This window comes from Micromys minutus (genome assembly GCF_963924665.1).
Source record: "Micromys minutus genome assembly, chromosome: 4".
In the NCBI taxonomy this organism is placed as follows: domain Eukaryota; kingdom Metazoa; phylum Chordata; class Mammalia; order Rodentia; family Muridae; genus Micromys; species Micromys minutus.
The window spans coordinates 43,817,622-43,889,710 of record NC_137973.1 but is presented as its reverse complement, the minus strand read 5'-3'; positions in this window follow the sequence as shown (position 1 = coordinate 43,889,710).

The following is a 72,089-nucleotide window of genomic DNA, read 5'->3' as shown; positions in this document are numbered from 1 at the left end:
GGAGGGGGAAGGAGACAGAGAGAGACAAAGAGAAGAAGCAGGAGGAGAAGAAGGGAAGGAGGAGGAGGAGGAGGAGGAGGGAGGTAGAGGCAAATAGTGAGATAAGTACTATTGTTAACATTATTTCATAGATGTAATAAATGAGCTACAGAAAGACAAAGTGATTTTGAAGATTTCAGAGCTGATGTCAATATTAGAATTTATACTCAAATATGACTTTAGACCTCACTTTATACATCTCATTCCATCTCTAAAGGTATATCCTCCTAACATTGTCTCTCCTTTTCCCTTAGCCCACTGCACTCTGATTTAGAAAGGCTATTTCCTTGTCATGGTGCCTGGATAATAACTCATGGAACCCTAAAATAACTTGAAATTAGTTGTCATGTTTATCAATTAGAATAATGATATTTTGTCTATAATACATGCCAGAAATTAGTTTAGATCTAGATATATACTATATTTAAAGATCCATTAGTGCCTGAAATTATCACAACACACAGCTTCACCTTACTGGACTGAACACCTCATTGTTCTGCAGAGTCTACAGCTAATTATGTGACATGCTTTAAGTAAAAAAAAGAAAAAAAAGAAAGAAAAGTTAATTAAAGGCCTCAGAGAGAAGCCTTCAGGGGCTAAAACCCATTATTACATATCTATACCATTAGAATAATAGGTTGTATATATCTTCGGCTCCTTTTACTTGAATTTTGGGACCATAGATTTTAAACATATCTTAAATTCAAAAATCAAGTTTAATTCAGGTAGCATCATCAGCACAGAAATAGACAGACCAATGCAAGAAAATGAAGTGTTGTGAATCATAGATGTCAAGGTTATGTATATGAACAGGACTATAACAAGCCTGAGTAATTCTAGAGACATATAAAAATAAAGTATACTGAGCTACAATGACTAAGAAAATGTGAAAAGATAAATAGTTATGGGATTTTGAAGGAGTAGTAATTTTTAATTATAGCTTGACATAAATTGCAATGAAGAATGGAAGCATATGTTGAAAGTGAAGAAATTGAAAAGGAATTTATTGAACCAGATTCAGTAACACTATATTGTAATTCTAACATTTCTTCCTATATATGAAGTAGCTGCTAAGAGTGTTCCTAGAACTTTGTGTGTGTAAATTACAGTAGAAGGTGGACAGAGTCGTTTCCACTGCTCTTTGAAGCTTGTGATTGGTTTTATTTTTTCTTTGCATTAAAAAAATTAGCTTTATTTAATAAGTACTTTGCTGCATGTATGCATGTGTACCATGCAAATGGTATGAATAATTTGAGTAAACTGATGAGATAATCTCTCAGCAAAAAAAAAAAAAAAAAAAAAAAAAAAAAAAAAAAAAAAAAATGCAATTGTAATAGAAAAACTAAAGCTGTAAGTATACAAGAAGTTCCATATTCTACTTTTTGAGATTATAATACTATTACATCATTTCTCCCTTTTCTTTTCTCCCTACACTACCCTGCAGACTACCTTATTCACTTACCTTCAAATGAATGACCCCTCTTCACTGCTTTATGCAATCAAACTGGATAGAACTAGAAAATAGCATGCTGAGTGAGGTAACCCAGTGACAAAAGAACACACATGGTATGCACTCACTGGTAAGTAGATATTACCCAAGAGATCAGAATACCAAAGATCCAATCTACAGACCACATGCAGATCAAGAAGAAGGAAGACCAGTGTGGAATCTTTAGGCCTTCTTAGAAGCACAAACAAAATACTCACAAGAGAAAATATTGAGACAAAGAGTAGAACAGAAAATTGAAGAAAAGGCCATTCAGAGACTGCCTCACCTGGGGATCCATCACATATGCAGCACCAAACACAGAAAATATTGCAAATGCCAAAAAGTGCATGCTGACAGGAGCCTGATATAGCTGCTTCCTTACAGGCTTTGCCAGAGCCTGACAAACACAGAGATGGATGCTCACAGCCAACCATTGGATTGAAAACCAGGTTCCCAATGGGAGAGTTAAAGGACTGAAGGAGCTAAAGAGGTTTGCAACCCCATAGGAAAAACAGCAGTATCAACAAACCAAACCCTTCTACTACTACAAAACTACTAACCAAAGAATACACATGGAGGTACCCTTGGCTCCAGCTGCATATGTAGCAGAGTCTGACTTTATTGGGCATCAATGGGAGGAAAGGTCTTAGTCCTATGAAGGCTATGGGAGGGAGTGGGTGGTTTGATGGGGGAGCAGTCTCATAGAGGCAGGGAGAGTGGGGGTTGGACAGTGAGATTAGGGAGGTGAAATCCAAAAAGGGGATAATATTTGAAATGTAAGTAAATATCCAATAAAAAATGAATTGCACATGTTTATTGTAAGTACCACAAGAAGAAAAATGTGTTCATATAAATGTATATGATATATTGATCTCCTCTTTTCATATACCCTGCTTGCTCTGGTTTTTCCTCACCTGATAACCCTCAACATAGCTTTGCTTCCACTGTCATATCATAATCGCACACATGACTGTATGGATGTATATTAAATCTTGGAATCTCAAATAGTAGAAAATAAACACGAGTCTCTCTGATGATTATTTACTGCATTAATAAGACCATCATTTGTGTCATTTTCCTGAAACATTATACCTTCTGTATGGCAAAAATAACAACACTGTTAATAATAACAACAATCTACACTGTATATAGACACATGACATGTTTTCTTCATTCCTCTGCTGTTGAATTGCTGGATTGGGTATTTGTGGTAGTTCAAATGACAATGGCCCTATAGGCTTACAGGGACTGGTGCTATTTGAAAGAATTAGGACAAGTGAGATTTCAAAATAGAAAACCGGGCCCAGTGTCTCATACTCTCTTCCTGCTGCCTGCTGATTCAGACATAGCTCTCTTGGTTTCTTCTTCAGCACTATCTGCCTGCATGCTGCCCAGGAGCATTTGTTCCTATCTGACTGCTTAATGAGTTTCATTGTGACTGGGATAAGATCCATTCTCAACATGCTTTAACCTTCATTTCCAAGGTGACTAATTAGGAGCATTTGAACAGTCCATGTTTATTGGCTGTATATATTTCATTTTTTAAAAAAGTCTGTTCATTTAATTAGCCCCTTTTAATTGAGTTGTTTGTTTTCTTGTTTTCATTTTGAATATTTTTATAATCCAGATACTAATTCTTGATCACATGTAAAATCAGTAAAGACTTTCTTTCATCTTGTAAATCATCTCTTCATGTAACTCTTTGCTGTTCAGAAGCTTTTTAGTTTCATGTAATTATGTTTGATAGTTGTCAAAAATATTCCATGAATAAATACAGTCCCATTCAGAAAGCCCATGTCTATAGCTATGCATTAAACAGCTTTTCCTGAATTTTCCCCTAAGAATATCAGATTTACAGGTCTTATGTAGAATCCATGGAGTTTATTTGAGGTTATGGAGAGAGAGAGAGAGAGAGAGACAGAGAGAGAGAGAGAGAGATAGAGAGAGAGAGAGAGAGAGAGAGAGAGAGAGAGAGAGAGAGAGAGAGAGAGAGAGAGAGAGAGAGAGAGAGAGATTATAACTCATTGGTGTACATTTGGATATCCAGTCCTGCCAGTTCCATTGATTGTAAAGACCCCAATGTATGTATTATTATGTATTTGTTAAAAATCAGGTAGCTATTACAGCAAGGACTTTCTGGTAACTTCATTTTGTTCTTCTGACCTTCTTGTCTATTAGAAAATAATGACATACTGCTAGTGTTGATATGGTTTGAGGATATAACTTAGAATCCAGGTATGGTGATACCCCATGCATGATTTTTTTGCTTGATTTCCTTGTCTACTGAGTATTCATGTGTGCAAGTTACTTCTTCTTATTTGTGTATGGAAGCCAGAGATTGTTTGCTATGAGTGACTTCTGTATTGCTATTACCTTATATGTTGAGGAACTGTCTCTTGCATGAATGCAGATTACTCTAATTTGGTAGTCTAAGTAGTCATCATGCGCCTTTATCTCTCCTATAGAGGAAAGAAGCAAGCAGGCCATCACAGCCTCTTAGCATTTACTTTGTTTTCTTTTTGTTGTTGTTAGTGTTATACATTTAACTTTAGCGTGAAGGTAATATTGACTTTGTAAAAACAGTTTGGTCTATGCAATAGTTTGAGATATAACTCTACTTTAAAAGTTTTGATAGGTTTCTGAGGTGATCAATCCAAGATTGGAATTTTTAGATGGTAGATATTTTTTAATTACAATTACTACATTAATACTTTTGCTTGCTTGCTATAAATATTATTCAATAGTTTTTCACATATGGATTTAATTTTGAAGGTTGTTCACATTTAAAATGTTATCATTTTAAAATATTTTACTGGATAGGGAGTGTTGTTTTAAGGTGCATTGTAATGGTTGTTTTGAATTTCAATGGTATTTATTATAAAAGTTCTCTTTCTTTATCACAAATTATATTAATCGTGTCCTATCTTTATTTAACTTATTTTGTATTAGAGATTTTCAGCCTTATTTATCAGAGAACCAATTCTATTTTGTTGAATGTTTCTCTCTCTCTCTCTTTCTTCTGCCAACTACCACGTGTGTGTCTGTTTGTGTCTCTCTGTGTGTATATGTTTATGTAAGTGTCTGCTTGCATGCATGCAAGTGTGTTTGTATGTGTGTGTGTTGGTCTGTTGTTGCATTTCATTTTTATAATTGAACAACTTTATTTTTTAAAAAGATAAATGTACAGATATTAAAAACATTTTGCATAACAGTATATGAATATATTTTTTGTCAGCACTTGATTTTTTTTAAAGGTTTGATAGGACGCTTTAAAATCTTACTAGTCACAGAGCAGAAAGTACATGTAAAACAAGTTGTAACCTTGAAATAGTCAAAGTTTTCTTGGTGTGTAAAGATTAAGCATAATGATTTTTCCTTTTTTTTTTTTTTTTTTTTTTCTTGGCCTTACTTTTCTTGAACTTCATATAGTCTGTGAATTGTATCTAGGGTGTTCAGACCTTTCTGGGGTTAGTATCAAATTATCAGTGACTGCATATTATGTCTGTTCTTTTGTGACTGGGTTATCTCACTCAGGATGATATTCTCTAGATGCATCCATTTTCTTAAGAATTTGGTTAAGTCATTGTTTCTGATAGCTGAGTAGTACTCCATTGTGTAAATATAAGACATTTTTGTATTCACTCATTTAATGAAGGACATCTAGGTGCTTTCCAACTTCTGGCTATTATAAATAGGGCTGCTATTAACATTGTGGTGCATGTGTCTTTCTTGTATGTTGGAGCATTTCTGGGGTATATGCCCGGAAAAGGAGTAACTGGGTCTTCAGGTAGTACTATGTCTAATTTTCTGAAGAACCACCAGACTGATTTCTAGAGTAGTTGTACAAGTTTACAACCCTACCAACAGTGGAGAAGTGTTCCTCATTCTCTGCATCCTTGCCAACATCTGCTGTAATCTGAATTTTTTATCTGAACCATTCTGATTGGTTTGAGGTAGAATATCAGGGTTGTTTTGATTTGCATTTCCCTGATGACCAAGGATGTCAAGAGGACTTCCTTAGACGCTTCTTCGACATTCAATATTTCTCAATTGAGAACTTTTTGTTTACCTCTGTACCCAATTTTTTAATAGGGTTGTTTGATTCTCTGGTGTCTAAGTTCTTGGGTTCTTTGTATACCTTGGATATTAGGCCTCTATCTGATGGAGGATTGGTAAAGATCTTTTATCAACATGTTGAGTACCTTTTTGTTTTCTTGACAGGTCCTTAGCCTTACAGAAACTTTGCAATCTCATTAAGTCCCATTTGTCAATATTTGACCTTAGAGCACAAGCCATTGGTGTTTGGTTCAGAAAACTTTCTCCTGTTCTAAGGTTTTCCCTACTTTCTCTTCTAATAGTAACTGTGTACCTGGTTCAATGTGAAGATCTTTGATCCTCTTGGACTTGAGCTTTGTACAAGGACATAAGAAACTGTCTATTTTCAATCTTCTGCTTGGTGAGTGCCAGTTGGACCAGCACCATTTGTTGAAGAGGCTGTCCTTTTTCCATTGAATATTTACAGCTCCTTTGTCAAAAATCAAGTGACATATATGTGAGGGCTCATTTCTGGATCTTCTATTCTATTCCATTCATCTACATTCCTATCTCTGTACCAGTGCAATGCGGTTTTTAACACAATTGCCTTGTAATATAGCTTGAGGTCTGGGATGATGATTCCCACAGATGTTTTCTTGTTGTTGCAAATGGATTTCACAATTCTAGTTCTTTTGTTATTCCAGATGAAATAGCACATTGCTCTTTCCAACTCCATGAAGAATTGGATTGGAATTTTGATGGGAATTTCACTGAATCTTTAGATTCCTTTTGGTAAGATGGTGATTTTTTACAATGTTGATTCTTCGAATCCATCAGCATGGGAGCTCTTTGGATTTTCTCAGATCTTCCTTGATTTCCTTCTTTAGAGATTTGAAGTTCTTGTCATACAGGTCCTTCATTTGCTTAGTTAGAGTCACACCAAGATATTTCATATTGTTTGAGACTATTGTGAAGTGAATTTTTTACATAATTTCTTTCTCCGTATGATTTTCTTTGAGAAGAGGAAGGCTACTGATTTGTTTGAATTAATTTTATATCCAGCCACCTGGCTGAAATAATTTATCAGCTGTAGAAGTTCTCTGGTGGAATTTTTGGGGTCACTTACACATACTACCATGTCATCTGCAAACAGTGATGTTTTTCCTTATTCCTTTCCAATTTGTATCCCTTTGATTTACTTTTGCTGTCTAATTGCTCTGGCCAGGAATTTTAGTACTATGTTGAGTAGGTAGGGGGAGAGTGGGCAGCCTTATCTAGTCACTGGTTTTAGTGGGATTGCTTCGAGTTTCTCTCCTTTAAGTTTGATGTTGGCTATTGGTCTGCTGTATATTGCTTTTATTATGCTTAAGTATAGGCCTTGGATTCCTGTTCTTTCCAAGACTTTTATCATGAAGGGGTGTTGAATTTTGTCAAATGCTTTCTGAGAAGACCATGTGGTTTTAGTCCTTGAGTTTGTTTATATGGTGAATTAAATTGCTGCATTTTCGTATATTAAACCATCCCTGAAAGTCATGGATAAAGCGTGCTTAATAATGGTGAATGATCATTTTGATGTGTTGTTGGATTTGGTTTTCAAGGATTTTATTGAGTATTTTTGCATCAATATTCATAAGTGAGATTGGTCTGAAGTTCTTTTTCCTTGTAGGGTCTTTGTGTGGTTTAGGAATGAGTGTTATTGTGGTCTCTAAAAATGAGTTAGGTTGTTTTCCATCTGACTCTATTTTGTGGAATAGTATGGTGAGTATTGGTATTAGGTCATCAATAAGTTTCTGATTGAATTGTGCACTGAACTTATCTGGACTTGGGATTTTTCTTTTCTTTTTTTTTCTTTTTTCTTTTTGTTGGGAGGCTTTTGATGACTGCTTCTATTTCTTTGGGTGTTATGGGACTATTTAGATGCTTTACCTGGTCCTGGTTTAAATTTAGTATCTGGTATCTGTCTAGGAATTCATCCATTTTCTACATATTTTCCAGCTTTGTTGAGTATAGGCTTTTATAGTAGGATCTGATGATTTATTGAATTTTCTCAATTTCATTTGTTATGTCTCCACTTTTTTTTTGAATTTGTTAATTTAGATACTCTCTCTTTGCCCTCTAGTTAGTCTGGCTAAGGGTTTATTAACCTTGTTAATTTTCTCAAAAAAACAGTTCTTGTTTTTGTTTATTCCTTCAATGGTTCTTTTTGTTTCTATTAGGTCTATTTCTACCCTAAGTTTGATTATTTCTTGCTGTCTACTCCTCTTGGGTGTATGTGCTTACTTTCGTTCTAGAGATTTCAATTGTGCTGTCAATTGCTGGTGTATGCTCTCTCCAATTTCTTTTTGAAAGCACTCAGAACTATGGGTTTTCCTCTCAGTGTTGCTTTCATTGCATCCCATAGGTTTGGGTATGTTGTGTTTTCATTTTCATTAATTCTAGAAAATCTTTTATTTGTTTCTTTATTTCTTCTTTGATCATACTATCATTTAATAGAGCATTGTTTAGTTTACATGTGTATATTGGCTTTTTGTTGTCTTTGTTGCTATTAAAGACCAGCCTTCGACCATGGTTATATGATTGGATGCATGGGAGTATTTCAATCTTCTTATATCTACTGAGTCTTATTCTTTGACCGATTATATGGTCATTTTTGTAGAAGGTGCCAGGAGGTGCTGAGAAGGTGTATTCTTTTGTTTTATTAGGAAATTTTCTGTAGATGTCTATTAATTCCAATTGGTTCATAACCTCTGCTAGTATCACTGTGTTTTTTTTCAGTTTCTGCTTCGATGATCTGTCCATTGATGGGAGCAGGGTGTTGAGGTCCCACTATTATTGTGTGGGGTGCAATGTATTTTTTGAGCTTTAGTAGAATATCTTTTATGAATATGATTTCTCTTGTGTTTGGAGCATACATGTTAAGGATTTAGATTTCCTCCTGACAAATTTTCCCTGTAATGTGTAAAAAATGTCCTTCCTTATCTTTTTGATAACTTTGGTTGAAAATCTACTTTATTCAATATTAGAATGGCCATTCCAGCTTGCTTCTTGGGGCTGTTTGCATGGAAGATTTTTTCCCAACCTTTTACTCTGAGATAGTGTCTGTCTTTGTCTCTGAGATGAGTTTCCTGTATGCAGCAAAATGCTGGATTCTGTTTGTGTATCCAGTCTGATAGCCTATGTCTTTTTATTTGGGAATTGATTCCATTAATGTTAACAAATATTAAGGAACAGTGGTTGCTGTTTCCTGCTATTTTTGCTTTTAGAGGTAGAATTGTGCCTGTGTCTTTCTTCTTTTGGTTTTCTTGCTTAGGCATTTTCTTGTTTTTACTAGGACGTAGTTTCCCTTCTTGTAATGAGTTTTTCCACTTATAATTCATTATACTGCTAAGTTTGTGGTCAGATGTTGTGTAAATTTAGTTTTCTCTTGGAATATCTTGGTCTCTCCATCTATGGTGACTGAGAGTTTTGCTGGGTATAGCAGCTTGTGCTGACACTTGTGTTCTCTTATTGTCTGCATGATATATGTCCAGGATCTTCTAGCTTTCATAGTCTCTGTTGAGAAGTTGGATGTGATTCTGATTGGTCTGCCTTTATATATTACATTAACATTTTCCCTAACTGCTTTTAGTAATCTTTCTTTGCATTTGGGCACTTGGCATTTTGACTATTATGTGTCAGGAGGAATTTCTTTTCCGGTCCAATCCATTTGGAGTTCTGTAGGCTTATTTTATGCTCATGGTCATCTCATTTTTAAGAGTAGGGAAGTTTTCTTCTTTGATTTTGTTGAAGATATTTACTGTGTCGATTAGTTGAATTCTTCACCTTCTTCTATTCCTATTATCCTTCAGTTTGGTTTTCTCATTGTGTCCTGGAATTTCTGCATATTTTGGGTTAGGAGCTTTTTCGCTTTTGCATCTTCTCTGACTGTTTTGCCTATGTTTTCAATGTTGTTTTCAGCCCCTGAAATTCTCTCTTCCATTTCTTGTAGTCTGTTGGAGATGCTTGCAGCTGTGACTACTGATTTATTTTTTTGGTTTTCTACCTCCAGGGTTTTCTCTTTTAGTGTTTTCTTCATTTTTCAATCTCCATTTAAATTCCTTCTTCACTTTCTTCATATCTTTGGTTCTGTTTTCCTCTAGTTCTTTGAGTTTTTTTCTTGTTTCCTATTTAAAAGCTTCAATTTCTTTATGCTTTTCCTCCCATTCTTGTTTAAGGATCTCTATCATCAACTTTAGGTATGATTTCAGGTCTGAGTCTTCTTTTTCTGGAGTGTTTGACATTCTGCTGTTTGCTGTGATGGGAGAGTTGGGTTCTGGTGTTGCCAGGTTGTCTTGGTTTCCCTTGGTAAGTTCTTTAGCTTTCCTCTTGCTATCTTGTTTTCTGTGATAATATGTGGTCTTGTTGTCAGTGATTGGCTCCCATTTCTCCTATGTATCTTGCCTGTGTCCATGAATCTCTTCTGTTCCAGTGGCAGATGGCCTGAGCACTTGGTCTGTATGCACAGGCCCTCTGGGTGGAAACCGGGTCTCTACAGCAGAGTTCCTGCTCCCCTAAACAAATGGGGGGTGCGAGCTTTCTGCGGGCTTGTTCCAGACCTCCCTGAACCTTGGCTATTGGAAGCAGAGTCTCACCAAGCCTGTGTCCCTGGATCTCTGCTGTTCCTGGTGGCAGATGCCCTCAGGTTGTTGCATTTCAATCATTACTTAAACCTAATGTTTTTTTTTCCATCTATTAAGTTTTAATTAATTTAATTAAGTTTTAATATAATTGCTGTTATATTTGTTAGGCATGAGGTACACCATACTTATATGAAAATTCTCATATTGTTTCAATATATGTATTTTTAACTATAAAATTTTCTCCTAGGAATATTTTTAATATATCCCATAAATTTTTGTATGTGGTACTTCAATTTGACTTAATTCTTTAATAGTTAAATTTTTATTCTTGGTGTCTTTGATATCTCATTCAATATCCAATATTGACTTGATTCATTTGTCTATATTCTGTAGTTTCTCCTGCTGTAAATTTCTAGATTTATTTTTATTGTTATCAGATAGAACACTAGAAATTGTTTAAAAATTTCCCTATATTTGTTAATATTTCATATTATCTATCTTAGGAGAAAATTTATAGATTGCTAAGAAAACTATGAATTTTGAAGTGTGTTCTATAGTTGTCTATTTAGTTCTTTGAATCTATAATTTTATTTTACTTGGATATTTTTCTCCTTTAGGAGTAGAGAGTGAAAAACTAAACCCTCCTGCTCCTACTAATACTTTTGCATTTAGTAGTATGTTTAATGAAGTTGAGAAAATCTGTTTTAAACACATATGTGCTTAAAGTCATAAAGTCCGAGTTATGTATTGTTCCTGGAGATTATATGCAATGACTTTTCTGTCTTCTGATTATTCTTAGTTTAATGTCTATTATTTAAAATATGATGACAGTAACCTCTAATTACATAAATAATTGTTACACTAAGGTGGAGATGGAATGATACACCTTTTTATAATAGGTCTGTAGGACCACTTAATATTCATAATTGTGCTGTGCATATTGCAAGTTCTAGGCTCATCAAAATAAAAAAAGAGTAATCTATGTATTAATATATTTTAGTAGATAGCTATTGGAGAGTTAACTTATTACTTCAAACTTACTACCATAAGCTAAAATAAATTAGCCAAAACTTCCAAACTTACAGAAATTCCCTAATTCATTGACCAGTGGTAAAAGAGAATGGGTATAAAATGCTAAAAAGTAAAATACCAAGAGATTAAAATTTATTAAAAAATGTAAATGATTCTATGATGATTTAAAATGATCAGAGATAATAAAATAGTGTTTTGAGAAATGAGAGACATTATTATACTCTTTTGAGAGTAAATCAATAATGAACTGAAGTATGAATATGTAGTAGGTAGGAAAAATAAAAAGGAAGTAGGAAATTGATGCAAAGAGGACATTTAAAGTAGACCTTAGTTGAGAGTAATAAAAGTTAATGGCATCATAAAAAGTTATAATTATGAATAAAAAACACAGTATACTATATGGAAGCCTGCATTTTACCAGAAAAAATATCAATCACTAATGTGCAAGAATATAATAATAAATCAACAAACTGCAAAATAAGAACACACCCAACTTTTCATGTGGGTTCTGGAATTAAATTCAGGTCATCAGGCTTATATGAGAATTTACTTGACTGTCTGAAACATTTTCCTGGTAATGGTTTTCCTGATAAAATACCCAAGGTTTAAACCACAAAAGAAAGATTTGATGTATAAAACTTTGTTAATATAAACAATAGTATTGACACTAAAACATTGTCAAAGGAAACTAGACCATGAAATGAGGAATATGATAGGATTACCACAGAAAGAAATCCTAGTTTAGAATGAGATCAAAGAAATCAACAGACACATCACCAAAGAAGATAAATATGCATCAAGGAGGGCATATGGAGGGGCTCCAAATTGCACTCCATTATTAAATGTGAATTAAAACTAAGATATCAGTATACATTCTCTAAAATGGACAAACTCTAGAGTACTACATTTGACAATATTGGAGAGGATAAGACATGCAGACTAGTGTTCACTGTTTATTAGAATGCAGCTGACATAGATGATTTTAAAAACAACTGGTGATTCCTGCAGTGTGCTCAAACAACTTAAAAATATATGTTCATATCTAAGCCTATCCAAATATGTTCACAACTGCTTATAAAAATATTTTCCAAAGTTTGAAAGTTTACTGGAATTCCCTCTCTTATGGTAAATAGACATGTGAACCATTGTACACATTCAGAATGAAGTATTGTTATACACATGTGCACAGTAACTAAATATCCATGGAAGGACATTTTTAAAATTTAATCTAATTCAGTAAGTTAAAGAAAGAGAGGGGGAATGACTGAATGCTATGTAATTCTAAATTTACAGCAATCTGCCAAATGGAAAAGCAGAAAAAGAAAGGCATTGTGCTTGAGGAGGGGAGCTGTGAAAGAGCAACAAGGAGATTTTCTAGGAATAAAACTCATCCATATAATACAAAAGTGGTGGCAAGCCCACAAAATGCACAGCACCAACTTTGTATTCTAATTTGAACCATAGGATTGTTTAGATGGTTTATCTGACCTTTATTAAATGTTGGTAACTGTTATCTGTCTAGAAAATTGTCCATTTCCTCCAGATTTTGCATTTTTGTTGAGTATAAGCTTTTGTAGTAAGATCTGATGATTTCTTGAATTTCCTCAATTTCTGTTGTTATGTCTCCCCTTGCATTTCTGATTTTGTTAATTTGGTTACCCCCTTTGAACCCTCTAGTTAGTCTGGCTAAAGGTTTATGAATCTTGTTGATTGTCTCAAAAAAAAAAAAAAAAAAAAAAAACAGAAAACTCCTATATCTGATAACCAACTTCAGGAAAGTGGTTGGATATAAAGTCATCTCAAACAAATATGAAGCCTTCCTCTAAAATGGGCTGATAAAAAAATTGGTGTTATTGTAACCAAACAAGTGAAAGATCTGTATGACAAAAGATTCAGGTCATTGAAGAAGATCTCAGAAAGTAGAAAGATATCCAATGCTCATGGATTGGCAGGACTAATATAGTAAAAATAGCCATGTTTCCAAAGGCAATGTACAGATCAGTGCAATTCCCAACAAAATTCCAAAATCCTTCATAGAATTAGAATGAACAATTTGTGAATTTATTTGGAATAATAAACAAAAAAAAAAACCCCACCAGAATAGCAAAATCCATTCTCAACAATAAATAAAAAAAAAAAAAACATATGAGGGAATCACTATGCTTGAACTTATGCTATATTACAGATCAATCATTATAAATACTGCATGGTATTGATAATGGAGACAGGGAGGTAGATCAATGGAATAGAATTAAAAACACAGAAATGAAACCAAAGGCCTATAATCACTTGATCTATGACAAAGAAGCTAAAAACATTCAATGGAAAAAGAACAGCATCTTCATAATTGGTGCTGGTTTAACTGTCAGTCAGCATACAGAAGAGTGCAAAACTATCCATTGTTATCTCCTTGTACAAAGCTCAGGTCCAAGTAGATCAAAGACCTCCTCATAAAACCAGGTACATTGAAACTAATAGAAAAAGAAGTAGAAAGAGCTTGGAATAAAGGCACAGGGGAAATTTTTCTGAAAAGAACACCAATGGCTTCTGTTTTAAGATCAAGAATAGACAAAGGGACATCATAAAATTGCAAAGCTTCTCTGAGGGAAAGGACACTATCAAGAGAGCAAAATGGCATCCAACCAATTGGGAAAAGATATTTACCAATCCTCCATCTGATAGAGGGTTAATATCCAATATATACAAGGAACTTAAGAAGTTAAACTCCAGAGAATCAAATAATCCTATTAAAAATGGGAAACATAACTTAACAAAGAATTCTTTTTTTTTTGAACAACTTTATTTTAAAAAACAAAGATAAATGAACAAATTGTAAGCATTTTTGCATAAAAGTATATGAATACATTTTTGTCAGTGCTTGTTTTTTTTCCAAAGGTTTGATAGTGTGCATTAAGGTCTTACTAGTTACAATGAGCATAAAGTACATGTAAAACTGGAGAATACTCAATGGCTAAGAAACACCTAAAGAAGTTGTTAATATCCCTAGTAATCAGGGAAATGCAAATAAAAACAAACCTGAGATTCCACCTCACGCCAGTCTGAATGGCTAAGATCAAACTGCAAGGGATGGCAGATGCTGCTGAGGATGTGAAGAAAGAGGAACATTCCTCAACTGTTGGTGGAATTGCAAACTGGTACAACCATTCTGGAAATCAGACTGACAGTGCCTCAGAAAACTGGACATAGTACTACCTGAGGACCCAGCTATACTACTCTTGGGCATTTAACAAAAAGATGTTCCAACACCTAACAAGGACATATGCTTCACCATGTTCATAGCAGCCTTATTTATAATAGCTAGAAGCTGGAAAAGACTCAGATGTCCTTTAATAGAGAAATGGAGACAGAAATTGTGGTACATTTACACAATGGAGTAAATACTACTCAGCTATTAGAAACAACAACTTCATGAAATTTCTAGGTAAATGGCTGGAACTAGAAGCTATTGTCCTGAGTGAGGTAACCCAGTCACCAAAGAACACACATGGTATACACTCACTGATAAGCAAGTACTAGTTCAAGAAATTTGGAATGCCTTAGAAACAATTCACAGACCTTATGATGTTCAAAAAGGAGGAAGACCAGAATATTGATGCCTCAGATATTCTTAGAAGTGAGAACACAACACTCAAGGGAGAAAATACAGGGACAAATATAGAGAAACAGGGAGCAAGGAAAAAAATCGTTCAGAGACTGTCTCACCTGGTGATCCACCCCTTATACATCCATCACACCCAAACACAATTGCTGAGGCCAAGAATTGCTACTGGTAGGAACCAGATACAGATGCCTTATAAGAGGCTCTTCCAGAGTCATACAGATACAGTTAAGGATGCTTGCAGCTAACCATGGGATTAAACAAAGGGTCCTCAATGAAGGAGCTAGAGAAAGAATTGAAGGAGCTGAAAGGGTTTGCAACCCAATTGCAAGAACAACATTATCAACCAACCAAATTCTCCAGAGCTCTCAGGGACTAAAACATTAACCAATGAGTATACATGAAGGGACCCATGGCTCTGGTTGTATATGTAGCAGAGGATAGCATTGTCTGGCATCAATGGGAGAAGAGGCCTTGAATCCAGTGAAGGGGGTGGGGTTCCCAGTGTAGGGGAATGCCAAGGGACTGCGGTGGAATGGGTGGTTGGGAGAAGGAGCACCTTTGTGGAAGCAAAAGTAGAGAAAAGTTGGATGGGAAAGGAAGGAAATGTAAATACATTTTTAATAATGTATTTAATAATAAAATATTTAATAATAAAAAATACCCATAGAGGTTACAGGATTATTTGTTGATGGGAGTGATGTATTATAACAAATGTACAACTCTAGAGACAGATACTGGTACTAAAAGAAACACTGTATGAGGGGGAGTAAGTAGATGGGACCTATCTTTGACTTCTGCTCAATTTTACTATGAATTAAATCTACTTAAAATATATTAACTATAATTCTAGAATGTGACTTAAATACTGTTTGTGATGAAGCTGAAAAAATAGGTATTTATAGTTCCAGGAAATTCCATAGACACTTTCTGTCAATGCCTAGGAGATGATATACAGGATATAGTTGATGATGTTTATGCTACTGAACAGGTCCCTCTGGCTACAGTGTGGAGACCCACTGGGAGAAAGTGACAGTATGGAAGAAGTGCACAGATGGACAGACTGTTTCAGGTTTTTCTAGGACAGAGGTGGCTGTGTCTAAGGGAAAATTACCAGCGTGAAAGGAGTAAATACTTTGATATTTAGAAATAGAGGTGGCAATCTTCTTGAGAAATTGAGCATCCTTATGCAACACTCATTTGATGGAGCAGGCAAATTGATGATTACTGCATCTGTAAGTACAGATACTGTGGCCCCATTTACATGTTAACAAAGTTCTGCCTACAAAGTACAGCATGAATTGCCTCTGTCATTAAGCAGAGATTGAATATCCACAATGAGGAAAATTTCTTCTGACTTCGTAAATGGCTATGGGTGTTATTTGAATTTGACAAAAGGATTCACAGATCATGTGGTTTGCTCTCTTTGTCATTGAGTCTGCAAGCTAGTGAGCAATGCGGCCATTTATTCTGGAAGAAATAAGCACCCGACCAAATCAGAAGGCTGAGTAATGGCTCTCAGTAATATTCTCATCAGAACGCATTCTGGCATCAAGCTAAGTTCCCCAGACAAATTACCGAGTTTCACACATAAATTTTTCTTTTCCATATTCCTCCCAGCCAAAGCTTTATCCTAACTTACTTTAAATTTCTCTCCTGTTTTTCTTTTCTCCCATAAAATAAATGCCATTGCTTTCACCTCAGAGTGCCTTCTCCATTTTATTTTCTCATAACAAATTCCACTCAAGCCTCTAACAATGTATCTTGAACTGCAAATGAAGTTGGAAAAAAAAAACATCATTTAGATGTTAAACCCTTTCTGAGAATTATCTCTCTTTTTCTTTCCACAAGGTTTTAAAATCTGCCATTATGCCTGAGATATAATAGTATTTATTAAATATTTGTTAAATAAATACATGAGTGAATGAATAAAACATAGATATAATTTGTCACACCAGCCCCCTCCAATTCATGATCAGATTGCTGCTTCCTGTCAATCATGTATTCTGTCTCCCAGGCTTCTCCTCCCAGACATGACTCATGGTAATAATTATGATAAATTAGATAATTGGCTAATATATTTTCTTATAATGCTTGAGGTTCGTAACAGCGAAGTCCATTGTGTCTCCTCTATCATTAATCACTCTTACTTGCTACATAGCTCTATCACAATAGTAAATTTTTGCAAACTAGTAATAATATATAAAATAATTAGGCCAAATTGAGGCTGCTTGATAAATGTAGAATTGCTATTTCAGAATTATCCTGATAGAGTAGCTAAGGAAAGGACAGTCCAGAAAATTACAGGTACCTCTTTTATAGCTGGGAAGAAGGCAGGGTCATGTTTCCATCTATGTCTCCTGATCCTGTGGCCTGTGCTTTGAAATGGAAACTATGCTACACTGCACAATTTAAGATGTGATATATTCATTTAAAGCACCAAAGATCACATTTTAGTAAGAGAAAGGGTTTGTAGTGGGAGATGAATCAATTCAGCCATATGGGAGAAAGAGAAAAAGAGAGAATGGTTGAAAACTTCCTTTCACTTTGTACAATACGGATTGTCACAAGAATCAAATTTGGCACACACTGTAAAGCAAAGGAAAAAAATAGCTCACAATGGATAGAAAATATGACTTGCATGTTGTCTGTGCTGTTAAAATTCTGAAGAGGGTACCAGATGACTCACAGACTCAGGGCATGATGTTTGATGATAAGCTTTTTATACATTTATCCCTAGGCAGCTAAGAGGAGGACCTGAAAAATTAAAGCCGACCTCAGACATAATGAATGCATTAAACACAGAAGTGCCAGGCCGAGGTCAAGCAGCTTCCTTGAAGGAAGAGGATATGTCTCAGGACACCCAGTCTCCAGACAGAGTCAGGGCAAGGAACTAGCCTGCTGGGCATAAAGCATTTTACATCTGTGCAGCTCTGTTGCTTCTCTTTGAGGTTGATTCCCAACTTGCCTTTAGCAGTGTACCAAATTCAGAACCAAAGCCTTAATGCGTGCTAATCAGACCCGTGCTCTAAGAGCAGCCATTAGACTCTGCCTCTGACTGTTACCAGCATCTAACAATAACAAATGAGTAATGGAACTTATGGATGTGTAATTATGAGCTCTAACCCATTATTCATCTTCAAGTCTAACTAGTTGTCATTTTCCCTATGGTCCGGAAAAACAAGCTTTCACACAAATACTTGGTCTTCAGCTAGGTCGTTAGCACATGCTTTCAGATCTCTGGGGAAATTTTTAAAAAGACTTTAAGTGAGACAAGGAGTCTCACTACCCACAGTCAGAGGCTACCTAACTCAAGCAGTAGGATTGGCTAGATATTTTTGTCCTTACAATTTTATTTTTAAAAAAAGACAGATATAAATGTACAAATTTTGAAAACATTTTTGCATAAAACTATATGAATATATTTTGTCAGTACTTGATTTTTTAAAGGTTTGATAGTATGCATTAAAAACTTACTAGTTACATTGAGCATGAAGTACATATAAAGCAAAACGTAAGATGGAAATAGTCAAAGTTTTCTTGGTATGTAAAGATTCAACCTAATGGTTTTTTCCTTCCATAGCTAAAAAGGGAAAACCCATTTTGCCTTATGGGATTAAATTTTCTTCTTATCCCCTGAGAAGTAGGTCTACAGTGTTAACATTTCCAATAAACTTCATACTCAGAGAACAAAACAATAAACTTCATACTCAGAGAACAAAACAATAAACTTCATACTCAGAGAACAATGCTTTGTAGCATTGTTCTATTGAACCACCAAATGTTTCCTAGGGTCATTTAAGTTTGTGATGTCTTCAACACATACTTTTCTGGTTACTATTGTTATTTAAGTTAGTCAATTAGAATGCTTATGATTCACATGGTACCTAATACTTGAAGAGGATTCACACTTTTCTGGGTTAAGCATTCTTATTGTACTTAATAGTCCTCATATGTTGAAACTCTGATTTTTTATTTGTTCTTAAATTTCACAAAGACACTTTCAGTTCATATCCTAAACAAAGAGACAAATATAGTTTTATTTTTGATGTACATTTGATCCATCCTCTGATTCTCTCTCTCTCTCTCTCTCTCTCTCTCTCTCTCTCTCTCTCTCTCTCTCTCTTTTCCTTGCCTTCATGTCTACGGCAAGCCAAAACTTTTTGAATATCTTATTTGACAGGTATAGGCCTAACACTTCTCCATTATTAGAATGTAATAAGACAAAATATTGCTAGTAGACTTAAAAGAGTGCATATATGTGAAACACTTTGAATAATAAATTTGAAATGAAAAAAAATAAAAAAAGAGTGTTGGATTTTTAACTTTTAAAGCAATAACATAAGTGACACTGTGTCAGCCAAAATATAAGTAGAATCATAAGATTTCATCTATATGGGATACCAGAGTAGAGCATGTGGTGGTCAAGAATTGGGAATGTGGAAATAGAAAAGCATTAGTGAGTTAGCAAAGAGATTTGGAATTTTAAAAATTAAAAAAAAAAAAAAGGTTGTAGGTGATAGTAATCGCTATCTTTTCTGGTGGTTAGGACTAATAGATATCTTGACAAAATATGGTCTCATATAGTATAAAGGCCTCAGGCAAACTTGTGAGGAGCTGCTTAACCTCTGAGTACACCCATGAAGGAATGTGTTGTTGGATGGAATGGCACCATGCCCTGGTTATAGGTCAAGAACTGCCTAAAGGGTATAAAGCTAGGTAAGCACAGACCTTCTTATCAGAGCTCTCTGCTCTCTGACTCTCTATGCAAGATGAACAGCAGCTTCTAGATCCTGCTGCTTTGACTCCACTGCTGTGATGGACCATATCTTTGAATAGCAGGAGAATATAAATCACTTATTCCTAAATGGCTTCTGTGATTGTATTTTATCACAGAAACATGAAAAGAAATTAAGACATCAGCAATATAACTTTTCTTAATAACCACAAAGTGTACAATAAAAATATAGTGAAAAAGACAGGCGTAGGTGACCAACTCTCAGACCAGACTTCACAGGAGATGAGTCAGCTCTACTGTGGAGTCAATACCAGTACAAACTACGTAGCACAGGCCTGTACCAAAAAAAAAAAAAAAAAAAAAAAAAAAAAAAAAAAAAAAAAAAAGATTAGTGGTTGGCTTGATAGTAAAAGTTCAATTGAATTTTTTTTTAAATGAAGTGAAAAAGTTTATTAGTGGATGATTGCCCACCCATTGTCAGGCAGATGACCTAAGTGTGATTTTCAGAACCTCCGAATAGACCAAGAAAACTGATGACACCAATTGTCTTCTGACTACTGTGTTTGGTGACTGTTCTTCAGCCCACACCCCTGGAGACACCAGTACCAAAATTCTTTCACTTATTGAAACAATTGTATGCTCTTTTCAACTTTTTCCTCAGATTGTTTTCATATCTTTCCATTATTTGTTGTTGATATTTGTTGTCTATTTACGCACAAACACGAATTAATAGATCTTTAAGATAAAATAGAGAATAAGCACTAATAATATATGTGCTAAGAGAATTACACCTTAAAGTAAAAAATACAAGTATAAACAGGGCCTGTGCTAATAATGGGAAAGAGCTTCAATTTTATCTCTGTTTAATGGTGGCTACTTGTTTCCTGATATGTACCTATTTCTTAAACCCTGTGGTCTCTTTAAACCTTTCATTGTTCTAAAAGGTATCATTCAGAAATTGAATATTTTAAAATTCATACATTTACCCCATATACTGCAACATCTCATGAAGCCCTATTAGGTTGCTGTTATCCCACCTCGTAAATTGTACTTTTTGTTTGCTCTGAAGTTTATGGTGAAGGAGAGCCCTGTTGCAGCTCCATCTTCAACACGTGGCCAGTGGTCCACACAGAAAGTTAGTCCAGGAATCAAATGAATCAGCATATGATTATCAGTCTTTCTCTTTCATTTATTTATAGAAAGCCACTACTTGAGAAGAAAACCACTATTGGACATAACAGTCTTACTAAAAGAAACATTTTCAGATACCTTGTACACAAAAATAAAATAGTCCACATTAGTAGCAATTCATGGAAATAATATTTGGCTATAAAAAAGAAATGTTTTTCTAAAATAGGAGAGTCATTCTGAATACAGAATAAAACCAAGTATGAACTTCATGCCTGTTGATAGAAATTGACAGAGATATCACAGTGTGTGAGAGATGTTAAGTAAGAAAGAGGTCAAGTGCCCTGCAGAGAATTCTGGGAGTAGGTGGCCAGAGATACATACCTGAAGAAAGCTGCAAGTAAGAAAGTCTACATTAAGGAAATGGGGCTACCCTGGAGAAAAGAAGGGCTTGCAAACCTTAGTTTCTTCTAAATAGAACGTTCTTTATCAAGCCATATAATACATTTCTTTACTTAACCTTTATTTATAAATTCTAGCCGCACTTTTCAATACTCATGGATCTACATAGAAAAGGAGATGAAAATATTTTAAGAGTCAGAGGTGGTGAATGACTTTAAAAAGACAGTGTCTTTCAGATATAATACATCCTCCCAGAGACTGTGACAGCCAGCCTAGGACAGGAAGAAGTTCAGACCAGACAAATTTTCAACACTGAGAATGGAAATATACACAGAGTTCTACTCCTTACTGATAAGCTCTTTGTAATTGATAGCTGCTGTGAAGGATAAACCAAGTTTTTCCTCCAGTGGATTATCAACACACAAATCAACTACACCCATTGGGAGGCCCTCTGCCCAGGAATACTTGACCAATACAATGTAGGTTCCATGAGTTTTTGTACACGTTTTGTTTTGTTTTGTTTTGTTTTTTGTTTTCATGGTTTTGATTTTGTTTGTCTGTTTCCATTTCTACTTGGGAATTCATGTTATTTTTCTTGCCGCTGTTTTCTGAGAAGCAAACATAAAGTTAGGTGGAGAGGGACATAGAGGAGTTGTGAAAGAAGCTGGGGGACAGGAAAAATGTGATCCAAATATTTCAAATAAGAAAAATTTTATATAAATAATGTTTAAAGTTCAAATAGCATTTTCTCAAAACATTATCCCCAAACACCCTCTCTGCTCTGATATGTTCCTTATTTGATTTCTGGTATGCATTTTTAAAGGGTCTTCCACATTTTTATTTATCCAACTTAAAATTAATCTTGCAATTTAATAATATTCAAAAAGTATGTGAGAACCACTCTCTGTTTTGTGTCCATCCCTGAATAATGGAATGTGGCTGAGTAGGAAGAACATACTTAGTAACTTAAGTCATGAGTGACTAATAGAGTGAATGGGCAAATGAAAGAACACAACCTTGCATCCACATTTGCCTGAAGACTGCACACATAACCTGCTGCTTCTTAGATTTGTCTTGGGAAGACGTTTTTTCCTTTCAAAGAGAGAGAGCACAGTGCCACTCTTGCAAAATACATGGAATTGCTTTCTGCATCTAGGATGTCTTTGCTGCAAAAGGCCTCATTTAATCCTCATAATACCTGTGGCTGTTGTGTTGTTCCCCATCTTGAAGATGGAAAAAACCACATATAGGGCATGCACTGAGATTTTTCTTCCCAAATCCCTTGCTCTTTCCTCCAGATGAGACTTTGAGCCTCTAAGTATCTGTGGCGCTGAACTGTGAAAAATATAAATGTTAAGGAACACTAATCTCTTTTGATGTTATTTTCTTTACCTGGTTTTCATTTCTATATTATTTCTGAAAGATGAAGAGAGACAATGAGGTAGTTTTGTGTGTGTGTGTGTGTGTGTGTGTGTGTGTGTGTGTGTGTGTGTATGTGTGTGTGTGTATCGAGAGAAAAATAGACAGAGATAGACAAAAAGAAAAACACAGACATACAAGCATAAAGAGGTTAGATTTTGTTTTCTATATTTTTATCTTTGCAGTATAGATAATCAAACTTCTTACATCTTTTAATATAATAGCTAACTTATAATTTTAACACTTAGTTGGCTACTTTTTAAATCTCGATAATCATATGGTGACATCTCCCTTATCTTGGTTGTGATTTTCCTTTACACACACACACACACACACACACACACACACACACACAAATACACACACATATACATATGTATGAACACAATGAACACACACACATATATATACATATAAACATACGTGTATATATAAATAGAATTTTTTATTCTATAGTCATGCATACATTTATATAAGCAACAAATATTTGATATGTTATGCACTAAATTATATTTGTTTATAAGATATATATATGCTTTAATTCACTTGTCTTGATGATCTACAGTGTAGAAGTAGATATCATTTGTTATTGTGAATTTTTTTTTAGTTATAAATCTAACTTAACTTAGTAAGAATTATAGAACTTTAAAATTTGGAAAGAGCCTTAGAGGTCATTACATTGAAGAACCAGCTGAATAAAATTTACCTCAAAATCTCGGTAAAAATACAGATATTACAAGTCAGCCCATAAATTTAGATTTAGTAGGTGTGGAAAAATACCCAGGAATTAGTACTTTTATGAATGTCTCCAAGGTATTCTGATGCACAGCCAAGCCCAAGAAGCCATGAAATATAGACTAGCAGTTTCCAAATGTTATTAAATCAGAAGGAGATATATTTTACTTTTTACTTTGAACCAGAATATATGAAACAAACAACAGACTTGTTCTAATTCATGGGAAGTAGAAGAAGCTGTCAACTCCTCTTTATCCATGGACAAACATGAGGACCGAAAAGCAGAAATTAAAAACAACCAGCACAAGTGGGAAGCAAGACCACAATACATTCACTTCTGATGTGTACTTATGTATATTTGAATTATCTTCATAGGTTTTTGCTGTTTACTGTAACAGGAACTGCAGGGCAACCTCTATGTAAACATGGAAGGTGCAGCTGCAAAATCATCTCCTGCAGGAGGACCTAATTGAGGACTGCCTGAGAAACCCAGGATTGCTGGCACAGTCAATGCAAGCCAATCAGAAACTGCTGTTTAGAAGAGATGCTTTCTGGGGACTAATGCAGTGCGGGTGGAGGCTATTAATGGAGCTTGTAGCACTGTTCAGATGAGCTTGCTGTGATATTTCTTACCTGATCCTGGATTTTATGTAGTTGACTCTGCACCAACTCACCTCCAACCCCCAAGGGCAGGCAGAGCAAGTAGTCCAGGGAACAGGCAAAAATTTACCACACGGCAGTTGTCAATGGAAGAATAGAGAGAGAATAGGAGGATAAGTACTGAGATTTAAGAGAATCCTTCTTCAATACTCAAAATCTTGTTTGTCAACTTTTTCATGAGTATGAAGGCCACAGAGCAAAAGCAAACAAGTCCTCCTGTTTAGTTCTAGAGAGTTCTTTTATTTACTGAGTACAACTACACCAATGAATAAAACACAAATATAAAAAGAAAAACAAAAGCAAACAACACCAACTGACACAGGCAAGTCCTCCCCAGTTCTACTAAAAGATGTTCATTCTCTTCAATAATGACATTGTTGGATAGTCTCTGTATTTACATGTCAAATGCTATCCCCTTTCTCCCAAGTGCCATCCCCCTCCCCCTCTCTTTGCTTCCATTAAGGTGCTCCCTTTTCCAGCCACACTCTCCCACCTCAATTCCTTGGTATTTCCTTACACTGGAAAAAGAGCCTTAACTGGACCAATGGTCTCTCCTCCCATTAATCTCGGCAATGCTCTTCTCTGCTACATATGCAGCTGGAGGCATGGGTCTCTCCATGTGTGCTCATTGGTTGCTGTTTTAGTACCTGGGAATCTGGAGGGTTTGTTTAGTTGAAAATGTTGTTCTTCCCATGGGGTTGCAAACCCTTTCCTCTCCTTCATTCTCTCACTTTTAACTGGTTCACTGTTGAGATAGATGGTTAAATTTTAGGCAGTAATATTTAATACCCTGACTCACTCTGTCAGGTTTTCCAATAGAATTAAGTCGTTTAACTATATAAACCCAAAATTTATTCTGGTACAACCACAACATTTGGTTTTTTATTTTATTTTTGGTTAATCCTATTCTAATTACCACCTTTTTATATTTTTCTATGACTATATTCTTCCCTTACAGAGGTATCAGAACTAATATTTAGAATGTATACTTGTCAAAAAAAAATCCTCTAGTATTACCAATTTAATCTTATTCCAAACTAGCTTACAAATAGATGAGATTCAGACTATGGTTATTTTATTTGGCTTTGACAGTTTTGGGTGTGTGGGGTAAAACCATAATATATTCTTCTAACTGCTAGTCTGACTGCCTAGCACGGGAATGCCTCAGATACTTGCTGTTTCTTCTGACCATGTGCTTATGATACATCTCACCTAATGGTGGTTTCCTCCCCCCTCTCTCATCTATTCTCTTCATTCTATCCTCTCTCTCCTCAATTAATGTCTCTCTAAGTACACCTACCTATAGTCCCTTCAGTAATTGGCTGTAACCAATTTTATTTAACCAATATGTTTTTTAAAAGGTTTAAACAACAAAAGGCTTGTGAAATGAAAAGTCACACCAAAGACTTGACTTTCAGGTATAAAATTTAGTTTTACAATACATAGCAACAAATCAAACCTCAACATAATTCCATTTAAATTATAAAATAATAATTTCTTTGACAAAAAAAATAAAAATAAAATGATTTACTTTGATTATGTCTTGATGGATTTGATCAATTTTTTAAAATCCTGTATATTCTGTAGTATTTTCAAAATGTACTAGAGTACATCATCATTAAAATACAAAAAAATTATATATTTTTATTTGATCATTAAAGTCTTTAAAGGAAAGAAAAGGAATAAACTACCTAAAAGTCAATATGATTCCCATGAAGGAAAGGTAAAGCTAAGTTTTTGTGTTTTCCATGACATCAGTTCTCAGGAGTTAAAGCAGAATTATACCAGGGGCGTCCTAGTTAGATATTCTGCACACAATAATTATCTTAAGATTCAGTGAGAGACTATAATTCAAAATAATTTAACTGTTATTATGTTAGAAACATGATTCACAAAAGAAATCTTGAGGTAAACCTCTGGCCTTCACTGGCCAACATGGGCAAGTGAATATACACACATGTACATGTGCACACACACACACACACACACACACACACCAGGGAGGGGAGAATATCATGTATATTATCCATGTAAACAAGGGGGCAGCAGTCACTTATCAAAATAAAAAAAAAAACTTTTTATAAATGAAATTGATAAAAATAAACTTCATGAGGAGCTCAGGCCGTCTGTTACCAGGAACAGTGGAGATGCAAGGACACAGGCCTGGTGAGACGGTGTTCAGAGTAGCCAGGGAACAGAGAGGTCTGTGACGAGTGTGCATAAAGTGGGCCCCCCACCTCATTGGTTCAGGGGAGAAGAAACCTTGCCTTAGGGTATCTGTCTCCAGCCAGCGGCCCATGTGTGCAGAACATGTGCTCAGGTCATCTGCCACCAAGAACAGCAGAGATCCAGAGACACAGGCCTGGTGAGACAGAATTCTGAGTAGCCGGGGTGCAAAGAGGCCTGTGCCAAGCGCTCAGAACATGCACCCCTGCAGGTTGGTTCAGGGGAGCATGAACCCTGCCTTAGAGTGTCTGTTTCCACCGGGCAGCTTGAGCATGCAGAACAGGCTCTCAGTCCATTTGCCACCAAGAACAGTTGAGATCCAGTGATACAGGCCAGGTACAAGGGAGAGAGGAGAACTGACAACAAGACCACATATAATCAAAGAGAACAAGATGGCAAGAGGAAAGAAATAGAACGTACCCAAGAAAAACAAATACAACCTGGCAACACCAGAACCCAGCTCTCCCATCACAGCAAAGAGTGGAATGATAAACACTCCAGAAAAAGAAGACTCAGACCCGAAATCTTACCTCAAAAAACTCAAAGACCTATAGGAAAACAAAACCAAAAAGAAGAAGGAATGGAAGAATATATTTAAAAGGGAAATAGAAACAAACAAACAAACAAAAAAACACTAAAAGAGACAACACTAGAGGTAGAAAATCTAAAAAAGAAATCAGGTGTCACAGACGCAAGCATCTCCAAGACTACAAGGGATGGAAGACAGAATCTCGGGGACTGAAGACAACATTGTAAACATAGACAAAACAGTCAGAAAAGATGCAAAGTCCAAAAAGCTCATAACCCAAAATGTCCAGGAGATCCAGGACAAAATAAGAAGACCAAACATAAGGATAATAGGAATAGAAGAGGACAAAGAATATCAAATAAGAGGCTCAGTAAATATCATCAACAAAATCATAGAGGAAAACTTCCCTACTCTTAAGAATGAGATGACCATGAGCATAAAAAGAAATCTACAGAACTACAAATAGAGTGGAGAAGAAAAATATTTCTCCCAACATATACTAGTCAAAACGCCAAGCGCACAAAGCAAAGAAAGAATACTAAAAGCAGTAAGGGATGAAGGTCATGTAACTTATAAAGGTAGAGCAATCAGAATCACACCCGATTTCTCAAAAGAGACTATGAAAGCTAGAAGATCCTGGACAGATATCATGCAGACAATAAGAAAACACAAGTGTCAGCCCAAGCTGCTATACCCAGCAAAAATCTCAATCACCATAGATGGAGAGACCAAAATATTATAAGATAAAATTAAATTTACACAATATCTGACCACAAACCCAGTACTACAACAAATTATAGGCAGAAAATCCATTACAAGGAGAGAAACTACATCCTAGTAAAAACAGGAAAAAGCCTAAGCAAGAAAACAAAAAGAAGAAAGACACACAGGCAGGATTCTACCTCCAAAAGTAAAAAAAGCCAAAAACAGCAACCATTATTCCTTAATATCTGTTAACATAAATGGACTCAATTCCCCAATAAAGAGACATAGGCTATCAGACTGAATATATAAATAAATCCAGCATTTTGCTGCATACAGGAAACTCATCTCACAGACAAAGACAGACACTATCACAGAGTAAAAGGTTGGGGAACAAACTTCCATGCAAATGGCCTCAAGAAGCAAGCTAGAGTGGACATTATATCGAATAAAGAATGTTTTCAACCAAAAGTTATCAAAAAGATAATAAAGGATACTTTTTACTCATTACAGGGAAAATTTTCAGCAGGAACTCTCAATCCTTAACAAATATGCTCCAAATGCAAGAGCACCCATATTCATAAAAGAAACCCTACTAAAGCTCAAAAAATATATTGCACTCCACACAATAATAGTGGGAGACCTCAAGACCCCACTCTCACAATTGAACAGATCATGGAAACAGAAACTAAACAAGGATACAGTAAAACTAGGAGAGGTTATGAACCAATTGGAATTAACAGATATCTACAGAACATATCATCCTAAAACAAAAGAATATACCTTCTTCTCAGCACTTCATGGCACCTTCACCAAAATTGACCATACAGTGAGTCACAAAGCAAACCTCAAAGATATAAGAAGATTGAAATAAGCCCATTCATCCTATCAGATCAGCATGGTCTAAGGCTGGTCTTAAATAACAACAAAGACAACAAAAAGCACACATACACATGGAAACTAAACAATGTTCTATTAAATGATAGCTCAGTTGAAAAAGAAATAAAGAAAGAAATTAAGGATTTTCTAGAATTTAATGTAAATGACAACACAACAATCCCAAACCTATGAGATGTAATGAAAGCAGTACTGAGAGAAAAACTCATAACTCTGAGTGCTTCCAAAAAGAAACTGGAGAAATCATACACTAGCAACTTGATAGCACATTTGAAAGCTCTAGAACAAAATATAGCGGAGGAGTAGACAGCAAAAAAATAATCAAACACAGAGAAAGAGCCATCCAAAGAATCAAAAAAACAAAGAGCAGATTCTTTGATAAAATGAACAAGATTGAAAAACTCTTAGCCAGACTAACAAGAGGGCAAAAAAAGAGTATCAAAATTAAAGAAATAATAAAGAGACATGGAGACATAACAACTGAAACTGAGGAAATTCAAGAAACCATCAGATCCTACCACAAAAGCCTGTACTCAACAAAGCTGAAAAATCTAGAGGAAATGGATATATTCAAAGACAGATACCAGATGCTAAAGTTAAACAAGAACCAGGTAAACCATCTAAATAATATCATAACACCTAAAGAAATAGAAGCAGTCATCAAAAGCTTCCCAACCAACAAAAGCCTAAGTCCAGATAAGTTCAGTGCAGAATTCATTCAGACACTTATTGACGACCTAGTTCCAATACTCTCCATACTATTCCATAAAATTGAGTCAGATGGGCCACTACCTAACTCATTTTTAGAGGCCACAATAACCTTCATTCCTAAACCATACCAAGAGACTACAAGGAAAGAATATCAGACTAATCTCACTTATGAATATTTATGCAAAAATACTCAACAAAATGCTTGCAAACCAAATCCAAGAAAACATTGAAATAATCATTCACCATAATCAAGCAGGCTTCTTCCCTGGGATGCAGGGATGCCTTAATATATGGAAATGCATCAACATTAACCGCCATATAAATAAACTCAAAAAAGAAAAGAAGAAAATAAGAAAAAAAAAAAAAAAAAAAAAACATGGTCATCTCACTAGATGCTGAGAAATCATTTGACAAAATTCAACACCCTTTCATGTTAAACATCTTGAAAAAAAAACAGGAATCCAAGGCCCATACTTAAACATAACAAAAGCAATATACAGCAAACCAATTGCCAACATGAAACTTAACAGAGAGAAACTTGAAGCAATCCAAATAAAATCAAGGACTTGACAAGGCTACACACTCTCCCCCTACCTATTCAGCATAGTACTGGAAGTCCTTGCCAGTGCAATTAGACAACAAAAGGAAATCAAAGGGATACAAATTGGAAAGGAAAAAGTACAAAATCACTGTTTGCAGATGACATGATAGTATACATAAATGACCCCAAAGAGAATTTCTACAGCTGAAAAATAAGTTCAACAAAGTGGCTGGATATAAAATTAATGCAAACAAATCAGGAGCCCTCTTCTACTCAAAGGACAAACATGTGGAGTAAGAAATTAGGGGAAAAATACCCTTCACAATAGTCACAAACAATATGAAATACCTTTGTGTGACTCTAACTAAGCAAGTGAAGGACCTGTATGACATGAATTTCAAACCTCTAAATAAGGAAACGAAGAAGATCTCAGAAAATGGAAAGATCTCCCATGATCAAGGATTGGAAGGATCAACATTGTAAAAATGGCCATCCTACCAAAAGCAATCTACAGATTCAATAAAATCCCCATCATAATACCAACCCAGTTCTTCATAGAATATGCAATTTCATCTGGAATAACAAAAAAACCTAGAATAGCAAAATCCATCCTCAACAACAAGAAAACTTCTGCAAGAATCTGTATCCCTGACCTCAAGCTATATTACAAGGCAATTGTGCTGAAACTGCATGGTACTGGTACAGAGATAGGCACGTGGATCAATGGACTAGAATAGAAAATCCAGAAATGAGCCCTCACATATATGGTCACTTCATTTTTGACAAAGGAGATATAAATAATCAATGGAAAAAGAACAGCCCATTCAACAAATAGTGCTGGTCCAACTGGCACTCAGCATGCAGAAGAATGAAAATAGACCTATTCTTATCTCCTTGTACAAAGCTCAAGTATAAGTGGATTAAAAATCTCCACATTAAACCAGATACAGTGAAACTATTAGAAAAGAAACTAGGAAAAACCTTAGAACACATAGGCACAGAAAAATATTTTCTGAACAAAACACCAATGGCTCGTGCTCTAAGGTCAAAGATTGACAAATGGAATTAAAGGAGATTGTAAAGTTGTCAAGGACACTGTCAAGAAAACAAAATGGCATTCAACAGGTTGGGAAAAGATTTTTGCCAACCCCACATCAGATAGATGCCTAATATCCAAGGTATACAAAGAACTCAAGAAGCTAGACACCAGAGAATCAAACAACCCTATTAAAACTGGGGTACATAGCTAAACAAAACGTTCTCAATTGAGGAATATCAAATGGCTGAGGAGCATCTAAAGAAGTGTTTGACATCACTAGTCATCAGGGAAATGCAAATCAAGACATCCCTGATATTCCACCTCACACAAGTCAAAATGGCTAAGATCAAAAATTCAGATGACAGCAGATGCTGCTGAGAATGCAGAGAAAGAGGAACACTTCTCCACCATTGGTGGAGTTGTAAACTGGCACACCACTCTGGAAATCAGTCTGGCAATTCCTCAGATAATTGGACATAATATTACCTGAAGACCCAGTTATTCCACTTCTAGGCATATATCCCAGAAAAGCTCTAACATACAACAAAGACACCTGCACAACAATGTTCATAGCAGCCCATTTATAATAGCCAGAATCTGGAAAGAACCCAGATGTCCTTCGGTAGATATATGGATACAAAAATTGTGATACATTTACACAATGAAGTACTACTCAGCCATCAGAAACAGTGACCTTATGGAATTCTCAAGAAAATGGTTGCATCTAGAGAGTGTCATCCTGAGTTAGATAACCCAGTCACAAAAGAACAGACATAATATGCAGTCCCTGATAATTAGATACCTACTCCATAAAGCTCTCAATACCCAGAAACAACTCAGACTATATGAAGTTTAAGAAAAAGAAAAGAAAATGACAAAACATTATGGTTAATCTTTACACACCAGTAAAACTTTGTCTAATTCCAGGTTACATCTTGTTTTACATGTACTTGATGCTCATTATAACTAGTAAGATATTATGCACACTATCAAACCTTTAAAAAAGCTAAGTACTGACAAAAATGTATCCATATACTTTTATGCAAAAATGCTTAAAATCTGTACATTTATCTTTTTTTTTTAAATAAAGTTGTTCAACTAAAAAAATAATCTTCATATGTATGGTGGTTTGAATGTGAATGCCTTCCCCCATACCCTAATATATTTGAATACACAGTTTAAAATGTTGAGGAAAGAATTAGGAAATGTGTCCTTGTCAATGGATCAACATGTGAGGTTTCTATTTTTCCTTTAGTCTGCCATCACAGGCACAAATCCTGAAACTAAAGTCACCATTATATTTTTTTTTATAAATTGCATTGGTTATAGTGGTCATAGTGTTTTATTACAGCAGTAGAACAGTAACTAAGATACCGAGATATATAGAGGATATATACTTAGATCAGTAGGTAGATAGATAGGTAAATAGACAGATAGATAGATAGATAAATAGATAGATAGATAGATAGATAGATAGATGATAGATAGATAGATAGATAGATAAATAGATGATACTTAGATAGATACTTAGATACATAGATACATAGATACATAGATAAATAGATGATAGATGAAAGTTAGAAAGATAGATAGATAGATAGATAGATAGATGATAGATAGATAGATAGATAGATAGATAGATAGATAGATAGATGATAGACAATAGATTCATACATAGATAATAGATGATGATGAATATTTTTAAAAGAATGTAAAATAAACAGATGATAGATAAGTGATAGAGGTAGGTAGATAGGTGATGGATAGATAGATAGACAGCAGATAGATATTCTACTAGTAAAGCTTGTGGTATGAGAAGATAAAATCGGGAGACTGTAGATATGTGAAATAGAGGAGAAATTTTCCTGGAAAAGCAATATCTCCTGCAAGAACTCAGAAGAATGTGAAAGAAATCCAGATGTGGACAAGGATTGAAATGTGAATGGCCATCCTACAGCACACTGCCAGGCTACCACAGCCTCCCAGGAAACATTGTCCATCTCAGTGTGCACTGAACAATATTTTTCAATGTACCCAAGTTGTGAGATGATATTTAAGAGGTATAAACTTTTTAATTATATGTTTTTCAAACCCAAGACTGCAGTTAATGGAGAAAACTCATTTTTTAAAACATGAAAATATATGAAAACTCACATGAAAACCTATTTTGTTAGAACAAAACCTAAAAAATATAAGGCTAATAGAATGCATTTGAAAAGAAAGAAGGGAGAATACTGGGGATTCAAAGATTAATAAGGAATCGGGGAGTGGGAGAGGAGAAGTAGGGGTGAATTAAGTAAAACTAAAGAGCTGTGAAAACATCATGGAAGCATAAAAATTAATAACATTTTCAAAACACAAACTCAGATAAATAGTTGAAAGTGAATTTTTCACATGGGTGGACTAGTTGCTCTCAGGAAACAGAGAAAATGAAAATTGGAGCACATGGCATGATTGTTCCCTATGAACTTTTGGTCAGAGAAATCTAAGAGAACTACAAAATCACACAAGCTATTGCCATTACCTCTGGTTATTCACCAGAGCTCCACCATAAGTCTCTATTGCTGAAGACAGCACAATTAGACTTCAGAATATTGAGAAATCAATCAGGCTGATGTGAGGTGAATACATCAATGTTGTTACTCAAAGCTCCACTTGCATGCTGCAAAAAAGCTTTTATCCACCTGCTACATTAAGAAGTTTCTCTGGTGTAAAAATGGTCCAGCTAATACAATGAACCTAGTACTTTCTGGTTGTGGTGAGGAGTCCTCCATAGGAGGTACTGGTATTATAATCCTTTTCAAAATACCATGGTTGGCGAGGCCATAGTTCATAAGGTAAAAGCTATCTTTATTTTGCAAACTATGGATGATGCCAAGTTGACTTGTAAATATTTATGATTATATGCCTAAACTTTGGTTGCTTTTAAGACTGTAGAGAGAAAATCTACTTTCAAGGTGAGCAGCAGTTAGCAGGGTCATAGGTAGTTTGTCAGAATACCGAGAACAAAAGACAAGGTGTCCAACACCAAGCAGAGCCACCACCAATGCTCAGAGAACAGAATCTTAAATGGAACAGAAATAATGTATGAAACAAGAGGATAAGGAACAGTGCTATCTCCAGGCATGGCAGAGCTATTAACTCATGAACTCACAGTTGTTACCTTTAGGAGACTGGAACAAGAGGAAGACACTCAAAATTATGATGTACACCACATTCTCGCAGGCTCATTCCTTACTGGAGAAATACTGGCAGCAGATACTCGTATATGAAAGAGAATCATTCTTTTATGAGGACATGGCAACTTCTAGGATTTGATGAATCCAGCTAGTAACCCAGACATATGGACCTTTGAGCAGCAATAACTGGACTTATTTATTGAAAGAGAAAGAAATGGAAAGAGAGTTGGGAGCAGAGCATATAGAAGAAAATAGAGCAGGAGTTAAAGAAAAAAAATGTTAGATAGAATTATGTTTCACTGCATGAAATTTCAAAAAAATAAAAAAATATTATTTTTTTTTACTTTTGAATTCTTTCATATTCTGTGTGTTTGATACTCATAGAACAATATGTAGAATAATTTATGATTAAATATGATTTCCAGTTACATTAATGTACACACTCTGAAGTCTGTAAATGATGATCGTCTTCCTTATAATTATATTTAAAATGAATGGTTATGTGTCTGTCTTTGTGAATTTGCATAATGTGTATGAAGCAGTAGCAGTGACTATGTGGACTGATGCTAGAGGTGGGTACCACATATGTTGTAGTTGGTGTTACAAGTGTTTACTTGATGCCCAGTTTAATATATGGATGCATAGAACTAAATCTTGTCCCATGATGGCACAACCAAGTGTTTTTAACTGCTGAGCCCTTTTTCCAGTCTTGCCCGCTATTTTTAATGAATGCTTCTGGGATATTTTGGATATGTTTATGTACATTTTAATGATTGATGTTTTATATACTAGAAATAAATTCAATGAAAACAAAAAATATTATGTGATTAAAATTAGACTAGGTTTTTAAATTTAATCTTGATGCAGAAATCTACTGCTTTGGTCTTTTATTATTAATTAATTTATTTAATGAAATATTATTATAGCTCACAAAATTTGTTACATAATAATATATGATGAATACACGTTTTTGTCTTTTTCTTTATTTCTTCCTTTTTATTGCCTGATCTTAACATTTATTTTATTTTTTTAATTGTGTGCATGTAGGGGTGGGGAGGTGGTTATGTGCACTTGAGTTCAGATAACCACAGAGGCTTGAAGGGAGCACCAGATATCATGGAGCTGGAGACACTGACGGTTGTGGGTAATGGGAACCAAACTCTGGTCCTCCATAAGAGCTGTGTGGATATCAGCTCCTAACCACCTTTCTGGCCTCCAAAGGTGGATTGAGAACTTCCCTTCTTTCTGGGTCTAGAGGACCATAGACTAAATTGTCCCAGGTTTCTAATATTTGGAAGATTTCACTAGTGAAACAGTCTTCCAAACGCAGCTTTGTAGAAGGTTTTAAACGGTAAGTAAATCTTTTTCTTTGTATTTTGTTATTGATTGTTCTATATTAAAGATTGAACAAACTCAACCAAACTTGCTTTCTATTCACTCTGAGCCTTCCAAGAATGGTTGCTTCAGGCTAACTCCTCTCAATATTGTTCCTTTGCTCTGTAGCTGGTCCTTACTGGGAAGAGCACAGAGACTTTTCATTCCTTATTTTAAAAAACAAAGATAAAAGAAAAAATTTTTAAATATTTTTGCATAAATGTATATAAATACAATTTTGCCAGGGCTTGGCTTTTTTCTTTTCTTTTTTTTAAGGTTTGATACCCTGCATTAAGGTCTTACTAGTTACAATGAGTAAAAAGTACATGTAAAAAAGAAGGTAACCCGGAATTAGTCAACATTTTCTTGGTGTGTAAGGATTGAGCATGACATTTTTTTGTTTTTTTGTTTTTTGTTTTTTTCTTTTTCTTTTTTTGTTGAACTTCACACAGTCTGTGAGTTGTTTATGGGGCAGTACAGGTCTCTGGGGTTAGCATCCTGATATCAGTGACTGCATATTATGTCTGTTCTTTTGTGACTGGGTTATCTCACTCAGAATGATATACTCTAGATGCAACCAATTTCTTAAGAATTTGGTTAAGTTGTGGTTTCTGATGGCTGAGTATATTCCATTGTGTAAATGTACCACACTTTTTGTATCCATTCATCAACTGAAAGACATCTGGGTTCTTTCCAGCTTCTGGCTATTATAAATAGAGCTGCTATGAACATTGTGGTACATGTATCTTTGTTGTATATTGGAGTGTCTCTGGTATATATGCCCAGAAGTAGAATAGCTGGATTTCAGGTAGTACTATGTCCAATTTTCTGAGGAACCGCAATTGATTTCCAGAGTGGTTGTATCAGTTTACAACCTCATCTACAGTGGAGAAGTGTTCCTCTTTCTCCACAACCTCACAAGCATCTGCTAGCATCTGAGTTTTGGATCTTGGTCAATCTGAACTGGTGTGAGGTAGAATCTCTGGGTTGTTTTAATTTGCATTTCATGATAGCTAAGGATGTCGAGCACTTCTTAGATGTTGCTCAGTCATTCCATTTATCTCAATTGAGAACGTTTTGTTTAGCTCTGTACCCCATTTTTGTTAGGGTTGCTTGATTCTCTGGTGTCTAGATTCTTGAGTTCTTTATATACCTTGGATATTAGGCCTTTATGTAATATGGAGTTGGAAAAGATCTTTTCCCAATCTGTTGGGTGCCATTTTGTTTTCTTGACAATGTCTTTAGCCTTACATAAACTTTGCAATCTCATTAAGTCCCATTTGTTAATCTTTGACCTTAGAGCTTGAGCCATTGGTGTTTTATTCAGAAAATTTTCTCCTGTGCCTATGTGTTCTAAGGTTTTCCCTACTTTCTCATCTAATAGTTTCAGTGTATCTGGTTTAATGTGAAGATCTTTGATCCACTTACACTTGAGCTTTGTACAAGGAGATAAGAACGGGTCTATTTTCATTCTTTTGCATGCTGAGTGCCAGTTGGACCAGCACCATTTGTTAAATAGGCTATCCTTTTTCCACTGAAGGTTTATGGCTCCTTTGTCAAAAATCAGGTGACAAAATATGTGAAAGCTCATTTCTGGATCTTCTATTCTATTCCATTGGTCCACATGCCTATTTCTGTACCAGTACCATGTTGTATTGAGAACAATTGCCCTGTAATATAGCATGAGGTAAGGCATAGTGATTCCCGCAGATGTTTTCTTGTTGTTGAGGATGGATTTTACTATTCTAGGTCTTTTGTTATTCCATATGAAATTGCACATTGATCTTTCCAACTCAATGAAGAACTGGGTTGGAATATTGATAGGGATTGCATTGAATCTGTAGATTGGTTTTGGTAGGATGACCTTTTTAAAATTTTGATCCTTCCAATCCATAAGCATGGGAGATCTTTCCATTTTCTGAGATCCTCCTCAATTTCTTTCTTTCTTTCTTTTTTATCTTTTTCTTTTTAAAAAACAACTTTATTTTACAAAACAAAGATAAATGTACAGATTTTAAACATTTTTTGCTTAAAATTATAAATTTTTGTCAGTACTTATTTTCAGATTTTAACATAATTTTTACATAAAACTATATGAATATATTTTTTAATCAGTACTTGATTTTTTTCAAGGTTAGATAGTATGCATTGAAAACTTAATAGTTACAATGAGCTAAAGTACATGTAAAACAAAATGTAACATGGAAATAGTTAAAGTTTTCTTGTTTTGTAAATATTTTTTTGTTTTCTTTTCTTTATTTCTTGGACTTCATAGAGTCTGTGAGTTGTTTCTGGGGGAGTCCAAGCCTCTGGAGATACCATCCCACTATCAGTGACTGCATATTATGTCTGTTCTTTTGTGACTGGGTTATCTCACTCAGGATGATATTCTCTACATGCAGCCATTTTCTTAAGAATTTGGTTAAGTCATTGTTTCTGGTGGCTGAGTAGTATTCCATTGTGTATATGTACCACAATTTTGTATCCATTCATCTTCTGAGGACATCTGGGTTCCTTCCAGCTTCTGGCTATTATAAATAGAGCCGCTATGAACATTGTGGTACATATATCTTTGTTGTGTATTAAAGTGTCTCTGGAGTATATGCCCAGATGTGGAATAGCTGGGTCTTCAGGTAGTACTATATCCAATTTTCTGAGGTATCGCCAGACAGATTTCCAGAGTGGTTGTATAAGCTTGCAACCCCACCAACAGTGGAGAAGTGTTCCTCTTTCTCCGCAGCCTCGCCAGCATCTGCTGTCATCTGAGTTTTGGATCTTGGCCAATCTGACTGGTGTGAGGTGGAATCTCAGGGTTGTTTGGATTTGCATTTCCCTGATGGCTAAGGATGTCCAACACATCCTCAGATGTTTCTCGGCCATTCGGTATTCCTCAATTGAGAACGTTTTGTTTAGCTCTGTACCCCAATTTAATAGGGTTTTTTGATTCTCAGGTGTCTAGAATTTGAGTTCCTTGTACACCTTGGATATTAGGCCTCTATCTGATGTGGAGTTGGTAAAGATCTTTTCCCATTCTGTTGGTTGCCGTTTTGTTTTCTTGACAATGTCCTTAGCCTTACAGAAGCTTTGCAATCTCATTAAGTCCCATTTGTTAATCTTTGACCTTAGAGCTTGAGCCATTGGTGTTTTGTTCAGGAAATTTTCTCCTGTGCCTATGTGTTCTAAGGTTTTCCCTACTTTCTCATCTAATAGTTTCAGTGTATCTGGTTTAATGTGAAGATCTTTGATCCACTTACACTTGAGCCTTGTACAAGGAGATAAGAAAGGGTCTATTTTTATGCTTTTGCATGCTGAGTGCCAGTTGGACCAGCACCATTTGTTGAATATGCTGTCCTTTTTCCATTGAATGTTTACTGCTCCTTTGTCAAAAATCAGGTGAGCATATACATGAGGGCTCGTTTCTGGATCTTCTATTCTATTCCATTGATGCACATCTCTATTTCTCTACCAGTACCATGCACTTTTCAGCACAATTGCCTTGTAATATAGCTTGAGGTTAGGGATAGTGATTCCCACAGATGTTTTTTTGGTTGTTGTTGTTGAGGATGGATTTGCTATTCTAGGTCTTTTTTATTCCATATGAAATTGCACATTGATCTTTCCAATTCCATGAAGAACTGGGTTAGAATTTTGATGGGGATTGCATTGAATCTGTAGATTGCTTTTGGTAGGATGACCATTGATAAGATGTTGATTTTTCCAATCCATGAGCATGGGAAATCTTTCCATTTTCTGAGATCCTCCTCAATTTCTTTCTTTAGAGGTGTGAAGTTCTTTTCATACAGGTCCTTCACTTGCTTAGTTAGAGTCACACCAAGGTATTTCATAGGTTTTGTGACGATTGTTAAGGGTACCTTTTCCCTGATGTCTTTCTCCACATGTTTGTCCTTTGCGTAAAGGAAGGCTACTGATTTGTTTGAGTTAATTTTGTATCCAGCCACTTTGCTGAACTTGTTTATCAGCCGTAGGATTTCTCTGGTGGAATTTATGGGGTCACTCAAGTACACTATCATGTCATCGGCAAAGAGTGATGTTTTTATCTCTTCCTTTCCGATTTATATCCCCTTGATCTCCTTTTGCTGTCTAATTGCTCCAGCCAGGACTTCCAGTACTATGTTGAATAGGTAGAAGGAGAGTGGGCAGCCTTATCAAGTCCCTGATTTTAGTGGGATTGCTTCAAGTTTCTCGCCATTAAGTTTGATGTTGGCTGTTGGTTTGCTGTATATTGCTTTTATTATGTTTAAGTATGGACCTTGGATTCCTGTTCTTTCCAGGACTTTTAACATGAAGGGGTGTTGGATTTTGTCAAATGCTTTCTCAGCCTCTAGTGAGATGACCATGTGATTTTGATCTTTGAGTTTGTTTATATGGTGGATTACATTGACGGATTTTTTTATGTTAAACCATCCCTGCATCCCAGGGATTAAGCCTACTTGGTCATGATGAATGATCATTTTGATGTGTTCTTGGATTAGGTTTGCATGGATTTTGTTGAGTATTTTTGCATCAATGTTCATAAGTGAGATTGGTCTGAAGTTCTCTTTCCTTGTAGGGTCTTTGTGTGGTTTAGGTACGAGGGTTATTGTAGCCTCATAAAATGAGTTGGGAAATATTCCATCTGATTCTATCTTTTGGAATAGTTTGGAGAGTATTGTTGTTATGTCAGCAATAAATATCTGATAAAATTCTGCACTAAACCCGTCTGGACCTGGGCTTTTTTTGGTTGGGAGGCTTTTGATGATTTCTTCTATTTCTTTAGGTGTTATAGGGTTATTTAGATGGTTTATTTGGTCCTGGTTTATCTTTGGGATCTTGTATCTGTCTAGGAATTCGTTCATTTCCTCCAGATTTTCCAATTTTGTGGAGGATAAGTTTTTGTAGTAGGATCTGATGATTTCTTGAATTTCCTCAATTTCAGTTGTTATGTCTTTACTTTCCTTTCTGACTTTGTTAATTTGTATATTCTCTCTTTGCCCTCTAGTTAGTCTGGCTAGCGGTTTATCAATCTTGTTGATTTTCTCAAAGTACCAACTCTTAGTTTTGTTGATTTTTTCAATGGTTCTTTTTGGTCTATTTCTGCCCTAATTTTGATTATTTCTTGTCGTCTACTCTTTTTGGGTATATCTGCTTCCTTTTGTTCTAGGGATTTTAGATCTGTTGTCAGGTTGCTGATGTAAGCTCTCTCCAGTTTTTTTTTTTTTTTTTTTTTTTTTTTTTTTTTTTTTTTTTTTTTTGGTAGCACTTAGGTTTCTTCTCATTACTGCTTTCATTGCATCCCACAGGTTTGGGTATGTTGTGTTTTCGTTTTCGTTGAATTCTAGAAAATCTTTAATTTCTTTCTTTCTTTTTTCTTTGACCCTGCTGTTCTTTAACAGAGTATTGTTTAGTTTCCATGTGAATGTGGGTTTTTGTTGTCTTTGTTGTTGTTAAAGACCAGCCGTAGACCATGGTGATCTGAGAGGATGCATGGGAGTATTTCAATCTTCTTATATCGATGGAGGCTCTTTCTGTGTCCAATTATGTGGTCAATTTTCGAGAAGGTGCCATGGGGTGCTGAGAAGAAGGTGTATTCTTTTACTTTAGGATAATATGTTCTGTATATATATATTAATTCTAGTTGGTTCAAAGTCTCTGCTAGTTTTGCAGTGTCCTTGTTCAGTTTCTGTTTCCCTGATCTGTCCATTGGTGAGAGTGGGGTATTAAAGTCTCCCACTATTATTGTGTGGGGTGAAATGTATTTTTTGAGCTTTAGCAAGGTTTCTTTTATGAATGTGGGTGCTTTTTTATTTGGAGCATATATGTTAATGATTGAGAGTTCCTCCTGACAGATTTCTCCAGTAATGAGTAAAAAGTTTCCTTCCTTACCTTTTTTGATAACATTTGGTTGGAAATTTACTTTATTTGATATTAGAATAGCCACTCCAGCTTGCTTCTTTGGACTGTTTGATTGGAAGTTTTTTTCCCACCCTTTTACTCTGAGATAGTGTCTGTCTTTGTCTCTGAGATTAGTTTCCTGTATGCAGCAAAACGCTGGATTTTGTTTATGTATCCAGTCTGATAGAGTATGTCTCTTTATTGGGTAGTTGATTTTATTCATGTTAATAGATATCAAGGAATAGTGGTTTCTGTTTCCTGCTATTATTGCTTTTGTAGGTTGAGTTGTGTCTGTGTCTTTTTCTTCTTTGGTTTTCTTGCTTAGGAGTTTTCTTGTTTTTACTAGGATATAGTTCCCCTCTTTGTATTGGGTTTTCCAGCTATAATTTTGTAGTGCTGGGTTTGTGGTCAGATATTGTGTAAAATTAGATTTGTCTTGAAATATCTTCATCTCTCCAACTATGGTGTTTGATATTTTTGCTGGGTATAGCAGCTTGGGCTGGCACTTGTGCTCTCTGATGTGTGCATGATGTCTTTCCAGGCTCTTCTAGTTTTCATAGTCTGTTGAGAAATAGGGTGTGACTCTGATTGGTCTGCCTTTATATGTAACCTGCCCTTTTTCCCTTACTGCTTTTAGTATTCTTTCTTTGCTTTGGGCACTTGTTGTTTTGACTTTTATGTGTTAGGAGGTATTTCTTTTCTGGTCCATCCTATTTGGTGTTCTGAAGGCTTCTTTTATGCTCGTGGTCATCTCATTCTTGAGGGTAGGGAAGTTTTCTTCTACGATTTTGTTGAAGATATTTATTGTACCTCTTAGTTGATACTCTTCTCACTCTTCTATTCCTATTATCCTTAGGTTTGGTCTTCTCATTGTGTCCTGGATTTCCTGGACATTTTGGGTTAGGAGCTTTTTGGTTTTTGCATCTTCTCTGGTTGTTTTGTCTATGTTTACAATGTTTCTTCTGCATCCGAGATTTTCTCTTCCATCTCTTGTAGTCTATTGGAAATGCTTGATTCTGTGATTCCTGATTTCTTTTTTAGGTGTTCTACCTTTGGGTTATCTCTTTTAGTGTTTTCTCTATTGTGTCAATTTCCTTTTTCAATTCCCTCTTCCATTCCTTCATCTCTTTGGTTCTGTTTTCCTCTAGTTCTTCGAATTCTTGAGTGTTTGTCTTGTTTTCTCTTTAAAAGCTTCTGAATCTTTTTGCTTTTCCTCCTGTTCTTGTTTAAGTATCTCTATCAGCATCTTGAGGTATGATTTCAGGTCTGTGTCTTCTTTTTCTGGAGTGATTGGCATTCCAATGTTTGCTGTTATAGGAGAGCTGGATTCTGGTATTGCCAGGTGGTCTTGGTTTCCTTGGGACATACTCTTTCGCTTTCCTCTTGCCATCTTGTTGTCAGTGATATGTTCTTGCCTTTCCCTTGTATCTGGTTGTGTCCCTGGATCTCCACTGGTCCAGGAGTCAGATTGGCTGAGCCCTGTTCTGCGCCCTGAAGTCACTGCCGGGTGGAAACAGAAGTTCCAAAGTTGTGTTCCTGGTCCCTGGATCAGGCAGGGCTGGGTGTGTGCTTACTGTGCGAACTCCGCAGAGATCTCTCTGCTCCCTGTCTTCCCAAATCTCCTACTCACCAGTCTTTAAAGCTTTAGGAGCTGCTGATCCGGGTGGCAGATGGGCCGCACCCTGTTCTCTGCCCTCTCTTTTGGTTTTCTTTCTTAGGAGATTTCTTGTTTTTACTAGGATGTAGTTCCCCTCATTGTATTGTTTTTTCCACCTTTAATTCGTTGTAGTGCTGGGTTGTGGTCAGATATTGTTGAAATTCAGATTTGTCTTGAAATATCTTCATCTTTCCATCCATGATGATTGAGAGTTTTGCTGGGTATAGCAGCTTGGGCTGGGACTTGTGCTCTCTTAGGGTCTGCATGATGTCTGTCCAGGCTCTTCTAGCTTTCATAGTCTCTGTTGAGAAATCAGGTGTGATTCTGATTTGTCTGCCTTTATATGTTACCTGACCTTTTTCCCTTACTCCTTTTAGTATTCTTTCTTTGCTTTGGGCACTTGTTGTTTTGACTGTTATGTGTCGGGAGGAATTTCTTTTCTGGTCCAACCTATTTGGAGTTCTGAAGGCTTCTTTTATGCTCATGGTCATCTCATTCTTAAGGGTAGGGAAGTTTACTTCTACAATTTTTTTGAAGATATTTACTGTGCCTCTTAGTTGATATTCTTTTCCTTCTTCTATTCCTATTATCTTTAGCTTTGGTCTTCTTATTGTGTCCTGGATCTCCTGGACATTTTTGGTTAGGAACTTTTGGTTTTTGCATCATCTCTGGCTGTTTTGTCTATGTTTACACTGTTGTCTTCGGCCTTCGAGATTCTCCCTTCCATCTCTTGTAGTCTATTGGAAATGCTTGCTTCTGTGACTCCTGATTTCTTTTTTAGGTGTTCTACCTCTAGGGTTATCTCTTTTAGTGTTTTCTTTATTGTGTCAATTTCTATTTTAAATTCCTTCTTCCATTCCTTCATCTCTTTTGTTCCGTTTTCCTCTAGTTCTTTGAGTCCTTTGAGTGATTTTCTTTTTTCCTCTTTAAAAGCTTCTGATTCTTTTTGCTTTTCTTCCTGTTCTTGTTTTAGGATCTCTATCATTGTCTTGAGGAATGATTTTAGGTTTGTGTCTTTTTTTTCTGGAGTCTTTGGCATTCCAATGTTTGCTGTGATGGGAGAGCTGGGTACTGGTGTTGCCAGGTTTTCTTGGTTTCCTTGGGATATGCTTTTTCACTTTCCTCTTGCCATTTTGTTTTCAGTGATATGTTCTTGCCTTTCCATTGTACCTAGTCCGTGTCCCTGCATCTCCACTGGTCCAGGTGTTGTATGGTCCAAGCCCTGTTCTGCACCCCAAAGCCACCGGGTGGGAACAGAAGTCCCAATGCTGTGATCCTGGTCCCTGGATCAGGCAGGGCAGGGGCACGCTTTTCATGCACACTTGGCAGAAATCTCTGTGCCTCCTGGCTGCTTGGATCTCCTACTCACCAGGCCTTAACCTTTGAGAACTTCTGGTCCAGGTGGCAGATGGGCCAAGCCTTGTTTTGAACCCCAAAGCTGCCGGGTGGGAACAGAGGTCCCAATCTATTGCTTCCTTTAAAATAATAAAAATGCACCAAGTCTTCCACTTTTTGGCATTCTTTTTTTTTTCAGCTTTATTTTTCTTGTCAATTTTATTAGATAATCTGTATTTACATTTGAGATGTTATCCCTGTCCCTTCCTCACTCCCATCCCCATTCCCCTCCACTTGCCTTCACGAAGGAGCACTCCTTCCAAATACTCCCCATCACTCCATTGCATTGGCTTTCTAAAAATTGGGAAAACATGCCCTCCGCCCTCCCTGGAACACAAGCCCCTTCTCATCTCCACATTGATTTCAGACACTGGTATCTTCAACTACAAATGTAACTGGATCAATAGGTCTCTCAATGTATGCAAAGAAGTTGGTTTTTTAGTCAATAGGAGTTTTGGAGGGTTTGGTTGGTTGATAATGTTGTTCTTCCCATGAGATTGCAACCCCTTTCAGCTCTTTCAGTCCTTTCTTGAACACCCTATGGGGTTCCCAAGTTCAGTCCTATGGTTAGCTGCAAGCATGCTCAGCTGTACCTGTATGCCTCTAAAATAGTCCCTGAGGAGGCATCTCTATCTGGATTCTGCCACAAAGTACTTCTTGGCAACAGCTATAGTACTTGAATTTGGAGGCTGCATATGTAGTGGATCCCTGGATGAGTACATTTCTGAATGATTTTTTTCCAATCCCTATTCCAGTATTTGACCTTGCATTTCCTCCCATGAGTGTTTTGTTCTCCATTTAAAGAAGGACTGAGGAATCCACATTTGGCCTTCCTTCTTTTTGAGCTTCATAATGACTGTGAATTGTTATTTGGGTATTCAGAGCTTTTTGGAGCTAGTATCCACTTATCAGTGAGTGCATACTATGTGTGTTCTTTGTGACTGGGTTACCCCACTCAAGGTGGTAGTTTCTAATTCCATCCATTTGCCTAGGAATTTCATAAAGCCACTGTTTCTAATAGCTGAATAGTACTCCATTGTGTACATGTGTCATACTTTCTATATCCATTCCTCTGTTGAAGGACATCTGGGTTTTTTCAAGTTTTTTTTTTTTTTCTGAGCTGAAAAAAAAGTTTTTCAAACTTACCATGACTATATTTGCTCATATTCAGGAATATATTAAAACAATTGAACTAGAGACTTTAAGTGTATTAATTGCATGTTATGTGAATTATATCTCAATAAAGCTGTTTTTGAAAGAAAAAATAAATAAAACTGCTATAAACATGGTGGAGTATGTGTCCTTGTTATATGCTATAGCATCTTTGGGGCATATCCCCATGAGTGGAATAGCTAGATTTTCAGGTAGTACTATGTCCAATTTTCTGAGTAACTGCCAGAATGATTTCCGGAGTAGATGTACTAGCTTACAACCCCAACCAACTGTGGAGGACTGTTTGTCTTTCTCCACATCCTCAAAAGCATTTATTGTCAACTGAAATTTTGATCTTAGCCATTCTAACTGGTGTGAGGTAGAATCTCAGGGTGGTTTTGATTTGCATTTCTCTTATGGCTAGGGATGTTAAGCATTTTATTGGGTGTTTCTCAACCATGTGATATTCCTCTGTTGAGAATACGTTGTTTAGCTCTGTGTCCCATTTTTATTAAGATTGAATTATTCTCTGGAGTCTAATTCCTTGAGTTCTTTGTATATGTTGGATACTAGCCGTCTATCAGATGTAGGATTGATAAAGATTCTTTTGCAATCTGTGGAGTGCTGTTTTGTCTTTTTGACAGTGTCCTTACCCGTACAGAAGTTTTGGAATTTCATGAGGTCCCATTTGTTGATTCTTGATCTTAGAGCATAAGCCATTGGTGTTCTGTTCAGAAAAATTTCCCCTGTGACTATGTGTTCTAAGTTCTTCCCAACTTTAATTCTAATAGTTTCAGTGTACCTGGTTTTATGTAGAGGTCTTTGGTCCACTTGGTCTTGAGCTTTATACAAGGAGATAGGAAAGGATCAATTTACATTCTTCTGCATGTTGATTGTCAGTTCAACCAACACCATTTGCTGAAGAGGCTGTCCATTTTCTATTATATATTTTTAGCTCTTTTGTCAAAGGTCAAGTGAGGATAGGTGTATGGATTCATTTCTGAATCTTCAATTCTGTTCCTTGATTTACCTGCCTATGTCTGCATCAATACCATGAAGTTTTTAATTACAATTGTTTTGTAATATAGCTTGAGATCAGAAATGGTGTTCCACCAGAAATGTTTTATTGCTGAGAATAGATTTTGTTTTTCTAGGTTTTTTTGTTATTCCAGAAGAATTTGCAAATTGCTTTTTCAAACTCTATGAAGAATTCAGTTGTAATTTTGATGGGGATTTCACTAAACCTGTAGATTGCTTTTGGCAAGATGACCAGTTTTAGAATTTTGATCCTTCCAATCCAAGAGAATGGGAGATCTTTTTATCTTCTGAGATCTTCTTCAATTTAATTCTTCAGAATCATGAATTTCTTGTCAAACTCCTTTTTCATTTGCTTGTTTAGGGTCACACTAAAGTATTTTATAGTCTTTGTGATTGTTATGAAGAATATCAATTCTCTTATTTCTTTATCAGTCAGTTTGTCCTATGAGTAGAAGAAGGTGAATTATTTCTTTGCGTTAATTTTATATCCAGCCACTTTGCTGAAGTTCTTTATTAGCTGTAAAAGTTCACTGGTGGAATTTTTGGGGTCACTTAAGTATACTATCATATCATCTAAAAATAGTGATATTTTGATTTCTTCTTTTCCAGTGTGTATCTCCTTTGACTTCTTTTTGTGGTCTAATTGCTCTGGCTAGAACTTCCAGTACTATATTGAATAGGCATGAAAAGACTGGAATCCTTGCTAGTCCCTGATATTAATGGGACATTTTTCAAGGTTCTCTCCATTTAGTTTGATGCTGGCTACTGGTTTGCTGTATATTACATTTAATATGTTTAGGTATTGATCTTGGATTCCTCATTTTTCCAAGACTTTTATCATGAATGGGTGTTGAATTTTGTCATATGCTTTTTTAGCATCTTGTGAGATGACCATGTGTTTTTTTTTCTTGAATTTTGTCTATTTAGTGGATTATGTTCATAAATTTCTATATATTGAACCATCCCTGCATTCCAGGATGGATAAAGACTACTGAATCATGTTGGATGGTTGGTTTGATATGTTCTTGGATTAGGCTTACAAGAATTTTATTGAGTATTTTTGCATTGATTTTCATGAGGGAAATTGGTTTGAAGCTCTCTTTCTTTGTATTGTGTTTATGTGGTTTAGGTATGAGCGTAATTGTGGTTTTAAAGAATGAGTGTGGTAGTGTTCCTTCTGTTTCTATTTTGTGGAATAATTTGGAGAGTGTTGGGATTGGGTCTTCTATAAAAGTCTGATAAAATTCTCCACCAAACCCATCTGGTCCTGGGCTTTTTTGGCTGGGAGGGTTTTGATGACTGTTTCTATTAGGTGTTATGAGGCTATTTAGATGGTTTATCTGATTCTGATTTAACTTTGTTATCTAGTGTCTGTCTAAACTTTTGTACATTGCATCCAGATTTTCCAGTTTTGTAGAGTATAAGCTTTTGTACTCAGATCTGATAATTTCTTGAATTTTCTCAGTTTCTGTTGCTATTTCCTCCCTTTCATTTCTGATTTTCTTAATTTGGATACTCTCTCTGTGCCCTCTAGTTAGTCTTGCTAAGGGTTTTTCGATCTTGTTGATTTTCTCAAAGAAACAGCTCATGGTTTTGTTGATTCTTTGCATAGTACTTTTTGTCTCTATTTGGTTGATTTCAGCTCTGAGTTTGATTATTTTCTGCTGTCTACTCCTATTGGGTGTATCTGTCTTTCTTTGTTCTATAGATTTTAGATGTGCTGTCAAGCTGCTAGTGTATACTCTCTCCATTTCTTTTTGGAGGCACTCAGAGCTATGAGTTTGCCTCTAAGTACTGCTTTCATTGCATCCCATATGTTTGTGTTTCTTGTGCTTTGGTGGGATAGCTCCTGTGAGGCTGTTCTGGAAGCTCAGCCATTTGCAGGAGGGTCCTGAGTCTTGGTGATGGTCACTTAGTCCTTTTCTTGGGCCGGAATGTACCCAATTCCAGAGTGTACTGTGCTATCTGTCCCTGGAGAGCTCCAGATGTTTTCTCCAGTAACAGCCTGTAGGGTGTTTGGTAAACTCCCCGTGGGCTCAAAAGAAAGAGTGCTTGCCAGGCTGTTCTGGGGGCTCAGCAGTCTGCAAGCGGGTACAGAGTCTTGATGGAGACCACCTAGCCCTCTAGATGGGCTGGAAAGAACCTGCTCCCAAAGTATACCACCCTATCTGTCCTCTGAGATCACCAGACATTCCCTCCCAGGACAGCCCATGAATATATGTGATGGCCTTAGAGCTTACTGTGGGCTCAGGTGGGAGAACACTTGCTAGGCTGTTTTGAGGACTCAGCTGTCTGCATTTGGGTCCTGAGTCTTGATGGCAGTGACCTGGACCTCTCACTGGGCCAGAAAGTATCTGATCCCAGACTAAATCATGCTATTTGTCCCCAGGGAGCTGCAGGGATTTTTCCTGGAACACCCTGTCAGGTGTTTGGCAGGCTCCCTGTGGGTTCATGTGGAAGAGCATTTGCAAGGCTGTTCTGGAGTCTCAGCAGTCTGCGGGTGGATCCTGATCTTCATGGTGGTTACCTGAGCCTTTAGCTGGGTCGGAAAAAGCTTAAAATTCCCTCCCCCCCTTCTTAAAAAAATTGAGCTTCATATGGTCTGATAGTTGTTTCCTGGGTATTCAGATCTTTCTACAGCTAGTATCCAATTATCAGTGACTGCGTACCATGTGTGTTCTTTTGTGACTAGCTTACCTCACTCAGGATGATATTCTCTAGATGCATCTATTTGCCTAGGATTTTTGTAAAGTCATTGTTTCTAATAGCTGATTAGTAAGTACTTCATTGTGTGAATGTACCACAATTTCTGTATCCATTCCTTGACTGAAGAACATGAGGGTTCTTTCCAGCTTCTGGCTCTTATAAATAAGGCTGCTATGAACATGGTGGAGCATATGCCCTTATTATATGTTGGAGAATCTTTGGGGTATGTGTCTTAAAAACATTGGCTGATATCTCTGTGAAAAGATGTTTAGAGAGAAACTGGAATTTTCAAGTATGGTTTATAACTTTTTACTTTTACCAAGTAAAAATCCAGAGGTAGATTTTTATGTGACTTTCAAGTTTAATTTGAAGAAAACTTCAGGAGTACCAAGCATTTGGAACAGAAGACTCCTTCAAAGGCAGTGAATTCAGGGCAGCTTCTCTGCTCTTGGGGACACTGCCCATAGCTTTCTCCTCATATCTCACTATACTTACTAGTCCAACCTGATTCTCCTGAGATTAATTAACCAAGAGGTCAGATTAGCCATAAAAGAGACAGGACACATGGTAGCCTTTGAAGAAGGAATCAAATTATCTAGAGTGTCAGGAATTTAAAGTGTTCATGTAAGTGTAAAGAGACACTTACCCTTGGGAACCTGGGGGATGAGTGGGGAGAGAAAAGGAGCCAAGTGAGAAGTCAAAAACAAAGCCAAGCATAACATAGCATTGATCACTTGTATGGATATTCACACTTAATTTCATATTAAATGCATTCAAATTTAAGATTTCTGTCATCCATTAAAAAAATTAGTAGTTTTATTTTAATTTGTCCTTCATTGATTCTTAAAAATATAATTTCTGTGCTTATGGGTTTTAGTAATATTGGTATTCAATGTATAAACTGTACTCTTTGGTAATTTTAAAAAATTTATTGGATGTTTTATGTATTTACATTTCAAATGTTATACCCTTCCCCCCACTGCCCTTCCTTCTCCTCCTTAACCTGATTCCATGAAGGTGCTCCCTCTCCCAATCACTCTCTCCACCTCAGTGCTTTGGCGGTTGATGGTGTTGTTCTTCCCATGAGGGTACAAATCTTTCAGCTATTTCAGTCCTTTCTTTAGCTCTTTCATTGTGGTCCCCAAGTTCAGTCTAGTGTATAGCTACCAGCATCCTCATCTGTATCTGTATGACTCTGGGAGACCCTCTGAGGAGACATCCATGTCTGGGTCCTGCCAGTAAACACTTCTTGGCATCAGCAATAGTGATTGGGTTTGGTGGCTACATGTGTAGTGGTTGTGCGGGTGAGGCAGTCTTTGTAGATCTTTTCTTCAATTCCTGCTTCTCTATTTGACCTTGTATTTTCTCCCCTGTTTTCTTCTCCCTTCTAAGAAATTCTGAGGTATCCACTTTCTAGTCTTCCCTGTTTTTGAACTTCATAAGTTCTGTGGATAGTTTTTTGCATATTTTGAGCTCTTTTTTTGTGGGTGGGTGGCATAGTATTCACTTATAAGTCAGTACACACTATGAGTTTGTTACCTCACTCAGAATAATAGCTTCCATGAACTCATTGTTTTTAATAGCTGAGTAGTACTCCACTGTGTATATGTATCACAATTTCTGAATCCATTCCTCTAATGAAAGACATTTTAGCTTCTGAATTTTATAAATAAAGCTGCTGTGAATATTGTTGAGCATGTGTTCTAGTTAGATATCAGAGCTACTTTGTGTATATGCTCAGGAGTCGTATAGCTGGGTTAAGATTCTCATTAGAGTATAACAAAACTCAGTTTTCAATGAATAAGTAATATCACACCTAGTGGAAACTATAACAAAATGCATCAATATTTGTTTTCTCAGATTGTTTTAATGTAATATTTTTTGCATATGTCTATGATCATATGTAGGTGGAGGTGTGTTAAAGAGGGACACAGAAGAACTTGAGGTATAACTTTTAGGGTGTTCTTCGGTGTAATTTTGAGACTAGGTTTTTCTTATTTGTGTAGAGATCACTGATGTAGGTGCGACTGACTAGTCACCCTACCTCAAGAATCTGCCTGTCTCTGCCTCCCCAGCTCTAGGATAACAGACTGTCATGCACTTGCCTTGCTCATCTCTCTCCTCAGCTTTAATCTTTACTTTTTCTAATGTTTTAGAAATGCCTTTAATGAGTCTTTTTCATGCTTTGCTGTTTTAATAGATGGTTTTATGTTTATGTTAAATATAAAATGCTAACACCATTGTTAATCCTGTATATTCCACAAAACCTACAGGGTAAAGCATGTGTCCAAAATCATTACCCACAGAGTAGTCACTTGATCAGCTTTAAGCAAAATGTCTCAGTGTCTAGAGCACATAGAGTCCCAGTCTAGCAATAAACTCCATGAACTGTTTCCTTTCAAGCATAGGAAATTATCCCAATGTGCTTAAAGGCATTAAAGGAACAAACATCAACCAAGAATGCTAACAGTAAGAGTAAGTGAAGAAAGCAAAGCATTAAGCCATAGATTATGACCAAATTAAGTGAGGAGCTTGTGCTTTGGCCAGGAACCAAAGCATTTAGTTGTGGGCTTGCTTACAACAATAGAAGGTTTGTCAGCTCATCTTCATGGTGGGAGCATGGCAGCAGAAAGTCCAGCCAGGTGTTGAAGAAGTAATAGATTTATATCCTGATCCAAAGGCAGAAGAAAGAGGGGGAGCAGGAGGGAGGGAGGGAAGGAGTAAGGGAGGGAGAGAGAGGGAAGGAGAAGGGGTAAGGAAACTGGAGAGAGAGGAAAGGAGAGGGGACTAAGCATGCACATTGTGAATGTGTGAGGGGCATTTTCATTCAAACCACTACCTCCCCTTTGATTGTGTGTTTCAAGTAAATTTTATGTTTGGTAGCAGACTGTAATATGTGTGCCACTTAATATCAAGTATGGGAATTTTTAACGTCATCTGGCTCAAATATGGTTTACGTTTAAACAGATTATTTGGGTTTCAAACCTATTACTTGCTTAGAATTAATCATTCTTAATCATTTAAACACACTTGTTATTTTCGGTTATTCCTGGAATCTGTCCATTGTGCAACCTAAAGCATTGTTTTGTTATTTCCATTGGGGGCTCTAGTACACTCTTGTTTATATTGCCATGAGAGTAGAAATTTGGATTCTAAGATTAAATTAAGACAAGAGTCATCTTACAAATTATTTGGCAGCATTCTTTCCCTAAATAATGCTTTAGTCTAACTGCTTCATAAAGCAGTGAATAGGGTAGGATAGTTTGCTGAAAGATGAACAAAATTTGCATCAAATGCCTCCAAACCCTCTCTGAGCTTGAATCATTTTTTTTCTAATGCTATGGAATTTTGACATTTAAGGTTTAATATTTTATATGATGAGAAACAGCAAGATTTCTTCTTCAAATACAAAAATTAAACTTATGACTTACAGTGAGTTTTCATTTGTAGGGTATTAGAGAAGGAATAACAGACAAAAGTGAGTTTATTTCATCTAGTTTTCCACTTTAATTTTATCTTGAGATATGAAACCAAATGTGCAAGATTCCAATAAATTGTGGTCACAGGCTTACAAATTTTGTAGCTACTCATTCACTTTATCGATACAAAGTGACAAGGGATATTTTTAATAATTTTTATATGTCCATTAACACACAGATACATACATTCACATAGAAACACACAGAGAATTATACATATACACACATAGACTTAAACACACAGAAACACACAGGCAAGTACAAACACATGTATGAGCATTCATGAGTAGACACAAACACACACCCCCACACACACATACACACATATACACACGTACCCACACTCAAAAGTGTTTTTAAGAGAAAAGATTATCAATGGCAATGTCACTCTTATAAGAAAATTTGAAGTTCGGTGTTATAGAATAGCTATAGAGGAACCGAGGTGAAACCCCAGTGAGGAGTCTACAGATCAGGTTACTAGGTCACGTTGGCTCCCTTCTCTCACTTTATTGTGCATCTAATGAGAGCACACTGAGCTCTACCACCGGGACTTACTTATTTAATCAGAGAAAATACATGAAATTGGCCAAACACTGAAGTTGTTAAGTACAATACTCAACACACTTTTATTAAAGCAGTGTATTAGCCAAGAAACATAGAACCAGCAACTCCTGGGAGACTCTGAGACACTCAACGAGGATAAATACAAATTGACTAATGAAAGCAACTACCAGTTGTTAAGAAGCCCAAGTTTTAATTCACAGAACTTATATAGTTCAAAGAAAAGGAAGGCCAGAAGATGGATGCCTCAGTCCTTAGAAGGGAGAATGAAAGGCTCAGGGGAAGAAGTAAAGGGACAAATAAAGGAGCAGGGATTAGAGAAAAGATCATCTGGAGACTGCCTCTCCTGGGGAACAATCCCATCTGCAGTCACTAAACCCAAGCACTATTGCTGATGACAAGTAGTGCTTACTGACAAGAACATGATATTGATGTCTCTTCAGAGGCTCTGCCACAGCCCTACTGATACAGATGAGGATGCTAACAGCTAGCCATCAGACTGAACACAGGGACCCCAATGAAGGAGCTAGAGAAAGGTCTGAAGAAGCTGAAAGGGTCTGCAACCCCATAGGAAGAACAAAATGATCAACTGACCAAAGCCAACACAACTCTCAGGGACTAAAACACCAACCAATGAGTCTACACGGAGAGGTCCATGGCTCCAGGTGCATATGAAGCAGAGGATAGCATTGTCTGGCATCAATGGGAGAAGAGGCCTTTGGTCCAGCAAAGGCTCATTTTCCCAGTGTAGGGGAATGCCAAGGCTCTGAGGAGGGAGAGGGTGGTTAGAAGAGGGAGGGACTCCATAGAGGCAATGGGAGGGGATGGAACGGTGATGGGATTAGGGATAGGGAATAACATCTGAAAGGTAAATACAGAGAATATCCAATAAAAAGCCCAAGTTTTAGAAGAATAAAATTTTCAAATCTGCTAATATAAACTTTGCATTTTATCTGAATTTAGCTTACGTCATAAGGCCCTTGTGTTTTATCATTCTATTCAAGGGAACCTTACTTACTTCACTGAAATACTTGATTGCACCATTTTAAAACTAGAACTTTTATAAGTGCCTATGTGGATATTGTGGTATGCATATCTCTAAACAAAATGCTAATACTATAGATCCCATTAGTATGTCTTATGAATGGAATGTTTTATTTTCTTCCCAAAATCTGTATTGTGATTCTCACAGTTACTTTGTTACTGTGATATTTACCCATGGAAGCTGTGGAAGATGAGAATTGGACTCCATGTTACATTTCCTAACATTAAAATGGAATAATGAAAATGGTATTATACAGACATTTCCCTTGAGATTAAAACTGTCAATCTTGGAGTGAACGTCCTTATGACATGGGGTGTTAGAAGGAAGATGAAACAACAGGATGTTTTTGGGGTAGATTGATATTTCATCCTGTATAAAAACTTACACTTGGAAAATATACAGCTCAGAGTCTTCAGGAAGTTCCCTAAACTCATCACCTTCATTAACCTTCTGCTTTCCTAAGAATATAACAGCAGTAAGGACAGATGGGATACATTTGAAGAAGAGCTGAGATTGATAGAAGTGTCTCACACTATTTGAGGAACCTGGAAATAGTAGAAACCAGTGAAGCTATTTGGAACTGGCTCAGTCCAACTAAGGCATGCAGACCGGACATTGTGCAATCTGTTCTCATGAATGTTGTGCAATATGCTCCAGGTTAACAGTTTTCATGAGCTGTCATTTATGGAGGGATGAGTTTGTTTGTGATGCTGCTGTTTTTGAGTTATCTCTGCTCCTGTAAATCAGTCTTCACCAAAAATATTAACATACAATAAAGTTACTCCAAAAACGTTCAAGAGGAACTCTTAAGGTATCCGTATTTATGTCTATCTTCAGTTCCCTGTCTGGGTGAACATACATTTCTACACATCTCCACTCCAACAGTGTCATATACAACAGATGTTGAACTTATAGACATTACTATTACTTTCTTTCATAAGCTATGATCCTCAGAGTATTACACACACACACACACACACACACACACACACACACACACACACACACACCTGGTTATTTTACTATGAAAATCAATTTTCCTCTATGTGACCTGAAGCAAATTGATAATTGATATTTCTTAACCTATTTCTGCAATAGAAATATGAGGAGGTTAAACTAATCACATTGGACTAGTTTAAGTTATCGTGTGTCTGCCACGTGATGAAGACTGCATTGAGTCTGGATAGCTTGTCCTTCCTCAATGACATCCTAAGAAGTCACAACTCCTTGGCATTAAAAGCAAAAGACACTAGTCGATCATTCTCCTGCTTGGGCAAGGAATTTCTAAGTTCACTTTCCTATTCCTGCCAACATTTCACTGAATATTAATAAATACCTTGCTTTTTATGATGTCAAGAAGAAACATTTCACCATTTAAATGGATCTTCTGAAATGTATTATCCTTATATGACAAAATGTTATTACCCTCTAAAATCTGGTTGTTTTCCAAGGGCCTTGAAACAAAACTCTAAACCTGTCTGAATAATATACAAATAACTTAGTGTAGAAATTTTTATGAGCACAATATATGCTAAAAAAAATATTTTGGTTGTTGATGAGAATTCAATCATATTTGAGACAGATGTCCTCAGAAAACCAAAACCAGTGTGGGGACGGGGGAGGCAGACTCAAAGAAACATCCTATAGTGTAAATGTCACTCAAATAGCCATAACTATAAGACATAGTGACATTGGCAGAAAAAAAATTGTGCTGTGATTCATGGCACCAACAGTAAAGGGTTTTTGTCAGTGTATAGAAACAAGCAAACAGGAATGGTGTTCACTATGCTTAGCACCTTACAGTTTACGTCAAGAAACAAAACTTTTAATATAAAATAAATTAATCTTTTGGGGGACTGATATATGAAACACAACACCAGTTTATAGCCTTCTGCTCCAGGAGTAGCAGTACAAGATACCACATTGCAATGAGCAATTTTATTAATGAAGTAGAACTAATTGTTACTGTATTCTTCCTACCTAATAATAGTCATTTTAATAAAAATAATGATCTTTGACTTAGTCACTTTCTGTTGCTGTAAAAATACTCTGACAAAAGCAACTTAGAAGAGAAAGGACTTATGTTAGCTATAACGGTATAAACCGTTACTGAGAAACTCAAGGCAGTAGGAATTTGAAGCAGGTTCTCTGTTGTAGAAAACAACAGTGTAGGCTGCTGCTCTGATTACTCTCTCTCTCACTATCCAGGACTATGCATCCAGCAAACAGTGTGACTCACAATGGGATACTTTTTCTCCCAACATAACAAAATCAAGATAATCTCTTCTAGGCATCCTCAGACCCTGTTTCCCAGGTGATGCTAGATTCTGTCAAACTGACATCCTTTGCTAACTCTCACCTACCACTCACATTTGTACTATGTGCACATTTCATTCCAGATCTACCTAGTAGCTGCCATTCTTCATTTAGTTCCAGACAAAAAACTGGAAATCAGACTAACCCAACAATTTAAGTTAATTCATGTTCTTGAGAATAAGAAGAGAACAGGAATAATACTAAGACTTCTTTCTTAAAAGAAACACGAGGAACATGAGAAACAGAAACTCCTTTCCACTCTCCAGATGCCTTGCTCAGCTATTGTACTGGTTCCCACAGCCCCTATTTTTGACTAATAAAAAATAAGTTCACAATCTCATTTGCATCAATTAACATTCCAAGAACTCTAACAAATTCTGTTCAGAAGCTCTGTTTATACTACTTCTTTCCACATTGCATTTTTAGTTATGAAAGTCAAATATGTTCATTATAGGTTACTGAAAACCCTAGACAGATATTAAGGGAAAAATTAAAGTATCATCTTGAAAGCCAGAAATAAGCACAGCTTATCACCTTGTAGCCAACGTTTTTTTCCTTTGGTTTATTTATTGCTTTAATAGGAAATAGGTTGCTTAGATGCATATTATGCTACAGCATTGTTTTGAGAGTAAAAGGTGGGATAATCTTTTATTTATTCAGTATGTACAAAACTAGTGTGTTTTAAATTCTCACTTATCTTCCTTAATATTGACAACTTAATAACTATCACATGTTTTTAAACTAAGAATGAACATACATCTCATGCAAGTTGCACTGTCCTCTGACTTCACCAGTTATAACACAAGTGTTGTTTTATTTTATTATAAAATAAAACCAGAGGACCACAATTCACGTGCCCCTCTTGCTTCTTCCTCCTCTGCTCTGTGACATCGTTCTCACCTGTGCTTCTTTTCCATAGAGTAAACATTGTTGAAGACTACTGACCAACCAATTATTCAATCAACTGATCCACAGTTTGCCCTTCCCTAAGGCTCTCTGGTAATAAGTTCCCTTCTCACCACAGTATTAGAAAAAGACATAATAATCCAATGGGTTGTCACAAGAGAAAATCACATTGACCTTGTAGTCAAACTAGACAATATCGGTTTTCATTTGGTCTTCCTTTGAAATATGTGTTATTTAAAAGTTTGGCATTTTGTTTACCCCATGCACAAAAAAAGGCTGGATTAACTCATATTTTCTACAATAGGGGGAGCTATGTAATATAGATATAGATAGAGTTATAGGTATAGGTATAGATATAGTTATAAAGAAATATAGAGAGTTACACAACCATACATATGCACATGCATAGATGTAGACATAGTAACACACATATATAATTAGGAATTTCACTTTTATGATTTACTGTGGTTTGCTATTGATTTACTTAATATCAGTGTGGATTCATGAATAATGATAATTTGAGTAATATTGTTCTATTTATCTTGTGGTTTACAGTGATTAGTTTGTCTGTCAAGATCTGTTCACATTGGTTCTGTGATCTTTTGAAATGCCCTGTGAGCACTTGTGATGCCATGGCTATTGTTCTGTGAGCATCTCCTTACTTTCCTCCACAACAGAGCTCATGCTCCTTACCCAGCACAAGACCCAGCACTATTCCTCCAAGGAGCCTGATTTCTTATATTGGGAAATAATGTTAGAAAACAGTATCTGAGACCTACTGCATACAGTTGTTCACATGAAAGAAAAATACTTGATAACCCATTAATTTATTCACTAAGTGAAATTTAGTGCAAAAGTACAGAAAATGGAACAATATTTTATCCATTTGCCCTCCAATGGAAGCCTCTTCTCTTTGCTCCTCTCCTTCCCCTCATCTTTTCTTTACTTTAAAAAAAATTTAATTATTTATTCATTCATTTATTCATTTTATACTCCAGATTTTATTTCTCTCCCCTTCCACCCTCCAACTATTTCACATCTCATTGTTCCTTCCTGCCTCCACCCCAACTTCATGAGGATATTCCCACCCCACCCCACCAGACTTCTAATTTCTCTAGTCTAGTGGGGGCTAGGTGCATCTTCTTTAATTGTGCCCAGACTCGGCAGTCCTCTGCTGTATATGTGTTGGGGGCCTCATATCAGCTGGTGAAGGCTGCCTGGTTGGTAATCCAGTGTCTTAGAGATCTCAGTAGTCCAGGTTAGTTGAGACTGATGGTCTTACAGGGTCGCCCTCCTCCTCAGAATCCTCCAGCTTTTCCCTAATTCAACCACAAGGGGCAGCAGCTTCTGTTCATTTGTTGGGTGCAAATATCTGCATCTGACTCTTTCGGCTGCTTGTTGGGTTTTTTGGAGGACAGGCATGATAGGACCCTTTTGTTAGCTCTCCATAGCCTCAGTAATAATGTCATGCCTCTCATTTTTTTTTCTTTTTGTTTTTCATTTATATTGTGTATAGTTCAACATACCTGTGAGCCAAACCTTTAAAGATGAAATCTGAATTTATATTTTGGCTCTACAATACCTTGGGTGAATTACATAATTTTTCTGTATCTCAAGATTATCTACCATTTATATGCACAGATAGGAATACAAGACTCCTGTTCCGGACAGAAAATTGAAACAGACCATCAGACTGAACAAGTGGACCCCAATGAAAGAGCTAGAGAAAGGAATGAAAGAGGTAAAAGGGTCTCCAACCTCATGGAAAGAACAAAATTATCATCTAGCCAATCCTACCACAACTCCCAGAGACTAAAACATCAACCAGTGAGTCAGCATGGAGAGACCCATGGCTCCAGGTATATATGCAGCAAGGGATAGCATTCTCTGGCATCAGATTGGGAGGCCTTTGGTCCTGTGAAGGCTTATTCTCCCAATGTAGGGAAATTCCAAGGTGCTGAGGTTGGAGAGGGTAGTTGGGGGAGGGAGCACCTTCATGGAGGCAATGGGCAGGGCAGGGGAATGGGATCAGGGGTAAGGGTAAGAGGTTAACATCTGAAATATAAATACAGACAATATCCAATAAAAAAACTAAAATAAAATAGGGGGTACATGGAGGTTTAGGAGGGATAAAAGGAAAAAAGGAAAAGATGTAATTTCATTATAATGTCAAAAATAAATGAAATAATCAGGCAAAGCTGCCATATAGGAGAAGCCCAATCTCCACTAAGAAAGCAAACCTAAGACCTTGTGTTGATATCTCCACTGAATCAACAGTCAGCAAAAGCAGACAGCCATTTCCAATTCCCAGCTAATGAAACCCCAATGGCAGCAGACCTAGCTGATCTCTGAATCTAATGTACAAGAGGTCTATGCGCCATGCTTCACACTAACCCAAACCAAGGAGCATGCAGGATAATATGTAAGTACTCATTTAAACTGGACAATTGGTGGTTAGCTTGCTGCGGACACTTCACTGACAAGAATAGATGATCTCACCAATTTATTATACTTGATAATTGGTAAGACAATTTGTTAACACAAGTAGAAGTAGAAAATGTCAGAAGATTATTAAAGACATTTTGACTGATACATGAATTCTCATAATTACTAGAACTGAGATCACTTACTTTCTTCAACTCGTATTTCATAAACTCTATTATATCAGTGTTTTATTAATTGATCAATGAAATTATTAAAAATATTACAATAATATGAAAACAACACAATGTTCTTATATCAAGTACATCAAGATAAAAAGCTTTTTTCTTATATACTTCAGACAGTGTCTTATTGGTCCTTAATAATTCATCGTAAATTTTGAACTATATTCTATATATCTTTAAATCAATTGTTCACTCCATATTTTCATGAGATTTTTGTTATTTTTCCTCTAATTCTTTATGGGCTGTAATTATTTATGAAATGTAAACTTTATCAAAACCATAGCCATGTTACAAAAATATCCAACATACGATTTGATTTATTTGGAGAAAGTGTTTTGGATTCTCACAGCTTGCAAATAAATTCTTCACAAAGGTCTATCTTTGGAAGAGAAACACAGTTCTGTATAAAACAGCAGAGAATGTCTGATCTCATCTTTCACACACAGCTAAAAACAGGCAGGATAGGACAGCTTGGATTTTATTAGATTCACCATTTTGATAACATCATTTAATGTGAAACTTCAATCCACAACAAATATCTGTATCAGAAAGCATGCTGTGAAGAAAAAAGTGAATTTCTTGAGTCTCATATTTCTAATATAAACTGTATCCAGACGCCTTTACATTTTGTTTCTGATGTTTCTAAACATTAGAGCACACTGATTCATGTAGCATTTATGAATTATCTAATTTGTATTGAAGTAACCAATGATTTTAAATGTGTATGTTCCATAAATACTTTTTTGCTTTATAAAACAAATTAAGTTCTTTAGAGAGAATATGTGCATGCAGTTAACACAGAATACCCATTGCAGGCTGTATTTATATGTCAAATTACTTAAATGTATATGTAACAATAGTTTAAAAGAAGAACATGAGTTAAGAGACAGTAAATGGTTATATTATGATAAATTTATTTTTTAATTTTATTGTATATTCTCTGCATTTATATTTCACATTATCCTCCCCCCTCCCCCCTCTCTCCTTCCCCTTAACCTGATTCCATGAAAGTGTTCCCTCTCCCAATCACTCTCTCCATCTCAGCTGCAAGCATCCTCATCTGTATCTGTATGACAATAGGAGAGCTTCTGATGAAACATCAATGTTTGGGTCCTGCCAGTAAAAACTTCTTGGTCTCAGCAATATTGCTTGGGTTTGGTGGCTCTATATGGAGTGGTTCTCTAGGAAAGGCAGTCTCTGAATGATCTTTTCTTCAATCCCTGCTCCTCTATTTGACCTTGTATTTCCTCCCCTGTTTCGTTCTCTCTTCTAAGAAGGACTAAAGCATCCACCTTCTGCTTTTCCTTCTTATTGAGTTTCATAAGTTCTGTGGATGGTTTCTTGGGTATTCCGAGTATTATTGGAAGAGTAGGGAGGCTAGTATATGCTTAAACGTTAGTATATACAATAAGTGTTCTTTTGTGACTGGGTTACCTCACTCAGGATGATAGACACAAGTTTCACCCATTTGTCTAGAAATTTCATGAACTCCTTATTTTTAATAACTGAGTAGTACTGCATTGTATAAATAAATGAACCACAATTTCTGTATCCATTCCTCTGTTGAGGGACACATGGGTTCTTCCCAGATTCTATTTACTATAATAAACAAGGCAGCTAGAAACATCATTGAGCATGCGTCCTTGTTAGATGTTAGAACTACTTTTGGGTATATGCTCAGAAATGATATAGCTGGGTCCTATGTTCAGTTTTCTGAGGAACCTTCAGACTATTTTCCAGAGTGATTGTACCAGTTTTCAATCCCACCAACAGTGGAAGAATGTTCTTCTTTCTCCAAATCCTTGCAAGCATCTGCTGTCACCTGAGTTTTTTATCTAGCCATTCTGATTGGTGCAAGGTGGTGTCTCAGGGAGGTTTGGATTTGCATTTCTCTGATGACTCTGGATGTTGAGCATTTCTTTAGGTGTTTATCAGCCATTGAATAATCATCAATTGAGAAGTCTCTGTGTAGCTCTGTACTCTATTTTTAAAAGGATTATTTGATTCTCTAGAATCTAACTTCTTGAGTTCTTTGTATATATTAGATACTAGCCCTCTATCAGATGTAGGATTGGTAAAGATCTTTTCTCAATCTATTGGTTTCCATTTTGTACTTTTAACAGTGTCCATGGCCTTACAGAAGCTTTGCAATTGCATGAGGTCCCATTTGTTGATTCTTTGTCTTAGAGCATAAGCCATTGGTATTCTGTTCAGAAAATTTTCCCCTCTGCCTATGTGTTCTAAGCTATTTCTCACTTTCTGGTCTTAGTTTCAGTGTACCTGATTTTATGTGGAGGTCTTTGATCCACTTGGACTTGAGCTTTGTACTAAAAGATAAAAAGGGATCTATTTGCATTCTTCTGCATGCTGACTGCCAGTTGAACCAGCACCATTTATTAAAGAGGCTGTCTTTTAATCCTTTGAATGTTTTTGGCTCCTTTGTCAATGATCAAGTGACCATAGGTGTGTGCGTTCATTTCTAGGTGTTTGGTTCTATTTTATTGGTCTATGTGCCTGTCTCTGTACCAATACCAGGCAGTTTTAATCACAATTAATCTCTAATACAACTTAAGGTCAGGTAGGTTGATACCCCCAGACTTTTTATTGTTAAGAATGGTTCTTGCTATCCTGGGTATTTTTATTATTATTATTATTCCAAATTAATTTGCAAATTTTACTTTCTAACTCTATCAGTGTTGGAATTTTGATAAGAATTGCATTGAATATGTAGATTGCTTTTGGGAAGAAGGCCATTTTTACAATGTTTATCCTTCCAATCCATGAGCATGGGAGATCTTTCCATCTTCTGAGGTGTTTTTCAATTTTTTTCAGAGATTAGAAATTCTTGTCATACAGCTCTTTTACTTGCTTGGTTAGGGTCACACCAAGGTATTTGATATTTTAGTAACCATTTTAAAGGGTATCTTTTACTTAATATCTTTTTCAGCGTGTTTTTTTCTTCAAGTAGAGGAAGGCAGTTTATTTGTTTGAGTTAATTTTATATCCAACCACTTTGCTGAAGTTGTTTATCAGCTGTAAAATTCTCTGGTGGACTTTTTAAAGTGGCTTTAGTATACTATCATATCATCAGCAAATAGAGATGTTTTGACTTATTCCTGCCCAATTTGTATTGCTTTGACTTCTTTTTGATGTCTAATTCCTCCAGCCAGGACATTCAGTACTATACTGGATAGGTAGGGGGAGATTGGGCAGCCTTGTCTAGTCCCTAATTTTAGTGGGGTTGCATCAAGTTTCTTACCATTTTGTTTGATGTTGGCTACTGGTTTGCTGTATATTGCTTTCACTATGTTTAGGCATGGGTCTTAAAGGCCTAAGCTTTCCAAGACTGTTATCATGAAGGGGTGTTGAATTTTGTCAAATGCTTTCTCAGCATCTAGTGAAATGATCATGTTTGTGTTTTTTTAAAATTTGTTTATATGGTAGATTACATTAATGGATTTCCATATATTGAGTCATCCCTGCATCCCTAGGATGAAGTCTACTTGATCATGGTGAATTATCCTTTAGATTTGCTCTTGGGTTTGATTTGCAAGCAATTAATTGAGTATTTTTGCATCAGTGCTATGAGGGAAATTTCTCTAAAGTTCTCTTTCTTTGTAGGGTTTTTGTGTGCTTTATGTATGAGCATAATTTTGCCTTTTTTGTAATAGTGATATTTTGACTTCTTCCTTCCACTTTGTATCCCTTGCTCTGGCTAGTACTTCAAGTACTATATTGAATAGATAGGGGGATAGTGGAGATCTTTGTCTATTTCTTGATTTTAGTGAAATACAATGAAAGGAGTGCTAAGAGAAAAACTGATAGCTCTGATAGCCACCAAAAAGAAACTGGAGAGAGCATACACTAACAGCGTGACAACATACCTGTCAACTTTGGCTCATATACTAAGTGAAATGTATATCCAAAACAGAATTAGACAGTGACATCCTCTTGAGTTTTACAGTGGTAATTCCTGTTTCTGTGGGAGAATGGATTTTGATAGGTAAAGACCAATAAGAGAAAACCAATTAGGGAACTATGTCTACAATTCAGATACAAGATGGCAAGATCTATGTCTAAGATAACATATAGCTTACATGAGAAAGTCTTAAAGGTTGCATTTATATTTGTAGTGAAGTTAGATTTTCTGCTAGAATAGCATTCCATTTGTAGAAAAAAGTCAAACTCAGAAACAAACAGAGATTTATGTTATGTGGCTGGGAAAGATTTGCTATTTACCCACTGAGACAAAATTAATGGTAAAATAAGCTTGCAGCATAGCTTTTGTTGTAGACATACTCTAAAATATTTCCTTGAGTTTCCAAACTGTTGAAAGTTGTGTTCATTTGTAATAGTGCTTCTAATATAAATTTCAAGAGTAATTTACTTTAATAACTATATTATAGCAAAGGTGATGGAATGTGAACTTCAGTACTAGGTTGAAGAAGGATTGATGTTTATTTTCAGATTTACTCTCTTATTCTCTTAAATTCTCTTTTCTTTTGAGAAAGTATCTAGGATGGAGTTAAATGCCCTCTGCAGTGATTAAGGTAGCATAGAACTGAAAAATAACTCTGGCCCAGAGCTTGTGAGACACTAATGTTATGGTGTTGCTGTTTCTTCTTGATTTAAACATCTTTCTATGACATGGAGGAAAGGTTTGCAAAGTTTATAAATGCCCACCCCCCAGATAACTTCTAAAACTCATAATGCAACTATTCAAGATTTTCGAAGAAGTAAATAATTGATAGGAAAACAGAACTTTCTTTGGTGGTGTTGACTGCACCTTGTATAGGAACACGTTTGACTAGTTTTGACCAACATTGATTCTCTGGTGACACAGTTGCCTTTCAGTCACCAATATTTCTATAAGTGATTCCCAATGTATTTTTTTAGTTTAACAACTGTACTTGAGCAGAAACATTTGCTTGTTATCAATGTTCTATTGGTGGTGAACAGGCATATACTTATGTTTACATGAAAACAAGTCAATATGATTGGCACCCAAACTAGAACTGATAGAACCTTAGTTTGATTTGAGAAGATGACAGCATAAACCTCTGATGCACATAATAAGATAAATACCTGAAGGTGTGTTGGAACACAGTCAAAGAAATGATGACTCATAGTGAATAATGAGAAACTGTGAAAGAAACTCCAGAAAAATCATAGAGGATCTTTTAACTCAGGTCCATTTTGTTCCCTGAATTATTCTTGGACATGCTTTTAATTCCTATTATGTTAAATATTTACATTTATCTTATAAGACATATTTATTCTTTTTGAAGGTCAGAGCATAACTATAGGACCCTGTCTGATCAGTTTACTCTGATTCTGGATACCTTCTGTCTTGCTCTTCTATTTTGTTTCTCTCACAGTTTCAAAAGGCATTGTGCTGCCATGGGTCATTTTTACCATGTTTTAACAAAGATACATTACCTGTGGATCTAAACATGATATGACTGCAATTCCTAGTGTATGATGGGATAATATTATTTTCTATTGTCATAGTAGTTGGATGTTACTGCAATTAAAGGTAAGTTGTCTATAAATTGAGGATTCTTCTGGAGAGTCTTAGGCTGGCATGTCTTCTTGATAAATTACTAAATCTACCATTTTGTATATTAATAATCAAGAAAGAGATAATAATTTTGAAAAGACATTAAAGACTCAGAAAGTAGCACATAGTTGACAGCATTGACAGCAGGTTGTTGTATACATTGTAATGTCCATGGCTGAAGGTGGTGAGACAAGCAGCAGGATTCAGCTGCTATCACAGAGTGAACATGCATAGATAAAAAAAAAAAGTTATAATGAAAAAAAATGTGCATATGCTACTGTTTGTATTACCTCCTGATGGGGCAGAAACAGTGAATAAAAGGAAACAGAAGATAGAGATTTTGGCTGGTCATTGTTTATATAAAATAAGGCATAAGAAAAAGAGTGTAAAGTAAATCAAAGTAAAGAGTGTTGAAAACATCTGCTTTCAATATAAAATGTTAGAATTCTGAAAATACTCTGACTGAGTAAGGGTAGCAAGGGAGAAGAAATAAAAAAAAAAACTTCTGATCTCAAGTCAAAGCTCTAATACAGAGAAAGGAGAAATCCATGATTGAACATGCAGAATCATGCCTTAATAATGGCCCAGAACCTGATACTATATTATCAAAACTACTATGCATCTGAGCTACTTGTACTGAGAAAAACTAATAAACATCAAGTGAAAGATCCACACAGCCTGATTCTTCTGTGGCATATGGGGATGGATGAAATCAGTCTGGGAGACAGAGTCAGAGAACTGAAAAGTACAACCTCTTTCCCTTCTTAAGTCAAGGACTGTGTGACTTAAGGCAATTGGATGACAGGTTCATATACATAATTTTCAAAGACACAATATGTTATTATTTTAAGATCTCATAGACATACGGGACTAGGAGGCAATGAAGGATGTATAGATGTAATTGAAGGAATGGGACATGAAGTATATTGTGTTTCATGCCCAGTTAATTGAGCCAGACATGAGCATGCTCACATAAGAGTTAACAAAAGAATTAGCTTAGAACTTTAAGAAAAGTATGGAACTTGAATTGTTTTGATCAGCCCCATAATGGAAGGAGACCTCCATGACGTTAGTAGAAAAGTCTTAGTGTATCTGAGTAATTTAGGCTGGCTTGTAAATTGGTTTTATGCTAATGCCCTCAGGAGAGACAGAAAAGACAAAAATTAGGCAAAAGGGTTTGTCTGTTTCATGTCATTCAAAGGCAAATGTGAAAAAATTTCTGTTTAGCAAGAGTTCCAGAAGAAATAAATAACAGAAAACCAATAGGCTTATGAGTCTTTGGAAGTTTTAAAGCAATTCACCAAGGGAGTGAAAGAATTACAGAGCAGTTTACTGAAACAAATTAAGCTTGTCTTAATAGTATTCTATGCACATTTTCCCCATGCAATAATATATAAAGGAAATGGAGAGTGTCTATGGCCACTACCTCTTTATAAAATACTTATGGCTGCTTAAAACACTGCTGAGATGAGCTTTGTAATGATACAGACACTTTTAAGTCACACATACTCTGAAAAAAATACCAATAAAGACATGTGACCCCTATGCTGGCTAGTCCTATGTTAAGTTGACACAAGGTAGAGTCATCTGAAAATAAGAAAACCTCAATTGAGAAAAATTTTTCCATAAGATGTGGATATAGAACATTTTTTATTATCAATTTCTGGGAGGGGAGCTCATTTTGCATGGTGCCCTGCCTGAAATGATGGTCTTAAGTTCTACAGGAAAGCCAGTTAAGGCCCTGCACTTTGCCTAGGTAGCATAATAGAGCCAGGCCTGTTGGTGTGAGCTTAAGAAAACTGGCTGCCAAGGGTATAGGTGTGAGGGAGCTGGTCCCACTCCTCACTGACCATGGGGTGGTGTGATTAAGCTAGAATAGACACAGCACTTTACAGAAATCTTGAGAGCAAGCCTTGCCCATCATCTGGACAAAAAAAAAGGTGAGCTGGCCCGGGTGGCAGTGTTGCAGGATAGGTAGTAGGTGACCAACTCAGCTACTACTCATGTCCAGAGTCAGAGCCTTGATCTAGCCCATCCAAACATCTATCCCATCTATGAACTGCTGGAGCACATGAAGGGGCCAGTCCTGAATAACTAAACCTGTAGGATCTTCATGAAAGAGGAGAGCAATAAGATATCCAAAGAGTCCCCATGGGATCCAGTATTGATTCTGTAGCAGAAGTCTGAGACCTCAAATCAGACCAATGATCCATTACAAATAAAGTTATCTGAGAAATAGGTATGTTGTGTGGTATACCCTAACACATTGTAGCTTCCAAGATGAGATAGGGTTTTTGTGGGGTTTGTTTTTGTTCTTGTTCTTGCTCATGTTCTTATTCTTGTATATTTGTTTTATTATTTTTTTTTTTGTTTTTGTTTTCTTTTCAAGGGAGGCTACAAGGTAGAGGGCAAGTATAAAGAGAAGAGAAAATAAGTTGTACTGAGTTACATGGTGTCAAATTCACAAAGAATTAATTTAAAAAAATAAAAAACAGACAAAATGAAACAATCACACTTAGGAAGCCATGGAGAGCAAGCCAATAAGCAGCATTCTTTCATGCCCTCTGCATCAGTTCCTGCCAGTAGACTCCAGTCCTGTTTGAGTTCCTTTCTTTCCTACCATGATGGAGTATAAGACAAATAAACCCTGCTTGCTTTGCTTTTTGGTGATGGTATTTTATTACAAGAGTAGAAGCTTTAACTCAGACACTCTCCAATCTAGACTTTAGAGTAGTCATTGCTTTGATCAGTTACTAATTTCCTATCAGAGAATAAACATAAGCTTATGATATACCCAGAAAAGTCATTCAAAAGAGTGTCATGTCAAAGGCCCACAAAAGAAAATTAGACACTGACATGATTCTTTTCCATTCAAGCTCATAGATGAGAAAGTAAAACTGTCCCAAAATTTGATTTCAGTTAACTTCATAGCACATTCTTTTTTCCCTTGTGCCAAGAAACACAGATCAGAAATTAAAATATAATAATGTTTGGTGGTTAAAAATATTTTACTTAACAATTTATTATTAAAAAGTTACAAATATAAAAACAAACACCATACACCAAAATGAAACATATGGGAAACATTTGTTCTTTTGAATAATTTTTTATTGTGATTTGTTAAGCAACAATAGATGGGTAAAACAATCTTCAAAACTTATAAATAATTTAAGAAAAATTAAAATGTCAAAGTCTTTCCCATTCATTATTAATTTTCTATGCAAAAGATAGCACTTTTGCTCTACACATGATCTGTGACTCCAGGTCAGGAATGGAAGAATCACAGGATTCTCCAACATGCAATGATAAAATACTTAATTTATTGCTATAAATAAGAATTAACTTTTGGTAATGTTTAATTTATATTTAAAAACATTTTATATAGTAGAAAATATTTTTCAAAGTATAAAGTTATCAGACTTCCAGTCCACTCCTCCACCAGAAGTGTTTCTGGCACCCCATCTCATATCTTTGCCTGCCACCCAAGAGTCGGAATCTATATGACACATACAGGTATGACACCTCACCCATCTACCCCGAACCTTTTTCCAGCAGAGACCCAGCAAGTCCAGAAACCTTGTGTTCTGACCTTCAGGATGGAGCTTCATCTTCTTTCCAGTACACACCTGCACCAGTGGAATTCACAAAGCAAGAATAATGGTGCCCCACCCAATGGCTCTGCTAGTACCCCAAGAGGATTGTAACCTAATACAAACAGGAGACCTGCTTAAACCTAAGACATGGAAACAACCTGTCTGCCATGTAGCCTGATCCAAAAAGGTACACTGAGACAAACAAACACCAGGGACAACCAGAAGGCAAGTGTAAGAACAAAATCAACAGAAACCAATACAATATGGCACCATCAAAACCCAGCCTGTGTACTACAGCAACTCCTGGGTATCCTAACACACTGAGAGAACAAGATTGTGACTATAAATTCTATCATCTGAAGATGATAGAGGTGCTTAAAGAGGGTATAAATAATCCTTGGATACAGGAAAACACAAACAGGTAGAAGGCTTTAAAGAGAAAACAAGTAAGTGCCTTAAATAACTGAAGGAAACTACTGTCTAACAGGTAAAGGAAACAAATAACTGTGACCTAGAAATGGAAAGAAACAATAAAGAAAACACAAATGAAGGTAAACCTGGAAATTGAATAACTAGGAAAGAGAACAGGAACTAAAGATTCAAACCCAACCATCACCAACAGAATACAAGAGATGGATGAGGGAATCTCAGGTCAAGAACATCCTACTGAAGAAATGGATTCATCAATCAAAGAGAGTGTTGACTGTACAAAGTTCCTACATCCAAACATCCAGGAAATATGGGACACCATGGAAAGACCAAACCAAGAATAATAAATCTTTAGTCAAATGGCTAGAACTAGAAAATATCATCCTGAGTGAGGTAACCCAATCAGAAAAGAGAACACATGGTATGCACTCACTGGTAAGTAGATATTAGGGCCAAAGGTCAGAATACCCAAGATACAATTCACAGAACAAGTGAAGCTCAAGAAGTAAGACCAAAGTATGCTTCAGTCCTTTAAATGGAAAGCAAAACACTCAAGGAGGAAAATGCAGAGACAACTAGAGGAATGGGAACTGAAGAAAAGATCATTCAGAGACTTCCTCATCTGGGGATCCATCCCAAATGCAGCCATCAAACTCAGCCACCTAATAGTCAAAACACTAAATGTTCAAAACAAAGAAAAAATCCTAAAATCAGTAAGGGAAAAATAACAAGTAACATATAAAGGCAAACCAGTTAGACTTGCACCTGACTTCTTAATTGAAACTATGAAAGTTATGAGATCCTGGAAAGACATCACACAGACCCTAAGAGAACACAAATGACAGCCCAGGTTACTATACCCAGCACAATTCTCCATTGCCATAAATTGAGAAACCAAGATATTCCATGACAAAAGCAAATTTACACAGTATCTGTCCACAAATTCAACCCTACAAAGGATAAGAGATGGAAGAATCCAACACAAGTAAAGAAACTACACCCAAGGAAAAGTAATATAAATAATAATAAAAATAATAATACTAATAATAATAATAATAATAATGCTAGAACACCAAAATAGGAAAATCACACAAACATAAGACTCCTGACAATAACAAAAATAACAGGAAAAACAATCAATATTCCTTAATATCTCTTAACATTAATGAACTCAGTTTTTCAATAAAAGACATACACTTTCGTTTTCGTTGAATTCTAGAAAATCCTTAATTTCTTTCTTTATTTCTTCTTTGACCCTGCTATCCTTTAGCAGAGTGTTGTTTAGTTTCCATGTGTATGTGGGCATTTTGTTGTCTTTGTTGTTGTTAAAGACCAGCCGTAGACCATGGTGATCTGAGAGGATGCATGGGAGTATTTCAATCTTCTTATATTGATGAAGGCTCGTTCTGTGGTCAATTTTCGAGAAGGTGCCATGGGGTGGTGAGAAGAAGGTGTATTCTTTTACTTTAGGATAGTATGTTCTGTATATATCTATTAATTCTAGTTGGTTCAAAGTCTCTGCTAGTTTTGCAGTGTCCTTGTTCAGTTTTTGTTTCGCTGATCTGTCCATTGGTGAGAGTGGGGTGTTAAAGTCTCCCACTATTATTGTGTGGGGTGAAATGTATTCTTTGAGCTTTAGTAGAGTTTCTTTTATGAATGTGGGTGATTTTTTATTTGGAGCATATATGTTAAGGATTGAGAGTTCCTCCTGACAGATTTCCCCGGTAATGAGTAAAAAGTGTCCTTCTTTATCTTTTTTGATAACTTTTGGTTGGAAATTTACTTTATTCGATATTAGAATAGCCACTCCAGCTTGCTTCTTGGAGCTGTTTGCTTGGAAGGTTTTTTCCCAGCCTTTTACTGTGAGATAGTGTCTGTCTCTGTCTCTGAGATGAGTTTCCTGTATGGAGCAAAAGGCTGGATTTTGTTTATGTATCCAGTCTGATAGTCTGTGTCTCTTTATTGGGGAGTTGAGCCCATTTATGTTAATAGATATCAAGGAATAATTGTTTCTGTATCCTGCCATTTTTGCTTTTTTGGGTTGAGTTGTGTCCGTGTTTTTTTTCTCTTTTTAGTTTTCTTGTTTAGGAGTTTTCTTGTTTTTACTAGGCTGTATTTTCCCTCCTTGTATTGGGTTTTCCACCTGTAATTCGTTGTAGTGCTGGGTTTGTGGTCATATATTGTGTGAATTTTGATTTGTCTTGAAATATCTTTGTGTCTCCATCGATGGTGATTGATAGTTTTGCTGGGTATAGCAGCTTGGGCTGGCACTTGTGCTCTCTTAAGGAGTGCATGATGTCTGTCCAGGCTCTTCTAGCTTTCATAGTCTCTGCTGAGAAATCGGGTGTGAGTCTGATTGGTCTGCCTTTATAAGTTACCTGACCTTTTTCCCTTACTGCTTTTCTAGAATTCAACGAAAACGAAAACACAACATACCCAAACCTATGGGATGCAATGAAAGCAGTATTGAGAGGAAAACTCATTGCCCTAAGTACTTCCAAGAAGAAACTGGAGAGAGCTCACATCAGCAACCTGACAGCACAGCTAAAAGCCCTAGAACAAAAGGAAGCAGATTTACCCA